Here is a 70,731-nt window from a genome sequence, read left to right on the forward strand (position 1 = left end):
CGGAAGATGGATTTTGGGTACGTTGCCTTGCTGAGATTTGTCTCTCCAATTAACATCTAGCTAGTCTGTCGACGTTTGATGTCGCAATTCTGGTATTTGCATGGTATGGGGATCATCGGTGCTAGGATATACGCGAGACTGAGGTAAAAGAGACGGAGACAGGGATTTTTATACAGGTTCAGGCCCCTGAGTTGTCAGGTAATAACCCTACATCCTGTTGGCCAGAGCCGGAGTTGCTTTTTATTCACCATAATCACACCAGTACAATATGTGGGGTAGCCTATCTAACTGTTGTCGACATGGTGGTCTGACGGTCTGACTTGTAGTTGACAACAAGGTAGCCTTCCTCCTCGAATACGTGTCTGGCGAGATCAGAGATAGCGCTTTCGTCTCTCCTGACGGTATCCGGAGACACCGTAGGGGAATAGCCATGCCTATCCCTGAAGTCGATATCCGGCGGCGTGTCTTGGCGTATGTTGGCTTGTATGTTGTCTCGTGTATTGTGTTGGTTGTTGATTGTGGTGGGTCTCGATCATGTTGATCGTGTCGACCGTGTTGATCGTGTCGATCGTCTGTCGATTGTCTTGTCTCCCCTCTCCTCCTAGGGGGTCTTGTATTTATACCTATAGGTGTCCCCTTGTCCAAGTAGAACTAGGGAAACCAATATGGATACAATCCGAGTAGTCCTGGTCGTTTCCATGTAGAACTCTGGTTGTCTTTCTTTATCCGGAACTCCCTCCATATCCGTAGGTTGTTTCTGTATAGGACATGGTATGTGGTGGGTCCTGCCGAGATGTAGTCGACTACTATTAGGTATGTGGTATCCATAACCCTGACAGTAGCCCCCGACTTCAATGCAAATGAACGTATTTATATTCTCAACCGCAGACCCTGGAGTAACTGTTATCGAGCTCATGTGACCGTTCTCGGTGAGTTCAGAGATAACGTTTAGACTTCCTTTGTCAGCCTCGTGCGGGCACCTAAAGGGTTTGTCTGAGTCAATATCCGATGTCAACCAAGGAAGTACATAGCGTACGACTAAGTCTTCCGTCTTGCTGTAATCGAGAATTTGAATTGAAGTCAAGAAATTTTATCTCGGCAGGTACACCATCTCTTCATTCCGTATTCCTTGTCGAGATCCAGCAACCGTTCTCGAACGATCGAGAAGGCGTAGAGTCTGCGACGGAGCCTTGTCAACATTTGTCGTACTCGCCTTAGTCGATCTTGGTATAGAACCATAGAGACATGGAGTCTTCCATAATGTCGAATAGAATTTTCCTGAAATCAATACTCAGAAAAGAATATCAAATAGAAATAGCCCCCGAGCGAACGCTCAAAGGATGACATGTTATAATATGTATGGAAAATTGAAAATGAATTAAATTTACCAACCAATGTTTTGTGTACGAGCGTCTTCTCTCTTACCGACTTCGATCAGTCAGTTTGTAGAGTCATACACTCTCCCTAGCCCCCAGCCTTGTCATCAGAGAATCGTTCTCGGAGGAGAAGGCTCTTGGACCCTTGACCTGCCTTGGTTGAACAAGCACTGATCCTAGCCCCCAGCCGTGAAGTTGGAAAAGTCAATTTCCGATTACATGGCTTGGTTAATACGCACGGCGAGAACTCTTATACGACAAGATCTTACATGGTCTTTTGTCTCTACAGGATCCGACAAAGCCTTATCGGCTCTGGGCGTCCCCAGCCGAAGTTCCCTTAGGTTCCTCGGAGGCCTTGTCAAGACGGCGTAAAGGGACAGTAAGATAGGTTTCAACGCTAGGTGTCGTCGTGGTAAGGGATCTCTAGGTAAAACACTTGGCGATACTGTGTACCTGCTGTCAACTTTGTTGAAATAGAGGTAGTAGGAGAGTTGCTACACCGCTGGTGGAGAACCAGGTAGTAGTCGTAACTCGACCACTAGAAGTGGAAAAAGTGGGAGAAACGCTGCATCGCTGGTCGAGGACTAGGCAGTAGTCGTAACTCAACTACTTAAAGTGGAAGTAGTGGGAGAAACGCTACATCGCTGGTCGAGGACTAGGCAGTAGTCGTAACTCGACCACTTAAAGTGGGAGTAGTGGGAGAAACGCTACATCGCTGGTCGAGGACCAGGCAGTAGTCATAACTCGACCACTTAAAGTGAGAGTAGTGGGAGAAACGCTACATCGCTGGTCGAGGACTAGGCAGTAGTCGTAACTCGACCACTTAAAGTGAGAGTAGTGGGAGAAACGCTACATCGCTGGTGGAGGACCAGGCAGTAGTCGTAACTCGACGACTTAAAGTGGGAGTAGTGGGAGAAACGCTACACCGCTGGTCGAGAACCAGGTAGTAGTCGTAACTCGACCACTTGAAGTGAGGCAAGAGAGATCACTACGTTTTACTGGTTCGAGAACTAGGAGTAGGAGTCTCTTAATCACCTATAGGGGCGCTAAAGTTGGTTTGTTACATGTGCACATCATGTGGCCAGCATGAATCACACACCCAACTTGTAGCATATCCGGATGTCCGTTCGCAATCATGTCGGGTGATCAAGCCGACGGCGTTCGCGAGGAATTGTCCGTTAACAACCTTTTCTCGAGTAGTCCAGCCATGGCTGGTGCTATGAGATAGGTCGTCGGTCTTCGTTGGCAGGTTGTGTGCGATAACTCCGCATTTGTCGAGAATGTTCTCGATAATGGAGTGTACTCGACGACAACCTACTCGTGTGCTCAATTGTTCCTAAAAAATATTTTCTAGAAGACAAAATATATAGCAGATAATATCGAGTATGTACTCAAAAAACTGCATGGATCTTCTAGTATTATCAGGATATAACGAGTAGATGTAAATATCAGGTATTATATAAACCGTAAACAAGCATGATTTATACAGAAGAAAAACAGAGCGAGCCCCCAGCGTTAGACCGTAGTTGGTTAACGTCGGAAACACTCGCGCGATAGATATTGTATAAGAAACATCCTCTAGGTAAACATAATAAAGTATAGACCTGACAATACTGTATAGATCTGAATAGGTACGATAAATTGTATATAAAATATTGCGTACCTTTGTAGATATATGCCGGATATATCTACGAAATTAGTAGATCAATTTGAAAAACCAATCTACCAATTACCTTATTGCGTACTCCTTCGACATCATATGATCTGACATCTTTTGGTACGCCGCGTATCTTGAGGCTTGGGTGATCTCGATAGACCAAGTTGTCGATGACGATGATGGTTCCGATCTCGTCGGAAGACATGTTCCGGTCGGGTTAGATCTCCACAGCCGAAGTCGTCGAGTAGCTTGTTATTGGAGAATCCATCTCTTAAACCCATCTCGTCGAAACCCTGAAGCACCAAAGTCCCCTACCTGGCGCGCCACTGTCGACGTTTGATGTCGTAATTCTGGTATTTGCATAGTATGAGGATCGTCGGTGCTAGGATATACGCGAGACTGAGGTAAAAGAAACGGAGACAGGGATTTTTATACAGGTTTGGGCCCCTGAGTTGTTAGGTAATAACCCTATATCCTATTGGCCGGAGCCGGAGGTTCTTTTTATTCACCATAATCACACCAGTACAATATGTGGGGTAGCCTATCTAACTGTTATCGACATGACAGTCTAAAGGTCTGACTCGTAGTTGACAACATGGTAGCCTTCCTCCTCGAATCCGTGTCCGGCGAGATCAGAGATAGCACTGTCGAAACAAGATTTCGGCAATAATAAAAGGGGGTGGCTATCAAGCTAGGAAAGTGGATGGGTTTGGAGACAAGGAATTTTATACAAGTTCAGGCCTTCTTATTCAAGAAGTAATACCCTACTCCTGTCCGGGGATGATTCCGCCGAGTGTGTTATTGATTGTATGATTGGGAGAAAAGAAATCGTGCCCCAAGAGGCACACGGACCCTCCTTATATAGGGGAAGGGATCCGTAATACAAAGTACAATCCATATCCTAACGGAATATGGAATTACAGATAAAATACAATCGTAACCGACTAGGATCCCGGGTATTTTCTTAACATACAAGTTTAGAATCTAACCCGAGTCCTCATAAAGATATTCTATCTATATTTGGTACCATATATCCAGCTGGAATATAACCGCCATGTAGATATGGGGTAACCATAATCTCCACAGTAGCCCCCGTGACCTTCGCAGTTGACCAAAATAGTCTGCTCGAAACAAATAATCCGAGTGCTTCAATTCAACTTGCTCCGGCTTGCCGAGTGCTAAAAGACTGTGAAGGGCGAAAATAAAACATGGTGCATCGAGTAGATGCACCTAATTAGGTGTAGCCCCCGACTATGTGATTAGTTGAAAAACTAAACATATAGTCAAGAACCGAGTGGTTTTATAGCGGAGCACGCATGGTACTTAGTAAGATACCCAGCCGACTGCCTCTCAACTTGAATATACCAAGGACAAAAAAATACAAGAAGGGCCGAGTGATAAACACTCAAAAGGTCCAAAAATAGATATATTTGGTAGGAATCCGAGTAAGAAACTCTTAAAATGATCCCCCAAATATGATAAAGATCATGGTAATTAAGAAGTTTATTAGCCTAGGCTATAACCCTTACCATAATCAAAATAAGCATATAACATGCTAGGAGAATGACTACTAATAAACCAGTCATCTCAAATTAACCCAACAGCTCTTGTAGCCTAAAAAAGCTTACAAAAATGGTATAACACCTTTCTGTCGGGCACCTTTTCATGTGCATCATAATAATTCCAAAGAATTATTGAATCGTGTTAAAAAGGATTTTAACAGCATCGGGCCGTGTCATTGTGAGCACATATTGCCAAAGCAAAAAGCGCCTAAGTCCCTAGGGATCACAACGGGCCACGCTGAAAACATAATTGGGCTGAAGTACTGTACAGGCCTAGGCCCATTAGTACTCCCGATACCCTAAAAATACCGAAGTCCAAACGTCGCTTCGTCTTCCCCGCCGAGACTCTCGCCATTCCACACTCCGTGCTACAGTATAGAACCATGCCGACGAAGCTAGGGTTCATCAATCTGCTCCAAACCATCCTCAAAAACTTCACGAAATTTCTCCCCGTGTCCACCGCTCCGATTCCCCATTCCTCTCCAGCCATATCTCGGACCAAATTAAACCATCCAGTTCACATTCATGGCGGAAGAAAGAGAAAGCTTCGAGAGTTAGTGGGCGCCCTCCGATGTGACAGAAGATAACCTGAAGGAGATGGTGGCGCACGGCGTTCTTCCAGCGAAGGAGATTATCGGGTGGCGCCCGGCGTTCGGCGAAGCATTCCCGACCCCCGACACACATGAAATCGTGGTATTTGCTCATTTCTTCTATGGCGGATTTTCTCTTCCAACCTCTAGATTCTTCCGGGGGATTCTGAACTTCTACGGGATTAGCTTGCATCACTTGAACCCAAACTCCATAGTGCATATTGCCAATTTTATCCACGCCTGCGAAGCTTTTTTGGGCATTAGGCCTCATTTCACCTTGTTCCGCCGCATCTTTTTCCTCAAGCCCCAGCCAAATAAGAGCAAACCATGCGTAGTTGGGTGTGCTGGTTTCCAGCTCAGGGGAACACTGAGCCAAAAATACTTCTCCATGCCCTTCAAGACCTCAAACAAAGGCTGGCATGCAAACTGGTTCTATGTTCAGAATCCTGAGCCTGCACTCCCCGAGTACTGCTGTCTTCCTCTAGTTTACCAGGACACATGGAACTCATTGCCTATGGGAGATGAAGCTGCTCAGGCAGTGGAATTGATGGAACGCATGCTAAAACTGAAGGACCAAGGCTTGCAAGGAGAACAGATCACTCGGGACTTCATCAAAAGTCGACTAGCTCCAATCAAAGAGAGATCCCGCACAGCTTTTGAGTTTGATGGCAAGCATGATCCAAATCGGGAAGATCCAGATTCTCTTGACTTTAAGGTCATGAAAGAAAGAATGTACAAGATCTTCTCAAACGCTATTGTTGTCAGCTATTCACATCTGCTGCCCGTTGTGCCATTCAATGCATTCAACCCTCCTCCACCGGTATGCACTCAAACATCTCAATCTTCCTCAAAAGTATGCTTTTGTTTTCTTGTTGAATCAGTTAACAATGGAGGATATTACACCTAGGAATTTGCTTTGATGAAGTCGGATCCCCCAATCGCTCAACGCCGATCTCCCCGCCACCAAACTACGCAAGGGAGCGGAGGACCAAGAATTCGGTCTGAAACTCAACCAAGTGCTTTTGATCCAATCGGCCAGTCAGATTCTCGAAAGAGGAAACTGGTTATAAGCGACGACAAAGCAGATGATGCCACCAGGAGGCCTGAAGACCGAGAGACGACCAAGAAACTACCAAAACAGACTACTCCAAGGAAGAAAACATCCAGTCGCTCCGCGCCAAAGATCAGGAAGTCTTCCAGGTGCAACTCATATAACGATCCCTCTTGTATTGATGCACACCCATTGCGGCAATAATGCTGATAATCAAATTTGCAGGAAACCATCTGATATAGACCCGTCTGGGAAAGACTCTGACCCGACTAACATGGACACAAGTTCTTCCAAAGAAACCGGACCAACTGCTAAGGATCATCCGAGTGACAATCAGCCAGCAACCGACAATGTAGAACCCAGCAACGAGCCCCCGACTGGGAACCAGCCGGCCGAAGCTGAAGTCGGTGCTGGCCAGGAGCCCCCGACTGGAAACCAGTCGGATGCAGGGGTAAACGAAGAGATTCCAGAAGTCGAAACCCAAGCAGACAACCCTCACGGACAAGACGCCAGCAATGACCGGAGATCTAGATCTCCTTTAAAAGCATCCGAGTCCACTCATCCTCGTCCAGAAATCATTACAGGTAAAACACTTTGTTTGAGACTATGTCGACCCAAATAACTCTGATCAATCGTCTAACCTCTGTCAGTGGATACATTAGGGCCAATGATCAGTGACGAAGAAGAAATTCCCCGCATACAAGCAGCTGAGGATTCACGCCCTCCGATTCTGGTCAAGTGGTGGGATGACAACATGCAGCCTCAAGGAATCGTAATAAATAAGCAAAAAGAGGACGAGGAGGTATGCTTGCTGAAAAAGGCACTCAGCCAAGCCACCCGCATTGTAAATGTAAGCTCTTTGGCGCCTGATCTCAACCATCTCGTTTGCCATTTAATCTAGGCGCTAATTAAACTGTCTTGCAGAGGATTCATCTTAGGAACGAAGCTAAAACGGCAACCTTAGAGAGGCTAGTCCCTCATCTCGGGACCCTCGAAGCCACCAGGAGTCTGCTGCACGAGACAAAAGAGCTTGCCAGAAAAAATGAGCATGATATGAGGAATCGAATTGCTGAGCTCTAGGAATCCAATTTTGAACTAAGTGGCTCATCAAAAGGTTTGCGCAAACTCTGCCCAACTGATTTGTGCTGTTATCTCTGTTATCCTGATTAACCGAAGTTAATGTAGTGCAAGCTGCCAAGATATCTCAACTAGAGAAGCAGATCCAAACTCTGGAAAATGACAAGGCAGAGCTGGCAAGACAGAGAGACCTGGCTTTAAAGGAAGTTGAAGGTATCAACAATCAATACCTCAAAAAGCCATTATCCTCCATATGCTGACTTATTAATGTGAATCTGTTGATGCAAACCGCAAGATCAAATCTCAAGCTCAATTTGATGTCCTAGTTGGCAAGATCAAAAAACTTGAAGGAGCCCGGGATGAGGTTGCTAACGCTGCTGCCCCAATTGTTCAAGCGATGTTCTTCAATAACAACGGCCCGAGTGCACTTGATGCTTTTGAAATTTTCGACAAGCTGAGAGTTGCTTCGGATACATATTTCAAGAACATCAAAGAAGCTGGAAGTATGGGAGCAAGTATGGCGTTGGCGATGACCAAATCCCTTTATCCGAGAGTTGACGTTGATGCCATTGATGGCTTTGCGGACGGGACGAGCGAAGAAGCTGCTCTTGACCTCATCAGTGATGCGCAGAAAGCGGCTGACAAAATTGCTGCTGATGTAGTTGAGAGATTTCAGGACACTGATCTTCGACCGACTGGTCCTGATAATTCTGATGATGAAAAGACTAATACTGATTAATGTACCGATAATTTTGATGATTAATGATGATGGAGGCACAATTTGTACAATACTGATGAATTTATGCTGTGCTTGATATCTTAACTTAGCTCCTGATTTCTTAAAAGTTTTTGTCAAACCTTGTTGAGCCTAAACCTGCAAAAGTTGTTAAAAAACTTTCAGTCCTCATTAACTAAGCCAAGAAATCAAACAGGGCAATGATACATCAAGTAAGTAAATTGAATTGATAAAAATCACACTCCATTATTATTATAGTAGCCCCCTGACTGAAAACTTCGAGGAAAAACTTGAAGTTAGCAGTCAAAGAGGAAAGATACAAACGAAATGCCTAAGCGTAAAATCGACGAAGGTGTTCAATATTCCAAGAATTGTTGATGATAGTACCATCTTCGCGCTTGAGTCGATAAGAACCCGGCCGAGTGACTTCAGCAATTATGAACGGTCCTTCCCATAAGGGAGATAATTTATGCCGATCCTGTGTTGTTTGAATTTTCCTCAGAACCAGGTCACCGACTAAAAAGGCTCGTGATCGAACATTTCAATTATGATAACGACGCAACCCTTGCAAATATCGAGTCGATTGAATTAAAGCTGCTTCTCGGGCTTCTTCTAGTCGGTTGATGTCGTCTACTCGGCCCTCTTCATGGCTCTCCTCGTTGAAGTTCCGAAATCGTAGTGATTCAAATTCCACTTCACTTAGCAACATTGCTTCTGCACCATAAACCAAAAAGAACGGCGACTGGCCGGTAGCCCGACTAGGAGTAGTGCGTAAAGACCAAAGTACGGACGGCAGCTGATCTACCCACTTGCCAGCATAGGGACGTAGTCGGTCAAAAACTCGTGCTTTGATCCCTTGCAGTATCATGCCGTTAGCGCGCTCAACTTGTTCGTTACTCATGGGTTGTGCCACGGAGGCATAACAAATTTTGATGCCGAAGTATTCACAAAAGTCTTTAAATGCTCCGCCAGTGAATTGAGTGCCATTATCAGTGATGATCCGATTAGGTACCCCAAACCGATGCACAATATTGATGAAAAAATCTCTAGCTTTATCTGCTGTGATCGTGATGACCGGTTTAGCCTCAATCCATTTGGAGAATTTGTCGATAGCCACAAAGAGATGCGTGTAACCGCCAACTGCCCTTTTAAACGGGCCGACCATGTCAAGCCCCCAGACCGCGAACGGCCAGGACAACGGGATGGTTTGCAACTCTTGGGCTGGCAAATGAGTTTGTCTGGCAAAAAATTGACAACCTTCGCATGTCCGCACAATCTTGTCCGCATCGGACACAGCTGTAGGCCAGAAAAAACCTTGCCGGTAAGCTTTGCCGACAATGGTCCGTGCAGCAGCATGATTACCACAAATACCAGAATGTATATCCTTCAACAATTGTCTCCCTTCCTCCAAAGATACGCAGCGCTGCAGTATTCCTGATGGACTTTTCTTGTACAGTTCAGCTTCATGAATAATGTAAAGTCTGCTGCGTCTGGAAATCCGCTCGGCTTCATTTTTGTCTTGAGGGAGTTCTTGTTTGGTTAAAAATTTTATGAGAGGTTTTCTCCAGTCGGCTTCAATCACGCTTACGCCTTGAGTATCCATGGCTTCAATTGCTTCTTTTATGGGCACGGTTGGTTCATAAAGATGCTCAACGAACACATCAGAAGGGGCTGCTTCCCGTTTTGAACCAAAATTGGCCAGTCTGTCGGCTGCCTCATTGTTATGTCGAAGGACATGGGTGAGCTCGAGTCCATCGAATTTATCTTCCAGCTTGCGTACCTCTTGTCGGTAAGCGGTCATATTATCATCTAGACATGATCACTCTTTCATGACTTGATTAACAACCAACTGGGAGTCTCCACGGACGATTAATCGGCGAATGCCTAAAGAAATTGCAATCCTTAATCCATGGAGTAGCGCCTCGTATTCCGCCACGTTATGGGACGCAGAAAAATGTATCCACAATACGTAGCTCAATCTTTCTCCAGTCGGGGAAATTAAGACGACCCCAGCTCTAGTGCCTGTAAGCCTCTTCGACCCATCAAAATGCATGGTCCAATATTCCATCTTTTCCTCTGGCATGTCTTCTTGGCACTCGGTCCACTCAGCAAGGAAATCAGCTAAAGCTTGTGACTTGATCGAAGTTCGTGGTTTGAAAGATATGTCCAAAGACATCAATTCTAAGGCCCACTTCGCAATCCGTCCATTTGCTTCGCGATTGTGAAGTATATCCCCGAGTGGAAACGATGTGACTACCGTGACCGGGTGACTTTGAAAATAGTGAGATAATTTCCTGACGGTAATTAAGACACCATATAATAACTTTTGAACCTGAGGATACCTTGTCTTGGAGTCGGCTAAAACCTCGCTGACAAAATAAATTGGTCGTTGGACTTTTTGAATATGGCCTTCCTCTTCACGCTCGACAACCAGGACCGTACTCACAACTTGGGAGGTCGCCGACACATACAACAGTAGCGGCTCTTGTGGATGTGGCGAGGCCAAAACTGGTGGAGTGGTGAGAGATTTCTTGAAGTCTTCGAAGGCTTTTTGTGCTTCGGATCCCCACTGGAAATTGTCAGTTTTCTTTAGCAGCTTGAAGAAGGGCATCCCCCGCTCGCCGAGTCGTGAGACGAACCGGCTGAGCGCCGCCATGCAACCAGTCAGCTTTTGGACGTCTTTTTGGGAGTTTGGCGGTTTCATGTTGAGGATGGCGTTGATTTTCTCCGGGTTGGCCTGTATGCCTCTCTGAGATACGATAAATCCAAGCAACTTCCCTGACGGTACTCCGAAGATGCACTTTTCCGGGTTTAGTTTCATCTTGAAAGCTCGAATGCTTGCAAAATTTTCTTCCAAATCCGCAATCAGGTCATCCTTCTGCTTGGTCTTGACGACTACATCATCCACATATGCTTCGACATTGCGACCGATCTGAGTTGAAAAACACCTTTGAATTATGCGTTGATAGGTTGCTCCTGCGTTCTTCAATCCAAAGGGCATGGTGATGTAGTAGTAGGCCCCAAAGGGCGTAATAAATGAGGTCTTCAAGCAGTCGGATTCTTTTAGTCGGATCTAATGATATCCCGAGTAACAGTCCAAGAAGCTGAGTAACTCGCAGCCGGCCGTTGAATCAACCACCTGGTCAATACGAGGTAACCCAAAAGGGTCTTTGGGACAAGATTTGTTGAGGTCCGTATAATCGACACACATGCGCCATTGCCCCGTCTTTTTCCGAACCAGGACTGGGTTAGCCAGCCAGTCGGGATGAAGGACTTCCTTAATGAAGCCTGCTGCTAATAGCTTGGTTAATTCCTCCTTAATTGCATCCTTCATGTCCTGTGCAAAACGGCGGAGTCGTTGCTTGATGGGTTTGGCGTCTTCCTTAACATGTAAAGAGTGCTCAATCACCTCTCTGGGGATACCAGGCATATCGGATGGTTTCCACGCAAAAATATCTTTATTATTCTGAAGAAAGGTGATGAGCGCGCTTTCCTATTTACAATCTAACTCAGCGCCTATTACAGTAGTCTTGTCAGGATCGGAGGGATCTAAGGGAATCTTTTTCGTCTTGGCATCACTTTCTTCGGTCTTTGTCAGCTTGGTTGCAGGCACTTCTCCCTCGCTTGCCGTGGTCGCAGCCAGTCGGATCTCTTCGTGGGCGAGAGTGGTCTCGTGGGTTTGAGCCATCTCGCAACTTTCTTTGTCACATGTGACGGCTTGCTTGATGTCGCTCCGTAGTGATATGATCCCTCGAGGACCAGGCATCTTCATCATCATGTAGGTGTAGTGCGGGACGGCCATGAACTTGGCTAGAGCCGGTCGTCCGAGTATAGCATGATATGCTGTCTCGAAATCAGCGACTTCGAAACAAACATTTTCTGTGCGAAAATTCTCCCGAGTGCCGAAGGTAACTCGAAGAGTGATCTGGCCGAGTGGTGTAGCTGACAATCCTGGAATAACACCATGGAAGGGTGTATTACTCGGCTTTAATTCCGTGCGAGGAATCTGCATATCGTCCAGGGTCTTAGCAAAAAGGATGTTGAGAGCGCTGCCACCATCGATGAGAGTCCGTCGGAGCTTGACATTGCGAACCACTGGGTCTAGTACCAGGGGGTACCGCCCCGGGTGGACCACTCGGTCGGGATGATCCGAGCGGTCGAACTTAATTGCTGTCTCTGACCACCGAAGATATTGGGGCATGTTAGGCTGGACCGCATTGATCTCCCGTTCTGTTAGCTTCTGTTTTCTCTTAGACTCATAAGCCAGGGGTCCGCCGAAGATGTGGTTAAGTTCTTTGCGATGATCTTGAAAATCAGTCGGGGCATCGTTTTCATCATCTTTCTTCTTTGATGTGCCCTGATCTCCGTCTGCAGGTTTCCGTGCGTTTTTAACGTATTGCTCTGCGAACTGTTTGTAGATGAAGCAATCTTTGGCCACGTGGTTGGAGTTGGGATGATGCGGACATTGGGAGTTCATTATCTTGTCGAAGGTGTTGACGCGGGGATGTTGTCGGGAAGATGGAGAGGTGGTCGCCACAAGTTCTTCGGGCTTACGCTTGCGATCCTTGTGGTTGTTACTTCCACTCCCCCCTGCGGTCGGCGTGTCCTTCTTTGGCTTCCAAGTGGTGCCCGACTGTTTGGACGCGGTGATAACATCTTCGGCTTTGGCATACTCGTTGGCTTTTTCGAACATCTGCTTAACCGTCCTGGGAGGTTTACGTCCGAACTTGCCGACTAGATCCTCGTGGCGAATGCCTTTAGTGAAGGCGGCGATGATGACGTCGTCGGTGATGTCGGAGATTTTGTTGCGTTGTTCGGAGAAGCGTCGGATGTAATCTCGAAGGGATTCTCCAGACTTCTGAACGACGTTGTAGAGGTCAAACTGTGTGCCGGGGCGTTCAAAGGTGCCCTGGAAGTTGGCGATGAAGTGATCACGAAGTTCCGCTCATGATCCGATCGTGCCACGGGGTAGTCCGTGGAGCCAGGATCGGGCGGAGTCCGCTAGGGCCACATGTAGATAGTTTGCCATGGCCTTGCTGTCTCCTCCTGCTGCGCGGATTGCGAGTCCGTAGACGGTGAGCCAAGACTCTGGATTAGTGGTGCCGTCATACTTCTCGATTCTAGTCGGCTTAAAGCCGGCTGGCCAATCCACTCGACGCAGGTCACTAGTGAAGGCAGCTACTCCATCCACGTCGTCGTCGTAGCGATTTGGTGAATGGCGGTGACCTCGTGCTGCACGGTGCTGGTTGATCGTGTCGCGAAGGTCAACGGGACGCTGGCGAGGTGGAGAGCGAGGCCGTTCAGCTCGGCGCTCCCTGTGACGTTCGGGAGGCGAGTGAACAGGTCGTTCGTCGTGACCCCTGCTCCTGCGAGTAGATCCTGTACCGGTGATTCTGAGGCTTGACTAATGATGATCATGGGATCGGAAGTGAGGGACTCGGCTACCAGTCGGGGTGCGGGTGCTTGCGGAGTTGGCTGGAACCAAGGCAGCGATCATGGTCTTCGTCTGGTTCAAGATGTTGACAACATGATCGGCTTGGTTGAGTGCGTCTTCCTTGAGGAGGGTGTCGAGGAGAGTGATTGCTGCAACCGCGTTCTGCTGGGAGGTGCGAAAGACCGCTGTCCCGTCGACGTCTTGTTGCCTAATGAGCTCTCTCGCATGGGGACCTGGTCTCTCCCCAACTGGTTTGAATCCGAGTCAAGGAGAGAGATCTTGCCGAAGTCGTTGGTGATGAAGTTGAGGCTGCCGAACCTGAACGCCTGCCCGGGAGGGAAGGCGAAGTCGTCGATGCCAGAAACGAAACCCATCGCACTTAGTCGGCGAGAACTTGACGCTGCCCCTACCTGGCGCGCTAACTGTCGAAACAAGATTTCGGCAATAATAAAAGGGGTGGCTATCAAGCTAGAAAAGTGGATGGGTTTGGAGACAAGGAATTTTATACAGGTTCAGGCCTTCTTATTCAAGAAGTAATACCCTACTCCTGTCCGGGGATGATTCCGCCGAGTGTGTTATTGATTGTATGATTGGGAGAAAAGAAATCGTGCCCCAAGAGGTACACGGACCCTCCTTATATAGGGGAAGGGATCCGTAATACAAAGTACAATCCATATCCTAACGGAATATGGAATTACAGATAAAATACAATCGTAACCGACTAGGATCCCGGGTATTTTCTTGACATACAAGTTTAGAACCTAACCCGAGTCCTCATAAAGATATTCTATCTATATTTGGTACCGTATATCCAGCTGGAATATAACCGCCATGTAGATATGGGGTAACCATAATCTCCACAAGCGCTTTCGTCTCTCCTGACGGTATCCGGAGACACCGTAGGGGAATAGCCATGCCTATCCCTGAAGTTGATATCCGGCGGCGTGTCTTGGCATACGTTGGCTTGTATGTTGTCTCGTGTATTGTGTTGGTTGTTGATTGTGGTGGGTCTCGATCGTGTTGATCGTCTGTCGATTGTCTTGTCTCCCCTCTCTTTTTAGGGGGTCTTGTATTTATACCTATAGGTGTCCCCTTGTCCAAGTAGAACTAGGGAAACCAATATGGATACAATCCGAGTAGTCCTGGTCGTTTCCATGTAGAACTCTGGTTGTCTTTCTTTATCCGGAACTCTCTCCATATCCGCAGGTTGTTTTCGTATAGGACATGGTATGTGGTGGGCCCTGCCGAGATGTAGTCGACTACTATTAGGTATGTGGTATTCATAACCCTGACATAGCCCTCAACAGCACAACCGTATAAGCTTGCCAATTAACACTTGTGAGCAATAATAATCTGAAACCCAACAACACCTTTTCCTGTCGGGCGGAAATGGCAAACCAAACAAGCAAAACCCCTGCTGGCTTGGCCAGGCAAGCATCAATTGAAGTCAAATTTGACAAAAATGAAGCTAAATATGCCAAACTTGTCTTAAGTCTTTCAAAGTTATGCCAAATTTGTTATAAATATGTCAAAAGTTTCCAAATAAACAAATCTTTCATATAACAGGGTGATATGACTAAGAGCAAAAATGGCAATTTACCTTTAGTTAACGATGTTATCTTGCCTTTATGGAATATGGTCAGTCTTAAGCAAACTCAAAATAGTAAGGTTAGATTGGTAGCTAAAACTAGTTGATACCACACGCTTTGCTACGGAATATGTGATGAATTAATTCATGTTACTCCCTCCGTTCTAGAATATAAGAAGTTTTAGAGTTGGACGTGATTATTAAGAAAGTAGATAAAAATAAATGGTGAAGGGTTGTGATTGGATAAGTAGTGGAGGTAGGTGGGAAAAGTAAATGGTGGAGGGTTGTGATTGGTTGAGAAGAGAATGTTGATGGAGAAGTTGTTATATTTTAGGACAAATCCTGAGAGCAAAAAGTTTATATTTTGGGACAGATGAAGTATATATTATAGAAATGGTAGATGTATATATTTAAATAATGTGAAAATGATGTGGAGATAATGATTTGATATTTGTTTGCATATTGAGTTCTAAAAATACAATAAAAATATAAATGGTATGTTTTGTTTGCATGATATTTAAAATATTCTAGATAATAATTTCTAGTAAGTGATGATGTGATACACTTGCATGTGATTTAAAATATTCTAAATAATACTACATCTGTCCCATAATATAAATATTTTTAGAGGTGGACACGGTTATTAAGAAAGTACTACTAGGTAGAAGTGAATGATGCAGTGTTGTGATTTGTTGAGTAGTGGAGGTAGGTAGAAAAAGTAAATGGTAGAGAGTTGTGATTGGTTGGGAAGAGAATGTTGATAGAGAAGTTATATTTTGGGACAAATCTTGAGGGCTAAAGTTGTTATATTTTGAGACGGGGGAGTAATTGCTAATGGGTGATGATGTGACACATTTGTATGTTGATGAGACGGGGGAGTATTTGTATGTTGATGAGTTTTAAAAATTAGTGTACGTCAATTTTAAGATAGAATTTAGAAAAGGGTCGAATAAGAAATTACCCCTGATTCGGTATAAGGTGGCTCGGCGGATGGGTAACAAAGGCGCAGTGGGCTAAGCTTGGCAAGTATGAAGGACAATTGGGCCGAGCCACACTTGATAGAAATGACTTCAATCGAAGCCAATTTGAGGTGGGCTGCCTGTAGAATTAATGGATGGTTAATCCGGGCTTAATTGGTTCTAGCTAGCTAGCAGAGTAAGAATGAAGAGAGATACGAGTAGCAACGAAGGTACAAGTGGAATCGGTTGCCTCAGATATCTAGACAGATGTGTTTAATGACGTAGATTTGACCGAACAAATTGTACAGTAATGTACTAGGATATAACGAACAGATAGAGAGGCATTGCATTTGCACGGCCGCTGTGTTTGAATTAATTGATGGACAAATGAAACACAAAAAAGGGTCACGGTGGACAAGGATGCATGGCCAGCCGGTTGGTAATGTATGATAATCCTATTGGAAATGGTTGCACTGGTCCAGTACCAACTGCATGCTGCTTGCCTGCCACTGCCATGAGCCCATGAGTGAGAGTGAGGAGTAGCAAAGTGCATGCCAGCATGTGCAGCACGCAGAGACAGAGGGCACGTGCCTTGGCTGCATGCGATGCGTTTGTATGCATGCGTGCGTATGGCATCTTTCTTTCTTCTTTCTAGCTCTAGTGGATCCAATATCGAGTGGGGTGGGGGTAGTAATTTCTCCATTTCTTTCTGTGCATCGCAAACACTTTCCAATGCAACACAGCTAAGCTAGTAGTACTACGCCAGGAGCATTCTGCAGTGCGAGCATGCCAGGCCAAGAGTAAGTATAGAGATAGATGATCTGTCCGTCTGTCCGTCCGTCTGTCTCTGTCTGTATTGTAAAGCGCATGCAATGCAGTGAGAATTAGTCATGAATGAATGTAGTATTATCCAGCTCTCTCTTCTCGATCGCCACTACCAGCCGCATGCTGCTGGTGCTATACATACTACATACGTACAATTAATAATTATTATTTCCAGTACCATATAGTATTATTCTTGTCTAATAATCTAGCTAGCTCCAAAGCCAAAGCAGAGTGGGTACGAACGAGGTATACATACATACATAGCTTAATTAGCAGCACGGTAGCTCTAAGACGGATCGATCGATGCAGAGCAGCAGCAGGCAATGGCATCAGCAATGGCGTCGTCCCAGTCCCATCTGGATCTGGTACAGCTGCTAATCGTTGTGGTGATGACTATGACGATGCTGGTGGGTGGCGGCGAGGCGCTGAGCCTGGACTACTACGCCAAGAGCTGCCCCAAGGCGGAGGCGGCGGTGGCGGCGGCGGTGAAGCAGGCCATGGCCAAAGACCGCACGGTGCCGGCCGGCCTGCTCCGCCTGCATTTCCACGACTGCTTCGTCAGGGTAACTAGCTAGCTACTCTATCGAATTCGAATATATATATATTAACATCAATGAAGGAAGCTGCTAGCTAGCTGCAGGGGTGCGACGGTTCCGTGCTTTTGGACTCGTCGGGGAACATGTCGGCGGAGAAGGACGGCCCACCCAACGCGTCGCTGCACGCCTTCTACGTCATCGACAACGCCAAGGCCGCCGTCGAAGCCCTCTGCCCCGGCGTCGTCTCCTGCGCTGACATCCTCGCGCTGGCCGCCAGGGACGCAGTCGCCATGGTAATCCGGCCGGCCCTCAATCAAATTAAGTAGTAAATACAGGAGTATATCAATATATAGCTAGATGAGATGGAGTACTAAACGTACGTACGTACTGCATGCAGTCCGGTGGTCCTTCTTGGCAAGTGCCGGTGGGTCGTCGTGACGGGCGCGTGTCGCTGGCGAGCGAGACGACGACGGCGCTACCGGGGCCGACGGCGAGCTTCGACCAGCTGAAGCAGGCGTTCCACGGGCGCGGGATGTCGACCAAGGACCTGGTGGTGCTGTCGGGGGGTCACACGCTTGGCTTCGCACACTGCTCCTCCTTCCAGAACCGCATCCAGCCGCAGGGCGTCGACCCCGCGCTTCACCCCTCCTTCGCCGCCACCCTCCGCCGCTCCTGCCCACCCAACAACACCGCCAGGTCTGCCGGCTCCTCCCTCGACCCCACCTCCTCCGCCTTCGACAACTTCTACTATCGGATGCTGCTCTCCGGCCGTGGCCTTCTCTCCTCCGACGAGGCGCTGCTCACCCACCCCAAGACGCGCGCCCAGGTCACGCTCTACGCCGCGTCGCAGCCCGCCTTCTTCCGTGACTTCGTCGACTCCATGCTACGGATGAGCTCCCTCAACAACGTCGCCGGCGAGGTCCGAGCCAACTGCAGGCGCGTCAACTAGCTAGCTATTTCCACTAGCATCATATCGATCACACTATCTTATCTTATCCACCACACCATCCCTGCACTGCATGTATGGCCTCAACTCAACTCAACTTATGTACAACAACAATATAACGTCGAATGGCTATAGCATCTTTTAATTTGTTACTAATTTTAATTTTCCAATATCCATGGCCCATGGCAGAGTCTCAGTCTCGGATCGATCAAAATAGACCTCCGCTTCTCTGCAGATCGATCGAGAACCAATCCAACAAACACTAGTTAATAGTTTCCCATCTCAATTATTACTCACGATATATTGCTAAGCAAGGACGATATATAGCATCTATAACCAGCAATATAATGCTCCTCAAAATTAAACCAAGTGTCCAACAGCAATATATATATACATGCGTGCATCAAGATTAATTTGTATATTGTTCGGTAACCTATCTAAAGATCTTATCATAGCAATTAGCTTAGCTATCTGTATTTTTCGACGACCTGGTTATGGCCGGATCCAGCTTCTGGCGATCCTAGCTAGGGGGCGTGCTCTCAACACCGTTGCTCAAGTAGTTGCCATCGGGCTACGGGAGCTTCGAATCAGCACATTCGCCCTACCCCATTGCTGCTGTAAACCTCTCCGATCGAACTGGTGAAGATGGTGGGCCAAGGTGCCGCCGGCGCGCGCAACTCGCCACCTTCCTTCCCGTTGCAAGCCACCTCCCGTCACCGTCGCTGCTGTCACTCAAAGCCTAGGAGGAGGTCGAGCACAAATCACCGTAAATCTGCAACTGAAGTCGTCGTTGCTATGAGCATCGACATCGGTGATGTCCGTGGGCACCACACGCCTTCTTGGAGGTGATGCTGATAGATCCTCCTGGTGAAAACTTAGTTTCAGATGGGCGGAATAGTAATGGCATCGGAGGTTTTATGTTGGTGCGATACTCTTGGTGGCTGCGTTTTTATCAGATTGGTTTACTGGGTTTTATGTCAAATCTGGGTGGATGACTGTTTATAGCTAAGTTACTCTTCTATGTCATCTTCCGCTTTCATTCGACATTAGTTACTGCCGATGATATTGTTGATGCTGAAAACATTAATGTATGTAGATCTGCTTAGTTTTAGTGCAGGTCCTAAATTATTGATGAGATGCGAGCGTGCTAGCCAGTTTGATTCTGCAAATGATAAAATAGATAAATCGATGATCAAAGAGTCGATTGGCCAATAAGCCGATGTAGCGGTAATAGCCGATATCGATAGAGTTTTGAACAATCAGCTATATGTCCGATATAGATTCTGATACTTGAATAAATGATACAAAGATAATTGGACAAGCAGTGAACTTATAATAATACAACAATATAATTCAATAAAAACCAATGGACCAATAATAGTATGATTGAATAAATACTAATCCGATGGTTAAAGTATATATCGGCTGAAAACCCGATGTCATTAAATCCAAATGATTAAGTAATCAATGAAACTTTTGTTGCAATCAGCTAAAACCAACTTGTATATAATCTCTATAAGCCGATAGAACACTTAAACAATGTCCAAATAACTCATCGGCTGAAACCCCGATGAAACAATGATTGATGCCTACTGACTTAAATAAATATAACTTACAACAACAACCTCATAGGTCGAGCCTAACCGATGCAGCATAAGATTGATAATTGCCTAATAGATTTAAACAAGCCGAGATGATACCGATCAAATTTGTCATGCATTAAATTTAACTAAGATAGAAAAACCATCAAAGAGAAATTTAATACATCAGATAAGATCGACTAAACCTCTGATGAAACATTAGCATGCACCTATTTGCTTAACAAGATTTAGATTATCGGTACCAATCTAGTAGGTTAGAACTAACCGATGCAGCACGAGATTGTACATGATAATTTAATACTCAATAAGTCGATGAATCTATCTAATGTGATAGATATAACAAATCTATTTAAAATCATATTGTGATTGTAGAGATATATCGACTAAGACAAGACCAGGGCTAATGAAACTTAGGGTTTACCTCTTCGCCAGAGATCGAAGCCGATGTAGCCCCGCGTCAGGTGCCAAGTTCTGTTGGTGATAATAACCTTGCAAAAGAGGGCAGCTATGCACTGAGAATATTTGTGGAGATAGATTACAGGGATCCAGGGTGTACATAGTTATACCCATAGGCCGATAAGAGTCCTAATTTGACATGACGCAATATTTCTTAAAGATAAAGAAAAGATACTAAACACACTTTCCTCGAAATAAAAAGAAAACTAACTGACTATGCTCAATTAATAGATAAATTAACATACCGCATCCTCCTTAAACTCGGCCTCTTCTGGATAACCTTCTTTTAATTAATTAATTTCCTTAACTGAATCCATAAAAAATCCAACTATTGGAGGCTGATAATATCCATCGACCCATTTTAGGTATATGAAGCCGATACTTCCTCTAGGCGAATGATAACTTTGGATTTTACCAATTTTGACGTTAACAGATATATGCTCATCGATCGACATAATGATCACCTATTGATTATCAAGATGTTGTTTTTTTGGAAAACAATGTTAGTATAGTCATTTTGTTCTGAACTAGCATGGTGGCCCGCACAGATTGCTCGGCTAGCACTGTTATATTTTCTCACATAAATAACATATATATTTTCATATATTATTATTAGAATGGCAACATAATTTGAAATTATGTACTAAGTAGAACAAACTAACCAATATATAATTTTTATATTGTATTGTATACACGTGATAGTTATCAATTATTTTTTTAATTCTGAATTTTAGTTATTTTGAATTGTATTTCTATATGGACTATGAATTCCTCTTCCAATATTCTTTATTTTTTAATTCGAAGTTCCATTATTTACTCCTATTTGAATATTTTTTTAGTTTCAAATTTTTGTTATTTGTAAATTATATTTCTATATAAACTCTATAATATTGTTTCAATATGCCTTATTTTAAATTTTAAATTTTAGTTATTTATAAATTGTATTCCTATATGGTCTCTAAACTCTTCTTCTAATATTTCTTATTTTTAAATTCCAAATTTCAGTTATTTCTAAACTCTTTCTAAAGTGTATTTCTACATGGACTGTAAACTCTACTTTTACTTTTTTCTTATTTTTAATTCCAACTTTCAATTCTTTTAAATTCCTTTATGAACTCTAAACTTTATGAATTTTAATTATCTCTAAATTGTATTCCTATATGGACTCTAGACTCTTCTTCCCATATTCCTTAATTTTTAATTTTATTTATTTCTAAAATGTATTTCTATATGGACTTTGACTATACTTTTATTTTTTAAATTTTAAATTTCAATTAAGTCTAAATCGTATTCCTTTATGGACTCTTCTTCCAATATTTTTTTAATTTCTAATTTTAGCTATTTAAATTGTATTTCTATATGGACTCGTTTTTTATTTTTTTTATTAATATGAGAATTTTTAGGCCGTGAGAGCGAACATGGAGACTCTTTTTTTATTATTTTGATATGTTAATAGATTGTAACCCCTAATAAAAAAAATCATACAAAATGTATGTCATTTTGAAGAAACAATGATTATGTAGATTCTCATCAACCATAGATGAAAAACCTCAATCTTTAAGGTGGTATTTTAAATAGCTTTCTTATGTTTTAATCAACCCGTGATTTTGTAATTCATATCCATTCATCGTACGACCTCTGTAATAATTGGTTATAGTTTCTTAGGAATGAAATATATTATTAAAAAAATATGTTTTTGAAGAAATAATAATCCCTCAATCATTCTTACTTCTCTAGGCTCGTATAGTATAAATGTAATAATAAAAAAATAGGGTCGAAAATTGTTGTTATTATGATCGCCATCACACCATGTTCATCGAATAGGGGCTTCTCTGCAAAATGTTTTATCTTATTCTACTAGTACTAGTAGGGATGAAAGGAAGGTAATGTAATAGTGGAGTTTTTGTTGGACCTGAGTGCAACTCAGTGTCTGTCGGCTTTTGCTTCTGCTTCTGCTTCTGGTTCTGGTTCGCCTTCCTAGTTCCTACCCCCACCAGCAAGCAGCAGCTGAGGTGAGGTCCGTGGCGTTGGAGTGAGGACTGAGGAGGAAGAAGAGGGCGGGATCTAGGGTACCGGATGCGCTGGCTGTGCTGAGTGAGAGTAGAGATGAGCGCGTCTCGGTTCATCAAGTGCGTCACCGTGGGGGACGGCGCCGTGGGCAAGACCTGCATGCTCATCTCCTACACCTCCAACACCTTCCCCACGGTAGGCAATCCGTTCTTTCCCCCCTTCTTCTTCTCGATCCTTCCTGCCCGCCCGAGTATGCATCTGATCGACTCCATGGTAAACATTCTTTTTCTTGTCTTGGGACTGGGGACTGGGGACTGGGTGTAGAGAAGACATAGATCAGCTTTCCTTCCCTTTTTGCTTGCTAAAATTTGGGGACTGATGATTATGATAACGTTATTCTTCTATACGCGTCCTTCTCTCTGCGGGATCCAGGTGCCTTCTTCTCCAGGTATAGGAATTAGGATAGTATTGCCGATTTCTCAGCTGCCAACATTCACTCCTTATACAGATCTAAATATACACTCTTTAGCTTCACCTCCAGATTTTGTTGTATTACTATCAGGAGTAAATAATAAACTCATAAATATATGTTGCGGTATGTCTGACTTTTTGTCTGCTATTACTAACCGTGGCTCCATCATTCCGTAGCTAATCGCCACCATTGACCTCTAGACGTTTCTCTTTGTTGGTGAATTTGTTTTAGCTCTGTATCATTCTAACCGTGACCTCTGTCAATCACCGTCAGTAACTCAGCTACCCCTTTTCGTTTTGTGCGAAAAAATAAATCTAATGTATTGCATCTTTGCATTTTTAATTGGCAGACTGTATGTTTAATGGGACATTTCTTCATCTCTATGTTACAGGACTATGTTCCAACTGTTTTTGATAACTTCAGTGCAAATGTTGTGGTCGATGGGAGCACTGTGAACTTGGGGTTGTGGGATACAGCAGGTTCTACTTTCCCCTCCTTTTAATGGATGCATGCGTAAACCTCCTTATATACATCCACCTTTCACGGTCATCAAAATAAATAAAAATTTGACAAATTTAACAGGACAAGAGGACTACAATAGGCTACGCCCGTTGAGCTATCGTGGCGCTGATGTTTTCCTGCTGGCCTTTTCTCTGATCAGCAAAGCAAGCTATGAGAATGTTTCTAAAAAGGCAATAAAATCTTGCCGCCCACTTTCTTTGCTCTCTCTCCATGAAGTACCTTAGCTTAGTCAACCTGTTATCTTGCACTGACACATATATATTTCTGTTGTCAGTGGATACCTGAATTAAGGCATTATGCTCCTGGTGTGCCAATAATTCTCGTTGGAACAAAGCTTGGTATGCCCTTCCAACTCTTGTTGCATAGCATTTGTGCAAAGCATCACATATCTGTAGAATTAAGCTATTATATTTTCACTCCCACTTACCAGCAGCTTGGCGTTGCACTTAACTGAGTGGTGATTGCTGTCTTCCTATAAATTGTCTCATCATTTGAGTGCTTGTGTGCTGTGAACACTCTATGAAAGCATGTTTGTATATGTAAATTCAATTTTACTGTTATTCACAGCAAAGCCATATGCTTATGATATCTGAAAATCATATTTAAATGTAAAATATTTGCATGTGGAAATCTATGTGAACATGGTTTCATGGAAGACAAGATATTTGAATTCGACGATAGCATGATTGCTGCCCAGCAGTGTTTTGACTGAATATATGGCATTATACCTTGAAACATGTTACCTGTAACACATGAAGTGTTATATGCTATCAGGGGACATTTGTAGATGCTTGGTGACCTGGTGTCCCTCAGGATTGCAGGACATGCATTATATCAAGAATGTTTGTTTTTTGGTGGGTGACATCCTTAGACTAACGCTGAATGTTTTTTTTTTTCAAATTTAGATTTTGTGGGGAATCGGTAGCTAAGAGTCTCTTATTCCACTATGGGTGGCATAGTTCCATTAGAATTGCTGGATAAAAAATCTATGTGGTTTAATGCTAGTCAATAATAAAGGAGAGTTAAGGGTTTGTCCAGGGCCGTCTCCAGGAATTGGGGGCCCCGGAGCGAAATATAATTTGAGATCCTAAATTTACTTTTGATTCGGTCCTTAATTTAAATTCGTAATTATATTCATGGTAATTTGATTTGAAAAGAAGAGTACTGAAATATTCAATTGATCATTACATGCATGCAATTCAACAATTGAGTATCAACAATTCAGTATTAGAAACTCTAATATGATAGACGAGGTAGTCGGCCAGCTGCTCTGGGCATCGTAACCATTGATCAAGGATTCAGAAGCTGGTTCGCATGCATGCACATGAACACACACATGACATCAGTTGTATATGCTAAGGCTGGCTGGTTGTACTGGTCTCTCTGATTTGGGGGCCCCAAATTTTTGTGGGGCCCTGCGCTGACGCTCCGTTGGCACGCCCTCGTTGACGGGCCTGGGTTTGTCCCATCACCTTATGGCTCATTTTCCTGTTTTGAACAAACTTATGGCTGTCTTATGGTAGAAAGCTGGAGATGTAAATCATTTCCATTATCTAAGAATGTTTGAAATTAATGCTTTCTTTTTTTGCTTGATTGTTAACCATTACCTCAGCAACATTTCACATGCTATGACAGTTGAGTATCATAGCTAGTTTGAGAGACAAATGAGCATGCAATGGTTTTGTTTGTATTTCATTGAGACCTTGACGATCCTGCCCTGCAAATGGGTCTTTACTAGTCTCCAAAGTTAAGCCTGTGACCTATACTCCAGTTGGTCCTGTACATATCACTTATTGATTTATGATCAAGAAAAGAAAATTCCTCTGAAATATATTTTGTCTTGTTCCTTCAGCAAATGCTAAATGTTGATAAATCTGCATTTCTAGTTTTCATGCTAAGTTGCTAATAAAAAGGCACATATGACCCGATCCAATACCTTACACTGCATGATTGAATACCATGAGAATTCCATTCTGTTGATCTCACAAGGCAGGTGGGCTTTTAGGATTGTCCCCTGGGAACACATCCTCTGTAGGCTATTTATTCACGGTTTCATACTGCATGCTCAGTTAAAATGGCATCTAGCGAACATTTGAAAGGCTCAAAATGGATGTTCACCATTGAATTTCTGCTCCAGCGGAGCAAGTTATAAATAGATAAAGCCTGTACAGCTAACAGCAAGTTATAAATAGATAAAGCCTGTACAGCTAACAGCCTTGTCAACTTACTGGCCTTAGAGGCAAGTTAGGTGGTTAGAGACTTAGTCCTCACTGACCAAAATGGGCTCTTGTTAGATTATGTTCTTAAGTTGGATTACTGGAGTTAGAAATCAGGTTCGATGTAGCAGCTTTGGTGGTGCAAGTTGTACTTTGCTCCTGATACAATCATACACAATATAGTTTTCAGAAACATGTCCTAGCCTCAGCATGTAAATGCAATATTCTTTTGCTTTTCTGTTCATTGTGCTTTTATTAATCACTTGCGTACTTGATGTAATCCGGCGGTGCTTAACCATTAAGTTACTGTTAATAGATCTGCGGGATGATAAGCAATTTTTCGTAGATCACCCTGGTGCTGTACCTATTTCCACTGCTCAGGTATTCAAAGCTTAGTTTGCTTGTATTTTTGTTGCTTCCCAGCATTGTTACACAAGTCATTAAAATTATTTTGCTAATCAATGTAGGGCGAAGAGCTGAGGAAACTCATTGGTGCAGCGGCATACATTGAATGCAGTTCAAAAACACAGCAAGTACTACATTTTATTCTTCTTTTTTGAAAAAGGGTTCATTTTACTCCCTCAAATTATTTTGCCAAAGGGCCTAGGTTTTTATGGTTCACCCCTTAAACTAGTAAAAGGGACTCTACTCCCTAATACCATTTCACTTTTTTATTCTCCACATACGGCAACAGGACCTGTGTTTACAGTTTTTTCATGACAATTGACATGCGGTTTTAAATCTCCATGTTTAATCAGTGTTAGGTGCTTGCAACTTGTGCAAACAGTGATCTTTTAAATATATAAAAAGGTTGAGACATATGGTGTAATACGATTTATCATCCCACAAACTTAACATACAACTTTTATAAAGAGAAACAAAAAATAGTGAGCCCAAATATAGTTGAGGGGTTTGATTGCTGATCCGGTGATTTTTGAATCAATGCTGATCCGGTGATATAGTTGAAGGGAGTAAAATGGACTTGTTGCGTTGAGCTCCATTGCGGTGGCATGGTTACTGATTGCTGCTGCTTTGCCTTTGCAACTGCAGAACATCAAGGCAGTTTTCGATGCTGCGATTAAGGTGGTTCTCCAGCCTCCAAAGCAAAAGAAGAAGAAGAAAAAGGCGCAGAAAGGATGTGCCATCTTGTAATTAAATGGTAGACAGTGCAGTGCAGATCGATGTATCCCTTCATTTGTAGCCTCTGGCTTCAATCGTCGCTTGTTTGTATAATTACGCTAGATGCCACCGGCAGAAGATATAATATAGTCCTCCTGCCTTTGTGGTGTTGGTCTCTAAGGTCGTCCAGACTCCAGAGTCCAGACGCATTTGGTTTCTTTTGTTCTATCTATAATCAATCTATCTATATCTGCTAGTGTTGTGCTTCTGCTAGTTATGCGGATGAGAAAGGGAATTTACCTTCCCTGTTTCTGGGCTTCTGGCTTGCACGGGAAAGGTCGGTTTGTTTGCAATATACTACTACCACTCCAGCTTGCTAGGTTGATTAAAATAAGCTACCAGTAAGAATCGATATGACGTATCAGCATTTTATTAAATCAGTGATTAATTTTATCATAACCTTATATTCTACTCTCCGATCGTTCTCCATCTCTTTCCCTAGCGGTCTTGCAATGCTTGGTGCCGTGTCCTCGATGGGAGGATCATTTTGGCATCGCCATTATGTCTCCCTCTTTGTTTTTCACAGTGAGTTGCATGGCCATATGTAAGTTGTGTTTAGTTAAGCGTAAAGTTTGGATAAAGTTTAGATTTTGATTGAAATTAAAGATAATGTGACTGAAAAGTTGTGTGTATATGACATATTGATATAATGGAAAAGAACTGAAGTTTGGATCCAAACTTTATATCTAAACAAGACCGTAATATCGAAATCCAGAACAGTACTGAAGTTAAAAGCGCAAAAGCAGTTGACCTTGGCATGATCACACACGGCATCTGGACTGGCTACATCAAACGATCGGTATATATAGGCATCCGTTGATCTTGTTATTGTTGCTGATATGCCTTACAATTAATTATAGAGATGATTGCATCACATACTATATTTATAACTTTGAAATAGATAACTCATTATTGGTTAATGAATATGTGATTTATTCATGTGACCTTTTTATGTTGTATGTTGCTATTTCTAAAGAATCCTTAATCAAATATCATATGTGGAACAAATATGGTTTAATGATCAACACATGTATTGAATGATCATGTCTTATGAATCATGGTATGGAGGCACCAAATTAATAATGTGGACACATGTTGGAAAACATGTTGTTGGATAGATCTAACATGAGAGGCTATATATGACGTGCCATCAGTGATCTTATTTAGTGTTAGTGTAAATCCTTAGACCTGAGATTATTATGATTCCCAATATATGTAGTAGCTTACTTAGGACTGCCAAACGCTACTCCGTGATTTAGTAGTTATAAAAGTAGTCTTCGGGTATGCTATGAAACATGTAGTGGGATAGAATAATCAAGATGGATGTGCCCCTCCTATGGAGAGATATCTCTGGGCCCCTCAATGTTATAGATTATAGAAGTACATAGCCATGCCAAAGTGATTGAGTAGTCAATTACATGTTAAATAATCTATCAAAAGATCGAATGAATGATTGAGCTATTAAAGGATGGTACATATTTAACCTTGAGCTTAATCGATATCGTGAGGCGAAGGGGTTCATACAAGTGTATATAAAGGTTCAATCGATATGATCTTTATGTATGTTCTGCTAGGAGCCGCTGTTGACACGTGGACTGAAAAGGAGTTTCCATGTTGTAGCAGAGTGTACATGAACCTACGGAGTCACACACTCAATAGGCCGAAATAAGAGAATTGGATGAAGATCCAATATGTACTTAATTCGGATAGGGATCCGAGTATGATTCTTATGTGTCTCCAGGCCCAGTTACTTATATATTCTTGAGGTGATGTGACTGGTGTCCCACAAGAAACTCTAGCCGTCCTCTCCCGAGCCAAACCCTAGCCACACGCGGGCGCTAGCACATCCGCGCGTGGCATTCCGCCTTTAGACGTGTAGATATCGGTAGAGACGCCGCTGGTTTGCGGTGCTGATCGACGTGAGAGCACGGCAAGGCAAACACACGAGACGGAGAAGGTTGGACTGCTGCGATCAATGCTTCCTCAACATAGACGTGCACTACGTCGCCGATCTTCTTTCGGCTTCTTAACGCCTACTTCTACTGCACAATGTGTTGAGTAGTAATGATTCATGATTTTATAGTTGCATGGTTTCTGGTTAATACAGTAGAAAAATTTTGATTCATGGTATAATAGACTAATCAGATGCTATCAGCTCTCCTTTCAAGTCGATCTGAATGTATTATTTAAATGAATTCTCGTGAAAGCGGCAGTTGTGCAGATATATTTCATGAAGAAATAAATGGAATTGCGGAGGAAAAGGAAGCCGTCGCCGCTGGCGGTGGTGGCCCCTCCAATGATGATTGGTTTACAAGAATGTTGTTTGAGTGCTAGGTTACAATTTTACCCATCCGTATTCATATTTCTTTTACAATTATACCCCTTCATATTTCTACTACTTTACCTTAACTGTACTAGGTTACATTACAATTTTACCCATTTATATTCATATTTCTTTTACAACTATACCTCTTCATATTTATACTACTTTCAAAATATTTCTACTACATTTAAATAAGATGGTAATATAAATGGATTCCTTAATAAGATGGTAGTATAAATAAGATGGGTAATAATCTCTCTGACGAAGGTCTGTTTTGAGATGGAATGAAGATAGAAATTAAGTACGAACATGTAAAGTGAAAAGTCTATTACGTACTCCCTCCGTCCCGGAAAATATCGATTCCTGGATTCCCGAGGTAGGACGAAAGTGAAAATACCAAAGTACCCTCATTAAGGTCAACACTGCCGCTATCTATATCCATTAATTAATACTACTAGTACAGCACGTACAGGAAACATCTATGACAGAAAAAAGGGGCAAAATAAATTGAATTTTTGCACTGCCGAAAGAAGAACATCTCAGCAATATGAAAAAACACATACAGGAGACATCTATGACAGAAAAAAAAGGCAAAATAAATCGAATATTTGCACTGCCGAAAGAAGAGACATCTCAGCAATCTGAAAAAAAAAAGAATTGCTCTCAATTCAGATGAAAGAACTAATTTTTACATTTGTCAGAGAAAAGATAGCATCCCTCCAATCAGGGAAAAAAATAAATGATTTTAATTCACCTGTATGAACTAGCAAGTACCAAGAACATAGAAGAACCAAGAATAGAGAAAAAAAAGGAAATCTGCATCAGATCCCCAACGGCACCGCATCCAGCAGTCACCTCCACCTTCTCCATGAAAACAGCATGCCACTGTCTTCGCTGCCGCTGCATCCATCCGACGCCACCGTCGGCTTCAATGGACCTGCTTCCCCGCAAACCTTTGCCTCAGCCGCCACATCCCAGCCGCCGCATCGGACGCAGAAAATCACGGCTAGAGGAGAGTGAGGGGTGGAGCAGGACTGCAGGAGGGAGGGGGAGAGGGGTGGAAGGGGCAGGAGGATCGGCGAGGTTCCACATCTGGACGCCGCCGCGAGAGAACGAGAGAGAGATGCGAGAGGCTTGGGAACAGTGGCGGGCCCAGGATTTTAAACTTGTGTATTCGAAATAGAAAGGGGTAAAAAAAATTTGTTCATAGACCTAAAAACCTAATAATTGGCTAATTGGCTTGTATAGTATCACAAACTAATAATTATATAATATATAGCGTATATAGCATAAAATTGAGCATAAATTCACACATTGATAGAATTGATCATCATTTGAAATTGTTTAACATATAGAATACTAATTAGTAAACATATCAAAGTGCCAACATATGAAATACATAAAGGGTAGAAAATGATAAATTGGGAAGAAATCTTACAGTTTGGAGATCAACTTTTCGTTGTTTGATATTTTGGAAATAAGTGATGATGTCCTTGTCTTTAATTTGCAAGAAAAATTCTCTTTCAATGAATGTAACTAAACAATCATTCAACTATTGTTGCCCTATCTTGCTTCTCAAGTTCATACATTATGATACAAAGCACAAATTAGCATATATGATGCACAGAAATATGTTTGCTAAGTCGCTAGTAATCTCAATTAAAAAAAGGTTGTTAGCCCATTACTAGTTCATCCAACATCAGGATCAGGAACACATGGATGCTAAACATAGAAAATCATGCGAAACTGAAATCTTGATGCAAAACCTAAGTACCGAGGGGATTCACATGAGACAGGAGCTAGGGATTAAACCAAACCAGGAGGAAGGATCGCCGGGGGGTGCGGTCGTTACCTCGGGGCTCGGGACTTGATTTCTTCGCGCTGGGCCTCGAGGCGGGTAGAGCTTGTCGTCCATGGCCGCACTGCCGCTGTCGCAGCAGGCCGCGCGTCGCGCCGCAATGCCGCTGTCGCCGCAGGCCGCGCCGCGCCGCTGCCTCACGAGTCAGCCGCTGCCCCGCGCCCTGGCGCCAAGCCGAGTGGTCCTCTTCCTGCGTCGACGCCTCCACGGCCGTGCGCCCGCTCCGCCGCCACCCTAGGAGATGCTGCGCCAGTGCGTCCAGCCGGCAGCCGCCCCTGCCTGGCTGGCTGCCCCGCGGTCGCCGGCTCGCCGCCGCCGTACACCGCGCCCGCCGCCGCACCGCACGCCGCACGCAGCGCCCCCCGCCGCCCGTCTCCTTGCAAAGCTAGGGTTAGGTTAGGGAATTTGGGAATTGGGGATTTTGGGTTAGCTGCCTGGCAGGTGAGTTTGGCTTCGAAATGGTCTTAGTTGCGGCCCAAGTAGACTACGGGCCGAGTGAAAGGGGGAGGAAGGTGGAAAATTTAGACCCAATAGAGAAAGAAATGGCAAAACGAGGCCCAAATGAGTAGTTTAAGTCTTTTTCTTTAACTTTTTGAATACATATATGAACTATAGAGTATATATACCTATTTTTTGTCTAAAAATCTTGGGTATAGGGTTTAGGGTATACATCTGAATACCCTTGAATTATAGCTGGGCCCGCCCCTGCTTGGGAAGAGATAAGGTTTGGGCGTGTAAACGGGGGAGGTCGTTGCCCTCTATATCCACTGCTACTACCCTCCGTATTCATTAGTATGGCCCACAAACGATTGGATGGAGTTTCTCGTTTTTTTTGCTAGAATCGGTTTTTTTTTGACAAACCCCTCAGGATTCGATTTATTTAATTAGAAAATAGGTTTATTTGATATTTTAGAAAAAAACCATTTTCTTACTAAGCATACATTTAATAATTAAAAAAATGCTAACACAAATCAAAATAAAATATGTATCTTAATCGGAATCAGAAAAAGGAACGAGACCGGCAGGCACTGAGATACACCGGTAAGTACTAATAATAAACTTGTAGTACTGGGAGGAGGAGGAGGATGAAGAAGAGCAAAGGCACAGCAGCGGCGGCGGCGCTGCTGCAGGAGAGAGAGAGACTAGTGTTGTCAGGGACGCTGAAGCAGCCGTGAGACTGGTGGACGCCCTTGCCGGCGGCCTCGAGCAGGAAGGTGGAGTTGGCGCTGCCGCTGCTGAAGAGGAGGCACCAGAAGAAGGGCCCGCGGCGGTGCGCGCGGTCGAACCCGGCGCCCACCTGGGTGTGCTCCTTGCCGCGGATGACCGCTCTAGCGGCGGTGCTGTTGCCGGAGCCGGAGAGCACGGCCTCCAGCGCGGCCTCCGCGTCGGAGCGCTGGCGGTGGCAGCCGAGGAGGCGGCCCGTGATGACGTCCACCGTGGGGAGCTCGACGCCGCAGTTGGCGGCGTACACCTCGGTGATGTGGGCCTCGGGGGGCTGGCACGCCACCGTGTTGTCACCGGCGCACCCAATGCCAATGCCAATGCAGTCGGAGATGTACTGCAGCGCCATGCAGCCAAGGCCAGCGCTGGTGCGCAGATGAGGCAGCTTGGTCGCCGTCCGGTTGGCGTTCACCAGCGCCACCAGGTCGTTCGCGGGGTTCCCTGAATGTCGTCGTCGTTCACTTAGTCATCACATACTACTCCACTACTGCATACTACTACTACTAGTACTACTTGATATAGGAGTAGTAGATCGAAGAGTACTCGGAGGAGAATGCATGGAAGCTTTGGTTACCGACCGTGGATCTTTGCAGGGGAAACAGCTTCCAGCATCAGCAGCAGCATCCAGAGGCCGAAGCTGCTCCAGATCTCCCGCATCCTCCCTCCCTCCCCGTCTTCTTCTTTTGTTGCAGCAGCTGCGAGTGCGAGTGCTCGCAGATCGCAAGCAGCTAGCGCAAGAAATATTAATGGTGGTGGATTAATGGAGTGGGGGAAAGAAGCAGGCAGGCAGCCAGGCTTTGCGGCCTCATCAATCAGTCCTCTTGTCTCTGCTGCTCCACTTCTTGTTTGAGCCCAAGAGGAGCGAGGGAGAGCCTGAGACAGGACAGGGGTGTTTGTGTCATTGCTTGCGTGTACCGTACTCCCTTCTTCCCATAAAAACCAACTAGATGTGATATATTATAGTACAATAAATCTAGACAACACTAATTATAAATATTAAATGTAGACTATTAATAAAACACATCCATAATCTTAGACTAATTCGCGAGACGAATCTATTGAGACTAATTAATTCATGATTAGCCTATGTGATGCTACCGTAAACATTCTCTAATTATGGATTAATTAGGTTTAAAAAATTTGTCTCACAAATTAGCTTTCACTTATATAATTAGTTTTATAAGTAGTTATATTTAATACTCTAAATTAGTTTCTAAAAACGGAGTAAGTAGGTGGCAGACACTAGAGTCAAATGCCGTCCAAACGTGAAAAATAAAAACACCGGCACCGCATTCATGGAGACTAGTCTAGGCTAGGGGCCCAACGCGCATTACTGGCTACTATGCCTTTACTTTTTTCTAAGGGACAAATGTGCCTATGATCCTATTTTAATGACCTTGTTCTATTAACTTTGTTTGATTGACTCTCCTTTTAAAAATCAAAGCTATTATTTGACTTTATTCTGACCACGACGTTAGCAACAAATTTAAAAAGATGCAATTAGAATATACTACATCCATTTCAAATTAGATGTTGTTTTGACATTTTGCTTACATCGTTTGATCGCTCGTCTTATTTAAAAAAACAGTGTAAATATAAAAAATGGTAAGTCATACTTACTTTTGATAATAAAGCAAATCACAAATAAAAATAAATAATAATTTCATAATCTTTTAAATAAGATGAATGGTCAAACGCTACAACAAAAACTTAAAATGATAGGTATTTTGGTACGGAGGGAGTAAGAAAGACCGAAATGCGGGAAGGGAATAGAACCCAACCTCAAAAATCTATCCCTATCCCTGTCTCAACTGGTCTAAACCAGAGAGAGGAGAGGAGCACAGGCGGTGCGGCATGAACATAGAAGGATGAGAGACAACGATGGTGATTATCGGGGTGAGGTTCGGTTCCTATGCGACACGGAGAGGCGCCCCGAGTAGGGCGACCAGGGTTTCCCAAACCGCTGGGGGCAAGGTTACCGCGCGGTAACCGGACAAAATTTATCAAAAATTCAAATTACTTTTTAAATTTATTTGAATTTAAGGAGGTTACCGTGGTTTTTCTATTACCGTACCCCGCGCGGTTACCGACGGTAATGTAAACCCTGAGGGTGACAGGGCCGGTGGCAAAGAGGTGGGTGCTTTGTAAGGCCGGTGGAGCCGAGTTGTGGCGATTAGCTTAGGTCCACTCTTACGAGTGGTGTTAAATTATTTGCCACTGGACCCACATGTCATAGACACATGAGGGCCCACATGTCATAGACAGACAACGAGTGGCAAATAATTAATTGCCACGTCTTAAAAGTGGCATGGAGTTAAATGTCCCCACCAGCGGAGGTGCAAGGAGAGGGACATCTCCCGAGCAGAGGGAGCCGCCAGTAGATGATGGCCGACGATGAGGGCTGGTGGAGAAAAACGGTGAGTGGCAAGGCCGACTGGTGGTAGTATAGTGGGTGTTGTGCAGCGCGGGCGACGGGGATCTAGGAGGAGCAAGCTGGCGAGGAAGGGGGCCGAGCTGCACGCCGGCACGGAAGGAAGCGGAGTTGTGGCGAAGATGAGCCGTAGTGCCCCCTGGCAGTGCGCGGGGAGGAAGTCTAGCAGCCAATCGGGTGGAGACGTAGACGGAGATGTCCCAACGGTGCTAGCATCGGTGAGGTCCCATGTGACGTCCTTGAGCGGTGGAGACCTAGGGGCGTGGAGGACAGCGCCAGCGGTGGGTGGCCTGATGAAGATCCACAAATGCGAGCACAGAGAAGGTTGGGATAGTAGGCGAGGACGGCCTACCAATCTGTGCAGAGAGGTGCTAGGCAACAGGAAGAGCATCGAGCCCTAATGGTGGTGGCCTAGGGGTTCACCGACGGTGGAGACGATCGACAGGGGTGGGATAGGGTTTAGAGGTGAGGTCAACCGCCAACAACGACCCAGGTTCAGATCCTGGGGTGGGGAGGATGGCCAATGTGGATTGCTTCTTAGCTATTGCTTGACACAAATTGACGATGATGCCTCCAACGAAGTATCTAGCAAATCTAAGTCAAATTTGTCACATATATGTAAACCCCTACACTAAGTGCACAATTTATAAAAAAATCTTTCTTAATTTTCCACCATACAAAACTAGTCAAACTAATTAAAAGCTTTGGGAAAATATGGTCAAATGAGCAAGGACAGAAGTGGTATTTTGGGCTTCAGTTAGCACCGTTATATGGTCTTAACAGAATAGGGTCATACCATATCTTTGGTTTTGAAAAGTAGGATCAAACAAGTAAAGTTGTTAAAAAAATATGACCACATTGATAGTTCGCCTTCAAAATAGGGTAAGATGTGCAATTGTTCTTTTTTCAGCACAACCCTATTCAATTTGCTAGTGTCAAATCATTTTAGGCAAACGAGACAAACCTAAGAGCAAGTTTATAATAGAGGTGACTGCTACCTCTAATTCATTCCATATCATCCGTCTCTAAGTTAGGATATAACTGTTTAGGGTGGAAAATAACATCTGAGATCTCATTTGTTTAGAGATACATATATGTGCGGGCGTGCCAGTGTACCTAAATACACAATGTAAACAAAACATAGGGAACATGCTCTTTATTAATCTTAAAAGATCATAAATACAAATTCCCAATGTAATATATATGTATGCGCGCTCCATAATATGTCATTGGACAGATCTGACTTGTGCGATGTGGTCTCCTGGTTCCTGGGGCCTCGAGAAGCTCCCAGTTAATTACCTCCATAGGTCTAGGCCTGCAAGAGAACCTCCGATTAAGCTGCTTGTGGTCATCTCGTCGTGTTCGCTTCGCGTTCTCCATGCATGGTTGTGATGATGATGTAGATGTGTGTGTGTGTGTGTGAGCGCCGGCAGCGATCCATGGCCTCGTCGGTCCGTGCGCCGGTGTTGGTTGCCCACCCTCCGTTGTCTAGCCTCGTCGGTCTTGAACAACGTGTCGATGTAGATTGTTGGTGAAGACATGCATGGAGTTGCGTAGCTTGAACGACTTGACGTCACAGCTGTTGCGTCGAGATTAGATTAGAGAAGAATCAGGGAGGAATTATTGAAGATGGTTGATGTAGACGGCGGCCGGATTTAATCAAAGCTCGGCATCTCATTTGGGACAAATAAGAAAAACCAACAGGACTTCTTCAGCCCACGCATTGGTTTGTGCATGGCACTGTAGCAGCGATGACATGTCGTCCTCCGATTGGTTGGCCACGTTGCCACAATAATTAACTTAATCAACATGCATTACCTAGCTTGTTGCCATCCAACAGCACTGGCTCGCCGTCCTCCCGTCGTCCTTCCTCTGTACTGCAGCCATACTTGCCTCCATCATCATCCGCTGGTTTTGACGCCATGCGTGATGCTTGACCTCCGGCATGAGAACTGATAGAAGTCTTGGCAGTCGGCGGCAGCTCCGGCGATCCTCGGCGCGCTCCGGCAGGGCGGCTTCCCGACGACCTCCTCCATGGTTAGCCCGCTCCAGTGCGGTGAAGCTTGCAAATCAAGAATGTCTGGTATCTCGACGAGGTCGCAGCTTCGGGTAGATGCATCACCAGCGGCTTGAATTAGCAGCGTCGAGTCCAGGGACAAGTAGCACTGCGTCAGCTTGAACAGACACCGGCATCGATGAGGCTTCTGTGACGCGTAGATGAATCGGCCACCGCAACTTCCCCAGCGACGACGATACGTGCAGATGGATCCCTATGCATGGATGTGTGCGTGTTGTAGATGAAAGAAAACGAAACAATCTTGCTAGCTTTTACCTGGACTAGCCATCAAGCTCCTCTCCTGCGCTTGCTGATGATCGGATCACCGCGCGCGCCCTCTCCTACCGGACACCGGGACTCCGGCCGAAGTCGCTCGCCGCCGCCGGTGCGTGTCGTCGATGGATGGATCACCGATGAGAGTTGATGGATAGATCGCCGATGAGAGTTGATGGATGGATGTGTTGATGCTGGATGGGTAGATGCGTTGATGATGGGTGGCTTGTGGATGCTAGATGCGTTGGTGAATGAATGTGTGGATGAGTTCGCCAATGCCCCTGGCTGCCGAGGGGTCGACGCCTTATATAGGGGTCTGGGGTCGGTGCTCGCCGCGTTCGCGCGCCGTTTCCTCCGCGTCAAGTTCGTTGCAGATAAGGCTTGATCGATCAGTTTGTTATTTGTTCATATCCTTCTTTGATTTTATCTCTTAGCTTCTCCTGGCGTCAAATATCTGATTTGTAATTCGCTTTGTTTCTCTGCTGCTGGGCCACAGTCCGGTGATAAGCGCCTCGCCAGCACTCGCGCGAAGTAACTAACTAGATCAAGTTTGTTATAGAGATAAAATCAATTGGTTTGTTGGTTATCTCTTAATTCATCTGGTTTTATCTCTTCCGCATATTAACTTCTGAAATCTTGGTGCGTAGGCAGCTACCGTCTTCGGCCATGGGCCGAGCCCATGATTAATCACTTGGATATGCATAGGTTGCTTAATCACCCAGGCATGCACACACATACGACCGTCTACTATAGTACATGCATGCATGCACGTGATTGCCTCACTAGCCAATCTTCACACGGCTAGTTATTGGTTAATTATACATGCACATATACTAATCCAAGTATATATATTCCCAGCTGCCTGTGCATGCATGTATTTGCGTGTATATACATGGCCGAGCATTGCATAGAAATGATAAGCTAGCCAACTTACAAACTGCTTGTTTGCTTTGTCCATCATGAGTAAGTCTTGTGTACACATATAATCGCCAAAATACCATCAAACAGATGCCCCCCACCAAGTAAATTTTGATCGTGGAGCGAGCGAAATTAACTTGGTGTCGTGTTGGCTCATGCAATACATGTCCGGTAGAGTTTAGTCATGCGACGAAAGGACTCCCATGCTGAAGCTTATCTCCGGCCGTGCGGCGAAAGAAAAACAAAGCTAGACCGTCATCGGCCAGGACTCCAAATCCTTGGCAGTTACGAGTAATTTGGATGAAGCCTATATATTGCTGGTCATGCCTGTGCATCGATTATGCAATATGGCGCCTCAGGTGTTTAACTCCATCACAGGTATATATCCATTGTCGATTCTTTAGCCGCTGGAATTAGGACGCTTCTTGATCATCCTGTACTTTTTTATTAGGCAACCATCTTGAGATGGCCAGGGAAGACGGAGCATCCAGGGGTGCAGGCGAGCGTGGCGCCAGCGACCGGGGCGGCGGAGAGCGTGTCCCGCGAGACGGGCAGAGAACGGGGGACAGGCGAGTAACATGGGACAGGCGCTCGGCAGGAGATAGACACACTGTCGAAGATAAGCTCCCGGGAGGATCCGGCGGCAAGCAATAGATGGAGACCAAGGGTGACGACCCTTCCCAGCATATCGCGAAGATCCCGGTCCGTAGAGATGATCGAGGAGGATACAAATGCCACGGCGAGTCAATCAAATTCCTGCGTGACTGGCGTCATAAGAAGGAGAGAACTGCTCGTCCTGACAGACTTCCATTGCCGAAATCTTCTAAAAAGGGTCTGCGTATTGAAGATTCTCCACACCCCGAGCTAGACCGCACCATGCGTGAGAAGCGAGGAAAAAACCCCGTAGTTTATGAGAGGGTGTCATCCACGGAGTCTTCAAGCGATGATCGCCGCCGCCGCCGCCGCTCTGTGGTTCCCGACACGGAGCTTGATGCTGTCCAGTTGAGCGACTCCTCCTCCTCCTCTTCTTCTTCTTCTGATGGCACTGGCAAGGTATCCGTGTTTCCCCAATTCTTTTTTTTTCTCTTAAAATTCTATGTCATAGTGGTTTGATAACCTGTCTCTTAGAATATACTTGCAACTCAGGATACGATAGAGCATGCAACTGCTTTGGGTGGACTTAAAGCTACTGCCTCTTCCGATGTTGCTCCGGTACCTATTGACGATGTACCTTCAGTTGTGCCGGCTGCTAATGCTCCTGTCCGCTCTTCTCCGGTGATGCCGGCGGCTGATGCCGCTTCAGCTCCGGGACCCTCGACTCAAAAGCATCAGGAAGGTAAGGATGATTAGACTCCTAATAGAGGTCATATTCTCCTTTGCTTTCTTTTGATGTATTTTCTTCTTTCTTTGCTTTTTCTGAGAAAAGTGTACTATACCCATTGTAGAAACTTCAGGCAATCCATCCGACACAGCTTGCCAGATGAACGAGTTGATGGAGAAGACGTCCCGTTACCTTGCTGAGTTCGGGACGTGCGGTCGCTATCTCCAACTTAACTCTGTGAGTTCGGCGACTGACGAATTGCCGACGCTGGAGCTTCCAAAGTCCACGCTTACTGAACGTCGCAACGCCCACATGGTGGAGGAGGATCTATTTAGCATCCAAGATTGTTTGATGGAGAAACCCCTGAACAAGGAGGGCACCATAGAGTACATTGGTGCTGCCACCGCTGCATGGGAAAATAGTTACGAGCTTGGACGCCCCGCAGACTTGGAGAAGTTGATGTCTTACTTGGGGGCACTTGTGCAACGTCTTAAGGGAGAGCTCCCGGTAACCTTTGAAGGGAGAACTTTAGCTGCTCATGAAGGCGAGGCGCGCTCTTCCTTAGCAAAGCTTGAGAGTGCGTGTTCAGACGTGCTACCAGACCTTGACCTCCTCAAGAGTGGCTGTGAAGACGTGGCCGCGGATCTTCAGAAGTCCAAGCAAGCAGGGGCTACCTGGAAGAAAGAGGCGGAGGAACACGAGCTGAAAGCCAAAGATGCGAGGGAGAAGGAGCACCAGTGTTTGGAATCAGAGGAGGCAGCCGCCAAGAACCTGCAAGTTTATGATAGTACCATCGATGGCGTCACGCAGCTGATAAAGCGTCGTGACGAGGCGAAGGTCTATTTGGGGCATCTTGCTGAAGAGAGGAAACGCCTTGCAGTGGCCGTGCCGCCAGAGGTGGCCGCCATTCTATCATATCGTAGAGAATCGGCGCCTCGGGGTAGTACGTCGAAGAATTAGAATAGCCTCCATATGCTTCTCCTTGGTTTACCTTAATTAGGATTTTTTTTTCGAGTCATGTAAAGCACATTAGAAGCGCTCTTAATTTAGATGATCAGCTAGCTAGTTTTTAATCTTTGAATAAAGTTGGGGCATTATCATGCACCCATTAATTAGGAGTACTTGTTTTATTATTTGAGTCTGTCATATTGTCTTCATCGATATATATGGAGTGCTTGTGTTTTGTCCTCTTCATTTTTTTTTCAACTTGCTAATATGTATCATCCCTTCTGTATCCGAATACTCGGCACTGCGTGCATGTGGCCACCGTCGCATATAGAACCCGCCGAAGATCCTGCCGGGACCCGAGAGCTGATATATGGGAATATATGGCTGTAATTTATAAGTGCATGAATACATATGAACTTCTGTTGATTATCACGGCGGCAACATATTGAGCCAAGGCCAGCCAGCAGTTTGCATTGTTAAGTTAATTCCTTTTTAACAAACCCATCTTGTGGCAATGTGGCCGAGCAATCAGAGGACGACACATCATCACCATGCTACAGTGTCATGCACAAATTCTGTACTCACGCAGCTGCATGCATGATCTCTTCCATCAATTCCTGGTTTGCCTTCTGTACAAGTTGCTTCATATAATAGATCAACCCATGTGGGGTAGTAGCACCATTCAGAAAGTCTAGCGCTTTGAGAATAGGTGAAGAATAAAAATGACTTCAGGTATAAGCTGTCCTCCTGAGGTCTCGAGGCGAAGATTCATGCCTTCAAATAATAATTAAAGGAATTTTGTCGGGACCAAGTATAGGTGCCAGCCAACAAAATAACTTGAAATCGTCTCCTACTCGCAGCGAAAAAGACCCATGCCACAATTGAAGACATTTTATCAGACCGATTGAGACCGTTGATATATCACGGTGCCTGCCTCATCAGCATGAAGGGTTTCACGGCTTGGCGCTGACCGCGTTGGTGCGCCGCCCCGCTCCCAAGAAAGAAACATCTTATCAATCCGGACGCGACCACTTGACTGTTGTGATGCCGACCTGTCAGGTTGAAAGATGTATAGCCCGATGGCGACTTCAGAGTGTTATGTTGCCTCCAAATGACGTGAAGCGAAAACCCTGCATCACAAAAAGGAAAAAGAGAGAGGAAAAGAGAAAAAAAACTAGAGTATGGTTGCTAGAGTCGAGCAAACCAGGTGAGTTGATAGAAAGAAACCTAGCAAGAAAATGATTTTGTTGATTTTTCTTTTAAAATGTTGGCTTTCCCACTGAACACTGGCTATGTGGTAGCGTCAGATAAGATTGCCGAAGAACGTGTCGCGGGAATCGCCGAACGACCATGACGATTGCTCCCTGTCAACCTAACTTCCTAGTGTGCTTGTGTATAGGAGTAGCATACATGGTGATACTTTCAGAAGGCAGCGAAAATCCATGCTCTAGCCTTTCAGTTCACTAGGTTCCACCACGAGTCCCATGCCCCCGGTATTGTGCTTCATCGAACCGAGAGAATTAGGTATGGCTGAATTAAGATAGGGTTATAGGGGAACGGCTGTGAGAGTGGCCTTTTCCTTTTGCCGAGGATGGTGAATGGCTATCCTCCTACTTCTGACAGAATGCAGTGGAGATCACTGATTGCTTGGATCTTTTTGTTTCTTCTTTTTTTTTTGCTTCGCGGCTTCATGACACCACGACTTCATTGAGATTGATATTGGATTGTTTTCTTGAGTTGAGATCATCACGACTTTGTTGAGATTGATCTGGGATCTTGGCATCCTTAGAACTTGGAGGACAACCATTCCCCTTTGTGGGCTATGTAATCCTTGCAGGCCCATTTCTTTTGTAAAGTCCCTTGTTGACATGCCTCACAGGGATGGCAAGTGGCTGCACACTGAACCACAACTTGTGTTGAGGTAGGTAGCCCTTTCTTACTCTTCTCCTATAGTCTTCCCTGGGGCTTGGTATCTCCATAGGTTTGAAGCACACCGAAGGACACGAAGGCGTGGGGACCTTGCTACTAGGAAGTAACCCAATCAAGTCTTTTTGCTATTCCTCGGAAATATGCACCCGTAGTACTTGTGTGTTGGCGTGAAGGATGTTTAGTTGTAAGCACAGTCTGTCATGGTCATCCATTGAATCCTGTAGAGGTGTTCTAAGGTTGCCTTGTCTTCTTCTACCAGCTCAGTGTGATATGTGGAAAGCCATTTTGATTTTTTTTGTGGGATGTGGCATCCATTTTGTAAAACAAAACGTGGAGCACCAGACAATGCAATGGCCAATGCACGTTGGCAAGCTCACAGTGTTTTTTTAAAGAAAACAAGAAAACAAGAGGCGCAGGGTTTTATACAAAATATTTTTTTAAGAACCTCCCGTTGATTGGCGGCATTGGTCGTGATCCTTGATGATCAATCAGCTGGTAAGCACCTCCGTCATATGCTTGCTCGATGACATATGGCCCCTCCCATTTTGGCTCGAACTTTCCCTTCGTCTTGTGTGTAACGACGATGGGACGTCGCAGAACGAGTACGAGCTCGCCCTTCCTGAAGACTCGTTGCTTGACGAGCTTATCATAGGCTCTCACCATGTTTTGGCGATACAACTCCAAATTTTGAAGGGCGCCTAGGCGCTCTTCCTCCACGGCATCAAGCTCCTGAAATCGGAGGCGAATATGTTCGTCTTTAGTAAGTTCATCGTGGATTGCTACTCGTAGAGATGGTAGCTGAATCTCCAATGGCAACACAGCTTCACTCCCATAGACGAGAGAGTATGGGGTGGCTTGTGTCGGGGTACGAACTGTGACTCAGTACGCCCATAGTGCTTCATAAAGACGATCATGCCAATCCCTTCGATGCTTGTCTACCGTCTTCTTTAAGATCTTGCCGAGGGTCTTGTTGAAGGCTTCGGCCATCCCATTTGCTTGAGGGTAATAACCGGTGGAGTAGTTCCATTTGATCTTGTATTTCTCCATGAACCTATAGATCTTCTGGGACTTAAAGGATTTGGCGTTGTCGGAGGTAATGCGATGTGGTACCCCGAAGCGGTAGATGATGTGTCGTTCGAGGAAGTTGATGACGTCACTGCTCTTCACTTCACGCAGTGGCACAGCTTCCGCCCACTTGGAGAAGTAGTCTATTGCAGCGAGGATGAAGCGATGCCCCCTTGGAGAAGGTGGATCGATGAGGCCGATGACGTCGATTCCCCAGGCATCGAACGGCCAAGAAGGGACCGTCGGGTGAAGCGGAGCCGGCGGTTGGTGCTTGAAATTGTCATGGATCTGGCAGCCATGACAGGTTTTAGCTGTCTTCAGGCAATCCGCCATAATGCCTGGCCAATAGTACCCTGCCAGTCGGATGCTATGGTACATTTTTGGTCTGCTTTGATGCCCACCGCATACTCCATGGTGGACTTCTTGGAGAACTTGATTGGCTTCACTCCGATCAACGCACCGAAGTAAGACCTCTTGCCCGTAAGACCGCTTGTAGAGGACACCGGCCTTGTAGATGTATGAGGGAAGTCGTCGCTGTAGTTGGCGTCTCTCGACAGGATCTTCAGGTAGAGAGCCGTGCTTGAAGTAATCGAGGAAGGGTTGACGCCAGTCTTCCTCTTTAGCAGAATTAGTCGTGATGATGTTAACTTCTTCGGGGATGAGCTCTAGGACAGCTGGAAGGAGCCACCTTTCTTCAACAACAACTTGCGCAGGATTGTCTCCTTGAAAGACCAACGCTGCAGCCAGTTTTGCCAGAGCGTCAGCTGGCGCATTTTTGCTTCGTGGCACATGGATGACCTCGATGTGTTCAAACTTGTCCATAAGCCTCCGGGCCACTGTGTAATATGGCACCAGTTCTGGTTTACGAACCTCATAAATATTGTTGATTTGTCTAATAATGAGCTGAGAATCCCCATGGGCTCTTAAGAAACGTACCTCCATAGAGAGCGCCAAGAGAAGACCAAAGATGAGAGCCTCCTATTCCGCCTCGTTGTTAGAACACTCCTCCTTGAGAAGAGAGAACGAGTGGTAGATCACACCTCTTTGTGGAGTTTTGAACACCAATCCCGCCCCAGCTCTCCGTCGAGGGGTGCCGTCGGGGTTGACGTCCTTACGTGAGGCTCCGTCGAAGTAAAGCTCCCACTGTTCCTGAAGCTCTGCGGTGAAAATCTCTTCATCCGGTAGATTGGTGATGAGTGGGGAGTCATCTGGCACTGGATGTGCAGCAAGAAATTCTGCCAAGGCTTGGCCCTTAATTGCTTTCTGCGGCACAAAAGTGATATCATATTCCATCATGAGCAGGGCCAATTTACCTAGTCGCCCAGTGAGCACAGGCTGACTTAGCACATACCTTATAGAGTCCGCCCTTGCAATGAGCTGGATCTGGTGCGCCAACATGTAGTGCCTTAGTTTCTTCAATGCAAATATGAGGGCTAAACATAACTTCTCAATTGGGGAGTAGTTTTGTTCAGCACCGACCATGGTGCGACTTAAATAGTAGCAAGCCACCTCCTTTCCTTCATCATTATGTTGAGCGAGGAGAGCGCCTATCGAGGCAGGCTGCGTTGCAATGTAGAGAATAAGGGGGCTCCCTTTAACAGGAGTTGCCAGTACTGGAGGATTAAGCAAGTACCTCTTGATATTATCGAAGCCATTTTGGCATTCTTCATCCCACACAAAGGGTGTGCCCTTCTGCATGAGCTTTGAGAAGGGTTGGATCCGGCCCGAGAGGTTGGAAATGAAGCGTCGGATGTACGCCAGCTTCCCTTGTAGTTTCCTCAGATCCTTGAGTTCTCGAGGGGGCGGCATGTTAAGTATCACCTTGATCTTCTTTGGCTCGATCTCGATCCCTCGATGACGGACGACGAAGCCGAGGAAGACACCGGATTGGACGGCAAAGGCGCACTTGAGAGGGTTCATCTTAAGTTGGTGTCGACGTAGTCGCTCAAAGACAATGCGAAGGTCTTTTTGATGATGTTCGCGATCTTTAGTCTTGACTACCATGTCATCGACATAACATTCCACTGAATGATGGATTAAATCGTCGAGGACGAACTGCATGGCACGCTGGTATGTGGCACCGGCGTTCTTCAACCCGAACGGCATGACAGTGTAGTAGAAGTTCCCTTTAGGGGTTCTAAACGCCGTGTCGAAGGCATCAAGGGGATCCATCTTGATCTGGTTATAACCTGATGAGCCGTCCATGAAGGACAGTGCGCCATAACCCGTTGTTGAATAGACCACCATCTCCGTGATTGGTAGGGGAAAGTCGTCTTTAGGACAAGCACGATTCAAGTCGCGAAAGTCTACGCAGACTCGAACTTGTCCATTCTTCTTTTCCACAGGGACGATGTTGGCTAACCACCGAGGATATTGTATCTCCTTGATAAAACCCACGTTGATGAGTCGATCGACTTTGGCGATGACTTGGTCTTGGAACTCTGGCCTTAAGCGCCTTGGTGGTTGCTTCACTGGCCGAAATTGGGGATCAATCGCCAGCTTATGGGTGGCGACACGAGGGTCAAGTCCTGGCATCTCCTTGTATGTCCAAGCGAAGCAATCTCGGAATTCCATCAAGAAGCTTCGATAGTCTTCTCGCTCTTCTTTCGTCAGCATGCCACTAACGAAAATAGGGCATGGATCATCCTTAGTTCCTAAATTCATCTCCACCAACTCGTCAATGGTTGGTTGGCCACCGTCATCAAGTTGTTTAAGAGCCCCTGCAACATCGAGCTCCTCTTCTACCCCAACAGCTGCAACCTCAAAGGGGTGTTGTTGGAGTAAAGCATCACCTATTGTAGTGGTACTTATGGTGCAACAATGAAATATATCGTCTTCAAATACTTCATCTTCATCATCGGGTTCATCTACGTTGATATAGCCGAGACCGTACTTTGGTTGTTCTTTACATCTCCTCTTGATAAACTCTTCCGCTTGTGCCCACCAGTCCTCACATACTGCTGGAGGTGGTGGCAACCTGTTGTTTCGCTGTAGGTTGATGCCCGCCTTCTCCAATAGGCGAGCCATTCTAGGCTCAGCCTTCATGGTCGTGCACGCTTCTTCTGTATCAGAATAAGGCTTAGGGAATTCGATTATAGAATCACACTCTTGTACCTGTGGGACCTTGTAGAGAATGGTCCGGGATGTAGAAGAAGATGGATCTGGAATTGCCCATACCTCTAACGGGGTAGAAACTAAAGTGTAGAGGGCTGGGGGCTGCATGCACTGAGCACCCGCTTTTACCTTCTCTATCTCTGCAACTCTCTTCTTGACCACTCCTTGTTGTGCAAGCGCGGCTTCCTTGCTTGGACTCCGTCTTGCCTGTAAGGTGATGGTAGTTGGCACATCGCTGTTGCTTTTGGGCGGTTTCTTGCTTCCTCGAGAGGTTGCCCCCAAGGTGATCGGTGTTGAGGTAGAGCGTCTTGCTTTGAGCAATATTGGTGTAGTAGATGGGGCAGACGTGCTGGTTTCAGCGGGAAATGGAAGCTTGGTGCTGAGGTTGGTTGCTGAAGAAGAATTTCCCCGCCTACTATTCTTGCGATTCCTTGATGAAGATTCGCTAATGATTGGGGAGCATGGCATAATGAGGCGTCTCACCTTAGGGGTTGTCTCGGTGCCGGGTTCAATAATGATGTCGGCTGCCGGTGCTGTTCGCCCAAGTTGTTGCTTGTTTTCTTCAACAGGGAAGTAATACTTGGCGTCGGCATGGTATGATTCTTGAATAGTGTATGGTGAGAAGTTGCCAATGATGCACTGTTGCACTCCATTGCCGTCAAGGAATTTTAGGCATTGATGGAGAGTAGACGGCACGACACGGTACTTGTGAATCCACGGTCGTCCCAAGAGAGCAGAGTATGATGTGTTGGCTTCAATAACAAAGAACCGCACCTTGAAGCTGAATGTAGACATTTGGATCTTGATAGTAATGGCACCTAATGTTGGCTTGCCCTGGTTGTCAAAGCCACAGATCACCACGTCTGTTGGCTCCAAGTCTTTTGTTGTGAAACCTGCTCGAGTTAGACTTCGAACGGGTAGAATGTTCACAGCAGATCCTGGGTCAATGAGAATCCGTCGAAGATGAGCAGAACCAATGTTTCCTTCAATGTAGAGGGGACGATTGTGATCGCCCCCTTCGATGATGTTATCTTTGTCGAAACATGAATTCGGCAATAATAAAAGGGGGTAGCGCACGAGACCTAAAAGTGGATGGATGCAGAGACAAAGGATTTAGACAGGTTCAGGCCCTCTCGATGAGAGGTAATACCCTACTCCTGTTTGGGGATTTGAATCCGCCGAGTGTGTATTGATCTAACGATCAGGTTGTCTCATGCCCCTAGAGGGGCTCCCTGCCCTCCTTATATAGGTTGGGGGCAGGGTTACAAGATAGAAACCTTAACCAATACGGTATCGGTTTCCTAAATCTACTTTACAATCTTATCAAACCAGGACTTTAGGCCGTTCCATAATATACAGGGAAACGTAATACCCAAGTCATGATCTGTTACATATTTCATATATATAAGTTATCCCCTATAACTAGTCGGATAACCATGCCGTGTGGGTATGGGGTACCCATAATCTCCACAGTAGCCCCTGAGACCTTCACAGTCGAAAATATAATCTTCTCTCGAACTAGATTACTCCAAAGCCGAGTGCTTCAATCATCTTCGCCATGGTCTCCCGGGTACTTTTACCAAATTTGAAGACTGTGGAGGGCTGAAAAATAAAGTCAGGTGCATCGAATAGATGCACCTAATAGGTGTAGCCCCCAACTATGTGGTTAATTGAACCAACCAAACATATAGTCAAGGAATAAATAATCTAACCAACCGAGTGGTTTTGATAATTGTAATCAACCAAGTGACTTGACATCAACATATAGCATATGCGGTGTGAATCCCCGAATAATATGATCCAAGTGATATACCGACTGCTTGGCAAAATATAATGCGTACAACCTAAAGTTGATAACATTTTTGAAAGTTCACATAGCAAAACAACTATAAAGAAGCTTGAATGCTGTGAATAAAGAAATTTCCAAAGTATTGGGCATACGCCATGCGCACACTGCTTTAACAGATGTGCTTAAGTCCCTAAAAGACACATGGTTTCACCACACCCGGAAATATATGGCATATGTGGTGTAAAATCCGAGTAAATAAACTCATAAAGGATTTACCAACCGCCTGGAAAATGACCATAATATATAATCAGCCTAAGCCATAATATTGGTCAATAAAAATACACACTTACGTGGCAAAAAGCAATGATATTGTATCCAATCAATTGCTTAAAAACCCAAACAGCACCTTGACTTATATAAAAAAGTCAGCGGGACAGCTATATAAAGCTTTACTGTTTGACACCTTTTAAGATGCATTGTACCAACTCCTAAAAAGTTGAGTAACTGCGGTATAAAAGGATTTTAAGGTATTGGGCACTTGATCACGCGCACTTTGGCCTAAGCAAAAAGTGCCTAAGTCCCTAAAAGAACGTGACAGGCCACACCTGAAAATATGGGCTGCAGACATATTAGGCCTAGGCCAAAAAATATGCCTTCGACACCCTTTAAAGGATGACGCATATAACATGCTCCCGAGTAATAAATCTTCCGGGTAATATAGACCAAGCGTAACTCATATGAATAGCTTCTGATCTGAGTGATTATCCCTTATGGGATACTCCAAAATGGATGTAACAATTGAATCCCGACTGGCGCAAGTATTCAGTTGATAACCCTTACGGGGAATAATAAATAGTCCAGTCTTTGAGCATATAAAATAGACCCATGATCATGAATTCATGTTGCATGTATCCGGAGCAAGTCCAAATTGAAGATATAATACTTGTGTTTGAACTAGTAAGCCCCTGAGCATATAGCTTGTCCTTCTGTCGTAGTCACAATTGTCCATTGATGGTAGCTGACGCAGTTGGCATAGAGACAAGACGACCAACATAGAGATAATATTGCCCACCAGAGGTGGCAAAAATATTGGTAGTAGTGAAGATAGTGATTCCAATCAAAAGTGATAAAGTTGCATAGCCGTGGAGGCGAAGAAACCAGTTGGCAACAGTCAGGTCAGCCAGCAATGAATATGAAGGCGCCCAGCAATAAAGTTGTGTAGCCATGGCAGTGAAATAATCAGTCGGTGACAGACGATGCAGCTGGTGAAGAAGATGAAGATGCCCATTAGTGGCGACATAATAAGCCATCCATGAAGGCGAGGATACCGGTCGGTGGTGACAAAAGCAAGCCGACGGTGAAGATGTAGACACGCATCAAAGGTGATGACGAAATCCACCAATCATGAAGATAAAGAAAATAGTCGGCGACGACAAACGCAACCGACAGTAATGATGATAAGCAGCAATCATAGATGATCAAATATAATGACGAAGTTGCCCATCAATAGCAGTAGAGTGGGCTATGTTGAAGAGGCTTGACAGGATGTTGATGAAGATAACAATGTCGGTGATCCAGTCAATAGCAACCGTGAAAGTGAAATAATAAGTCGGCGAAGACATAGTCATCCATTAGCAACAGAGTTGATGTCAGGGCCGATGAAGCAGAGGTGCTGGTGATGATGTCAGTGACAATAATCCATCAAATTGGTGTTATAGCTGTTGCAGATGCTTCACTTGGAGGAAAGTAGATGATGTTGTCCATCTTGTCGAAACTGAGGTGATTGGTTGATAACTCTGCTCTAAAGCAAAGACGAAGATAATGACTCCTGGAATTGACTCGTTGGCTGATTAATTGATTGCTTCAGCTTGTCGAATTTTAAGAGTCTTGTATTTGTGTAGCCCCCGACTCTTTGGTTAGTTGGGAAACAACTGAACATAGAGTCGAGAACTGTAGCTTCTTGTCGTCGAATAGTCATTGCTTGATTGAAGATATGTGTTGAAGATGTCCAAGTAGAAATCATGAATGTTGGAGAGCCACTTGTTGTAGTAAAATAACACGACATTGCATGCCGAGATGTTGAGGTTCACAAAGACGTCGTGGTTGGTGAAGTAGCAAAACTTGCGAAGTAGCAGCAATAGAGTTTGCCGGTGCCGAAGATAATAAATATGAAGTCGCTCTACCATGATGACAAAGTTGTATCGCCGTGATGAAGTGAACACGAGTCGGCGGCAACAGAAGCAAACTGGTAGTGAAGACGCGCAGTTGTGAAGATAAAAGCACCAGTCGACGGCGGCATAACACGAGTCGGCGGCAGAAAACGATGATGTCCATCAGTAGTGGTAGCTGTATAAACCAGACGTAGAGGCGAGGGCACTAGTCAACAGCAGACGAGATGACCGGCGGTGAAGAAGATAAGGCTAATCAACACTGGTAGAATCATGTAGCCATGGAAGTGAAGAAACCAGTCGGCAGCCATGGCAAACGTAGGCAGCTTGTGTTGAAGATACTGATGCCTATTAGTAGTGACAGCGATGTAGCCAGCCGTGAAGAAGATAGCATCAGTTGGCGTTATAACAGGCCAGCCGTGCAGGCGGTGACACCAGTCAGCGGCGGATGCGGTGGCCGGTCGGTGAAGACGTAGACGCCCACCAACGGCAGCATAATAGGCCAGCCGTGCAGGCGGAAACACCAGTCGGAGGCGGCGAAGGCAAGCCGGTCGGTGAAGACGTAGACGCCCAACAACGGCGGCATAATAGGCCAGCCGTGCAGGCGGAAACACCAGTCGGCGGCGGACGAGGCGGCCGGTCGGTGAAGACGTAGACGCCCAACAACGGCGGCATAATAGGCCAGCCGTGCTGGCGGAAACACCAGTCGGCGGCGGCGAAGGCAAGCCGGTCGGTGAAGACGTGGACGCCCAACAACAGCGGTCATAAAGGCCAGCCGTGCAGGCGGAAACACCAGTCGGCGGCGGCAAAGGCAAGCCGGTCGGTGAAGACGTAGACGCCCAACAACAGCGGCATAAAGGCCAGCCGTGCAGGCGAAAACACCAGTCGGCGGCGGACGAGGCGGCCGGTCGGTGAAGACGTAGACGCCCAACAACGGCGGCATAATAGGCCAGCCGTGCAGGCGGAAACACCAGTCGGCGGCGGACGAGGCGGCCGGTCGGTGAAGACGTAGACGCCCAACAACGGCGGCATAAAGGCCAGCCGTGCAGGCGGAAACACCAGTCGGTGGCGGCGAAGGCAAGCCGGTCGGTGAAGACGTAGACGCCCAACAACGGCGGCATAAAGGCCAGCAGTGCAGGCGGAAACACCAGTCGGCGGTGGCGAAGGCAAGCCGGTCGGTGAAGACGTAGACGCCCAACAACAGCGGCATAAAGGCCAGCCGTGCAGGCGAAAACACCAGTCGGCGGCGGACGAGGCGGCCGGTCGGTGAAGACGTAGACGCCCAACAACGGCGGCATAATAGGCCAGCCGTGCTGGCGGAAACACCAGTCGGCGGCGGCGAAGGCAAGCCGGTCGGTGAAGACGTGGACGCCCAACAACAGCGGCATAAAGGCCAGCCGTGCAGGCGAAAACACCAGTCGGCGGCGGCGAAGGCAAGCCGGTCGGTGAAGACGTAGACGCCCAACAACGGCGGCATAAAAGGCCAGCCGTGCAGGCGGAAACACCAGTCGGCGGCGGACGAGGCGGCCGGTCGGTGAAGACGTAGACGCCCAACAACGGCGGCATAATAGGCCAGCCGTGCTGGCGGAAACACCAGTCGGCGGCGGCGAAGGCAAGCCGGTCGGTGAAGACGTGGACGCCCAACAACAGCGGTCATAAAGGCCAGCCGTGCAGGCGGAAACACCAGTCGGCGGCGGCAAAGGCAAGCCGGTCGGTGAAGACGTAGACGCCCAACAACAGCGGCATAAAGGCCAGCCGTGCAGGCGAAAACACCAGTCGGCGGCGGACGAGGCGGCCGGTCGGTGAAGACGTAGACGCCCAACAACGGCGGCATAATAGGCCAGCCGTGCAGGCGGAAACACCAGTCGGCGGCGGACGAGGCGGCCGGTCGGTGAAGACGTAGACGCCCAACAACGGCGGCATAAAGGCCAGCCGTGCAGGCGGAAACACCAGTCGGTGGCGGCGAAGGCAAGCCGGTCGGTGAAGACGTAGACGCCCAACAACGGCGGCATAAAGGCCAGCCGTGCAGGCGGAAACACCAGTCGGCGGCGGCGAAGGCAAGCCGGTCGGTGAAGACGTAGACGCCCAACAACAGCGGCATAAAGGCCAGCCGTGCAGGCGAAAACACCAGTCGGCGGCGGACGAGGCGGCCGGTCGGTGAAGACGTAGACGCCCAACAACGGCAGCATAATAGGCCAGCCGTGCTGGCGGAAACACCAGTCGGCGGCGGCGAAGGCAAGCCGGTCGGTGAAGACGTGGACGCCCAACAACAGCGGCATAAAGGCCAGCCGTGCAGGCGGAAACACCAGTCGGCGGCGGCGAAGGCAAGCCGGTCGGTGAAGACGTAGACGCCCAACAACGGCGGCATAAAAGGCCAGCCGTGCAGGCGGAAACACCAACAACGGCGGCATAATAGGCCAACCGTGCAGGCGGAAACACCAGTCGGCGGCGGCGAAGGCAAGCCGGTCGGTGAAGACGTAGACGCCCAACAACAGCGGCATAAAGGCCAGCCGTGCAGGCGAAAACACCAGTCGGCGGCGGACGAGGCGGCCGGTCGGTGAAGACGTAGACGCCCAACAACGGCGGCATAATAGGACAGCCGTGCTAGCGGAAACACCAGTCGGCGGCGGCGAAGGCAAGCCGGTCGGTGAAGACGTGGACGCCCAACAACAGCGGCATAAAGGCCAGCCGTGCAGGCGGAAACACCAGTCGGCGGCGGCGAAGGCAAGCCGGTCGGTGAAGACGTAGACGCCCAACAACGGCGGCATAAAAGGCCAGCCGTGCAGGCGGAAACACCAGTCGGTGGCGGCGAAGGCAAGCCGGTCGGTGAAGACGTAGACGCCCAACAACGGCGGCATAATAGGCCAACCGTGCAGGCGAAAACACCAGTCGGCGGCGGACGAGGCGGCCGGTGGTGATGTTCTGACTGATCCATTCCTAGAGCGTAAGAGATAAGCTTAAAGCCATGAATCCCTTTTATGCATATCTGGATCTGGATCCTGCAGAACAAACATAAACATATAGGATGAGTAGTATCTGATATAAATATAATACTCGAGAAAAAATCAAGTATTTTAAAATATTTATAAATATGTATTTCTCCTCTTGTCAATTTTGATTTCCCCGAGCAGATGACTCATTACGTTTAAACGCTCTGCCCAACTAGTCATAGCCACCAAGCACTGGGAGTCGGCCTAAGCACTTCCCAAACATACATATGAGTGACATGAGTTCGTCATTAATGGAACAAAGTTTCACGGATCGGAGTTTACTACTCGGGTACTTTTGCAATTATTAAGAGCAGAAAATAAATTTATCTCATCTCTATGCTTTTGATTTATTCCGAATAATACTTAGCACCTTGCGTTACTCGGTCCATCCAACGAGCCCCCGGGTGCTAGGAATCGGCCCAAAGGCAACCATCCATTGGCAAACCAAACGGAAAGCATAGGAAGATAGAACTCCATAACTCGATAGGTACTTTTGTACTCAGATTATGTCGCAAGCAATCAAGATAAATATTATAAAAAATATGATATAACATCTGTAGCCCCCGACTCACTACTCAATGGAAGACCAATTGGTGTAGTGAGGCAGAGGAAAAGGAAAAATATCATATAAAGAATAAAATAAATGATGACTTAGCTTTGTAATATTCCCCTTGGTGATGGCGGAAGTGGCCAATGTGGGAACAAAGTCGTCCATCAATAACAATGAAGACACCAGTCGGCGGCGACGAAGGCGGTCGACGGTGAAAGCGAAGATGCCCACTAATGGCGGCATAATAGGTCAGCCGTGTAAGCGGAAACACCAGTCGACGGCAGCGAAGGTGAGCCAACAGTGAGGATGTAGACATCCAACAACGGCGGCATAATAGGCCAGCCGTGTAGGCGGAGGCACCACTCGGCGGCGACGGAGGCAAGCCGGCGGTGAAGTCGTAGACGCCCAACAGCGGCGGCATAATAGGCCAGCCGTGTAGGCGGAGGCACCAATCGGCGGCGACGGAGGCAGGCCGGTGGTGAAGTCGTAGACGCCCAACAGCGGCGGCATAATAGGCCAGCCGTGTAGGCGGAGGCACCACTCGGCGGCGACGGAGGCAGGCCGGCGGTGAAGTCGTAGACGCCCAACAGCGGCGGCATAATAGGCCAGCCGTGTAGGCGGAGGCACCACTCGGCGGCGACGGAGGCAGGCCGGCGGTGAAGTCGTAGACGCCCAACAGCGGCGGCATAATAGGCCAGCCGTGTAGGCGGAGGCACCACTCGGCGGCGACGGAGGCAGGCCGGCGGTGAAGTCGTAGACGCCCAACAGCGGCGGCATAATAGGCCAGCCGTGTAGGCGGAGGCACCACTCGGCGGCGACGGAGGCAGGCCGGCGGTGAAGTCGTAGACGCCCAACAGCGGCGGCATAATAGGCCAGCCGTGTAGGCGAGGACACCAGTCGGCGGCGACGGAGGCAGGCCGGCGGTGAAGTCGTAGACGCCCAACAGCGGCGGCATAATAGGCCAGCCGTGTAGGCGGAGGCACCACTCGGCGGCGACGGAGGCAGGCCGGCGGTGAAGTCGTAGACGCCCAACAGCGGCGGCATAATAGGCCAGCCGTGTAGGCGAGGACACCAGTCGGCGGCGACGGAGGCAGGCCGGCGGTGAAGTCGTAGACGCCCAACAGCGGCGGCATAATAGGCCAACCGTGTAGGCGGAGGCACCACTCGGCGGCGACGGAGGCAGGCCGGCGGTGAAGTCGTAGACGCCCAACAGCGGCGGCATAATAGGCCAGCCGTGTAGGCGGAGGCACCACTCGGCGGCGACGGAGGCAGGCCGGCGGTGAAGTCGTAGACGCCCAACAGCGGCGGCATAATAGGCCAGCCGTGTAGGCGGAGGCACCACTCGGCGGCGACGGAGGCAGGCCGGCGGTGAAGTCGTAGACGCCCAACAGCGGCGGCATAATAGGCCAGCTGTGTAGGCGGAGGCACCACTCGGCGGCAACGGAGGCAGGCCGGCGGTGTAGATGATGATGCCCATCAACGGTGGTGTGACCAACCGACCGTATAGGCGGGGACACCAGTCGGCGGCGACGGAGGCAGGCCGGTGGTGTAGATGACGATGCCCATCAACGGTGGTGTGACCAACCGACCGTATAGGCGAGGACACCAGTCGGCGGCGACGGAGGCAGGCCGGTGGTGAAGTCGTAGACGCCCAACAGCGGCGGCATAATAGGCCAGCCGTGCAGGCGGAAACACCAGTCGGCGGCGGCGAAGGCCAGCCGGTCGGTGAAGACATGGACGCCCATGAACGGTGGTGTGACCGACCAACCGTATAGGCGATGACACCAGTCGGCGGCGACGGAGGCAGGCCGGCGGTGAAGTCGTTGTTGCTATCAGCAATGGCGGTGGCGAGGACAAGCCGGCGGAGTGGACTCGCGGCCGATCGACCGGAAAGCTGAGACGCCTCGAGTCCATGACCAGCATCAATCGCCTCAATAGTGCCGCGTAGTTATATGCGAACAACAACAAAAAATAGCAAGAAATTAATCTGAGATTAAAAATCAATATGATAAATAATGATAAAAATCAGATTGAGTTTCCCCCTGACTGATTTGGATCAAGTCAGAGAAGAGGAGCTTGAAGAAGTGGTCGACGGAAAGGAAGTGAAAACTCCCAAAGCGAAAGCGAAGTCGGCGACTCATGAAATTGATTCCATCGCGCTCGTTGATAGGAAACTCGACGCAACCCTTACCTGGCGCGCCAACTGTCGAAACATGAATTCGGCAATAATAAAAGGGGGTAGCGCACGAGACCTAAAAGTGGATGGATGCAGAGACAAAGGATTTAGACAGGTTCAGGCCCTCTCGATGAGAGGTAATACCCTACTCCTGTTTGGGGATTTGAATCCGCCGAGTGTGTATTGATCTGACGATCAGGTTGTCTCATGCCCCTAGAGGGGCTCCCTGCCCTCCTTATATAGGTTGGGGGCAGGGTTACAAGATAGAAACCTTAACCAATACGGTATCGGTTTCCTAAATCTACTTTACAATCTTATCAAACCAGGACTTTAGGCCGTTCCATAATATACAGGGAAACGTAATACCCAAGTCATGATCTGTTACATATTTCATATATATAAGTTATCCCCTATAACTAGTCGGATAACCATGCCGTGTGGGTATGGGGTACCCATAATCTCCACAATCTTCATCAGCGAAGGTAATCTCATTCACAAACAAGGGGTTGTCGTAGAGTCGATGCTTAGCCATATCAACTTCGTAAACTTCTGGAGCCTGCAACGCCTTTATAAGAGCTTCGCGCAGATCAGGCACCATCATAAGAGCATCATAGACACTCAATAGTGCTGGGATCCGTTTGAGATGCGCAAGAACGTTGTAGTCGACAGCAGGCTTCTCTTTGCTTCCAGTTTTTGTTTCTGGAGCTTCTCCAGGAGGAGAGGCCTCCTTGGTAGGCTTGTCTACATTTGGAGCTTTGGACTAGTGGGGATCCGGCAAGGTCTTCCCCCCTCGCAGGCTTATGTTGACCTCTTCTACCTTCGTCTTCTCTGGATCCAACTCAGCATGGAATATTTCTCGCTCCCTTCCCGTAAACGTTTCATCGGAACCGGTACTTGTGGAGTCATTGTAGGTGAGGATGACATTGCATGGAGCAATGTTTGGAGTCGGGGTGGAATTGTCCACCTCCATAGCCTCCCTTGTGCTTATTGAGGATTGCTCCCAACCCTTGGGCAGAAATTGCGCCAAAGTAGGTAGCTCACGACCCCAGCGGGGAAAAGACTTGTCTCCCTCTGAGAAGGGGACAAATCGAGGTGGAGGACGTCGCTGACTTGGGTCTAGCCATCTTCTTGAAGTTGGGTGAGTATGCGGTGACAACTTCATTTGTGGGCGACGGGGTGGAAAGCTCAATGGTTGAGGCTTCCGTTGCACAACACTCCATGGTCGGTTGTTGTCGCCATGGCTAGCCTCCACATGAGTGGCGGGTGCTTTCGTCAGTATTATTTTTGCAATTTGGTCTTCAACTTGGGCTAGCGGCGCCCATGATGTTGCACGCCTACCTTCTCTTTGTTTTTGAGGGAAAGGCTCAACGGACACCATATTGACGGCATGGTAGTCTGGGTTGATGGCGTCTGCATCAAGATTGATTCTTTTCTCGTTGACTGCCCTTTGGAGCCATTCTTTGAAGGCGATGCAATCTTCAATAGCATGGCCGACATACCTATGATAAGGACAATATAATGGATTGTCAGTCATGGTTACCTGGTCAGGTCTCCGTGGTTTAGGCAGATTCAAGGCGCGGTGTTCCATCAACTGGTTGAACATATCTTTCACCAACTCCCGGCGGAAGATATACTGCTTTTTGAGAAGATCTTGAAGCGTGGAGCGTTGCCTGCAATCATGGGCACCTATCCTTGAGGTGCGGTGGAGAAGACTTTTGTGGAATTAGCTTCGGTTGGAACTTTGGGTTTGTTCCCACTACCACTAGGCTTTGTTGCGTTAAAGCGTTTGGTAGGGTCAAAGGCGCTTGCATTCTTGTAAAGCTCCATTATCTGGGGTGACTTCTCAAACTCGAGCTTGGTTGCTGCCACGGCGGAACTGAGTGCGCTAAATGTTTTTGGTTCACGTGAGACACTTCAAGAGACCGATGTTGTTGCATCCCATGAACGCACATCTCGATTGCGTCTTCAAGATGCATCTCCCTTGCGAGACGCACGAAGCTATTCCGGAAGCGGATGACATAGTCGTCGATGGCTTCATCTCTCCATTGTCGAACTTGTGATAGTTCAACAATAGAGAAATCTTTCTTCATAGCAACAAAGTGCTTCTTGAATACTTCCTTCATGGTTGCCCAGTTTCCAATGGATCCCATGGGAAGGCGACTGTACCAGTGGAAGGCTGGCCTAGTCAAGGACCCCGAGAAGTGACGGAGGAGGAGAGAGGGGTTGTTGGCAGTGTCGCCGCATGCAGCTTCAAAGTACGCAAGATGTTCTCTTGCATCTCCGGTTCCATTGAATTGACGGAACTTGGGTGGGTGCCACCCTGCCAGGAAAGGTACTAAATCATGCCAAGCTTCATATGGCTTCTCAAGCTCACTCTCCATTGGTCGGGGTGTTTGCTCGATGGAGATTTGCTTCAGCCGCTTGTTCACCAGGTCTTCAACCATGTCATGATAGTCTTTCAATGTGGTGGGAAGTGGAGCAGAGGCAATAGGAATGTTAAGGAATCGAGGGCGAACGCTTGACGTCGACCATCGCTGAACATCATGGGTTTGCGTTGGGTGATGTGCCATGGCTTCCACTTCTTCAATCTGTGGATCCTCGATGACCAGAGCATCATGGTTTTGGTTCTGGTTTGGATCAGGTCCCGTCATGATATCAATGAAGCGATCAAGCTTTGCTGCTAATTGGTCTACCACTTGTCTTTGTTCTTGGACTTGTTCCTCTAAACTTAGAGGTTGTCTTGATGTACTTGCTATGTTCCCAATGGACAGATTCTCACCACGTGGAGCGTGTTGTCTAGCATGTTGCCTAGGATCGCCTTCTGCTGTCACATGGGCAGGTGCATTATCAAAGTTATTAGGATAACCTTCTCCGTCTGAAGGCAGAGATGGGTTGAGTTCATTATAGCGAGGGAGATCGAGATTCACTTCCAGCGATGATGATGAGGTAGACTCTAACTCATCAAGATCTTCAACTTCAACATGATCTTCCAGGTCTTTTCTTGCTTGAGAAGGAGTTGTCTCAACATTCTTGATAGCGATAGCCTTCATGCGAGTGTTAGCACCAGGTCGACTTGCAACCTGAAGTAGCTCGCTTTGGTCATGGGGTAGGCGTGTCGTAATGTCGATGTAGCGACGAGGGGAGACATCTGACTAGAGTGCTTTGCCCCTATTAGATAATGATCCTTCTCCTGTACCGATAGGAAGACAAGGGGCCGAAGCTCTAGTTGCTTCTTGAGAGGAAGATGTGCTTCGTCTTGAACCCTCCGAGCTGAATCGTGGGTGGACTTGATCCAACTGAGGGAGGAACGTCTTGGAAAAATTTGCCCTTGGATTTGGCACGATCTCTTCATCAGAAGGGTAGGTGAAGTCGTGAGTAATCGGCGGGGGAACCCATGCGGCATTGGGCTTGGTTTCGTGGTGTGCGGCTAGTGCGCTGCACATGACAATGCTTTCCTTTGGATCTTCTATGTTCTTGCTTCCTGCCACCTGTTCAACTCTAGCTGGAGGCACAGAGGATGATTCCTGCTGAGGTAGAACATCAACCATAGGGTTAATGACAGCTTCTTCTTGTTGAGACGCCTTGTCGACTTGCTCTACTGGTGTCTGCTCGACTCCCTCCATCGGAGTAGATTGGTTCTCCTTGGACTGTCTTACTAATGTTGATGGCGACGTGCCCAAGGTAGCTTAAACTTGCCCCTTCCCTCATTGCAGGATGGTTATGGGGCGAGGTTGAGTTAACGCCTGCTCCCTATTCTTGTCAGCAACGTCTTGTGTTCTCCGGGGTTTTGGAGTTAGACGAGCTATAAGGTAGTTATACCTTGCATCCCTCTCCAAACTGGGAGAGATACGGAACACGATCCTTTCATCTTCTTGATGCACTTCTCTATCTGGACGAACACGAACTTGAGTGTGTTTTAGCACTAGGTCTTCAAGCTCTCTGTAGAGAGCGTAGCGGTTGTTACGACGTCGCTCTCGCTTGCGTTGATTCTCAGTAGATGCATGCTGACGTCTTGGCGGAATTGACGGCGTCGGGAGAAGAAGTGGTGCCACCTGCCGTGTAGCTGTGGTAGGTGCGTTGGTTTCATGTCGCCTTTGTGTATAGACCTCTCGTCTTGGAGAAGATGGAACATGAGGCGGCACTTGAGAAGATGGAGCTTCTCGAACTCGCCATTCTTGAGCGGGACGTGAAGATGTGGGATAATCTTGGCGTCTTGACCACCGGTTCCAGCGTGGAGGCAACGCTGTTTGTCTCTGGTGCATCACTTGAGTTGATGGAAGCGTACGTCGAGGAGCCAGCGTGCGGCGATCATGTTGAGGACGATAACTTGGCTGGTATCGTCTTGATCTTCCCCAAGCTTGTGTTGATGATGATCGTGGTGCTTCATGATCCTGGAGTCGTCTTCCAAGTTGGGCCATTCGGTCTTGCAGCTCATGAAGTTCTTGTCGTAAGTCTTCGCCTCGAGGAGCGGGTGCCTCAGACCGCAGGACAGCGAACCTATTGTTGTTGTAGTCAGACGACCCTCCTACCGCAGATAGGTGGAGGCATGACTCCCACGTGCTCTGCTGGCGAGGGGTGTACGTGTTGTAGTCGAAGGAGATAGTTGAGCCTGGAAGGACGAGGTGCTCCCTATCACGCCGCTTCCAATACTCCTTCATGATGGCTCGTCTGACTTTCTCCTTGATCTTAGTTGGCTCACATGCCCATTCGTCAGGGAACAAGTCGTAAGGTGGCTCTAGAATGCTTGAGAACTTGAACACCTTCTTGATGAGGACAGATGTGTCAAGAGACCAGTCTTCCTCTGGGACGGAGCTCTGGGCGATGCGCGAGCTAACGAGTTGGTGTAGACGCTGCACCTTGCGATACTTCCTCCTGTAGTTGCGCAGGGGATGAGGACTGTTTGCCCGTCGAGCATGCAAAATGTGTCGACGAAGATTGTCGGAGACAGCTTCTAGAGGCTCAAGCAGCTCCACTTCTGTGTGTTGCACAGTTGGGGTAGGCAGCTTTGGAGTAGCGGCTGGATCAGGGGCACGCAGGGATGCAGTACTTGAGCGCCTGTTGGAAGCTTTGACACGCAGCTTCTGTGCAGCTTGGATGTCTCCCTTAATCTCAGCTACAACGGACTCCTTCAAGAGGGTCCGGGCTTCAAGCATGAGGGTTCGCCGCTCCTTCTTCGCCTTGGCAGAAGCACGCTTGCGTTGCTTCTTAGACTGGGCCTCCTGGAATTGGGTCACATCTTGAGCTTGTTGCATGTAGACCTTGGAGCCATACTCGAAGAATGTCACCAGTGGTAGTGATCCAAACTGAATCACAAAGGGCGTCGGGGTGTTCTCGATGATGGAAAGTCCTCCTGCAAGAAGGAGCCTTGGTCAGGTACACTCCACGTTGAAGATCATCATGCAACATGTTGGTGTTGGTTGGATGAACGGCGAAGACGAGCTTGACGACCACAGCATAGCGAAGATGGGAGGAGAACCAGGTCCCACTGGGCGTGCCAATTTGTTTAGGGTGGAAAATAACATCTGAGATCTCGTTTGTTTAGAGATACATATATGTGCGGGCGTGCCAGTGTACCTAAATACACAATGTAAACAAAACATAGGGAACATGCTCTTTATTAATCTTAAAAGATCATAAATACAAATTCCCAATGTAATATATATGTATGCGCGCTCCATAATCTGTCATTGGACAAATCTGACTTGTGCGATGTGGTCTCCTGGTTTCTGGGGCCTTGAGAAGCTCCCAGTTAATTACCTCCGCAGGTCTAGGCCTGCAAGAGAACCTCCGATTAAGCTGCTTGTGGTCGTCTCGTCGTCTTCGCTTCGCGTTCTCCATGCATGGTTGTGATGATGATGTAGATGTGTGTGTGTGTGTGAGCGCCGGCAGCGATCCATGGCCTCGTCGGTCCGTGCGCCGGTGTTGGTCGCCCACCCTCCGTCGTCTAGCCTCGTCGGTCTTGAACAACGTGTCGATGTAGATTGTTGGTGAAGACATGCATGGAGTTGCGTAGCTTGAACGACTTGACGTCACAGCAGTTGCGTCGAGATTAGATTAGAGAAGAATCAGGGAGGAATTATTGAAGATGGTTGATGTAGACGGCGGCCGGATTTAATCAAAGCTCGGCATCTCATTTGGGACAAATAAGAAAAACCAACAGGACTTCTTCAGCCCACGCATTGGTTTGTGCATGGCACTGTAGCAGCAATGACATGTCGTCCTCCGATTGGTTGGCCACGTTGCCACAATAATAAACTTAATCAACATGCATTAGCTAGCTTGTTGCCATCCAACAGCACTGGCTCGCTGTCCTCCCGTCGTCCTTCCTCTGTACTGCAGCCATACTTGCCTCCATCGTCATCCGCTGGTTTCGACGCCATGCGTGATGCTTGACCTCCGGCATGAGAACTGATAGAAGTCTTGGCAGTCAGCGGCAGCTCCGGCGATCCTCGGTGCGCTCCGGCAGGGCGGCTTCCCGACGACCTCCTCCATGGTTAGCCCGCTCCAGTGCGGTGAAGCTTGCAAATCAAGGATGTCTAGTATCTCGGCAAGGTCACAGCTTCGGGTAGATGCATCACCAGCGGCTTGAATTAGCAGTGTCGAGTCCAGGGACAAGTAGCACTGCGTCGGCTTGAACAGACACCGGCATCGATGAGGCTTCTGTGACGCGTAGATGAATCGGCCACCGCGACTTCCCCGGCGACAATGATACGTGCAGATGGATCCCTATGCATGGATGTGTGCGTGCTGTAGATGAAAGAAAACGAAACAATCTTGCTAGCTTTTACCTGGACTAGCCATCAAGCTCATCTCCTGCGCTTGCTGATGATCGGATCACCGCGTGTGCCCTCTCCTGCCGGACGCCGGGACTCCGGCCGAAGTCGCTTGCCGCCGCCGGTGCGTGTCGTCGATGGATGGATCGCCGATGAGAATTGATGGATGGATCGCCGATGAGAGTTGATGGATGGATGTGTTGATGCTGGATGGGTAGATGCGTTGATGATGGGTGGCTTGTGGATGCTAGATGTGTTGGTGAATGAATGTGTGGATGAGTTCGTCAATGCCCCTGGCTGCCGAGGGGTCGACGCCTTATATAGGGGTCTGGGGTCGGTGCTCGCCGCGTCCGCGCGCCGTTTCCTCCGCGTCAAGTTCGTTGCAGATAAGGCTTGATCGATCAATTTGTTATTTGTTCATATCCTTCTTTGATTTTATCTCTTAGCTTCTCCTGGCGTCAAATATCTGATTTGTAATTCGCTTTGTTTCTCTGCTGCTGGGCCACAGTTCGGTGATAAGCGCCTCGCCAGCGCTCGCGCGAAGTAACTAACTAGATCAAGTTTGTTATAGAGATAAAATCAATTTGTTTGTTGGTTATCTCTTAATTCATCTGGTTTTATCTCTTCCGCATATTAACTTCTGAAATCTTGGCGCGTAGGCAGCTACCGTCTTCGGCCATGGGCCGAGCCCATGATTAATCACTTGGATATGCATAGATTGCTTAATCACCCAGGCATGCACACACATACGACCGTCTACTGTAGTACATGCATGCATGCACGTGATTGCCTCACCAGCCAATCTTCACACGGCTAGTTATTGGTTAATTATACATGCACATATACTAATCCAAGTATATATATTCCCAGCTGCCTGTGCATGCATGTATTTGCGTGTATATACATGGCCGAGCTTTGCGTAGAAATGATAAGTTAGCCAACTTACAAACTGCTTGTTTGTTTTGTCCATCATGAGTAAGTCTTGTGTACACATATAATCGCCAAAATACCATCAAACAATAACATGTGTAAAATGTTACCTCTGACACACAAAACCCAATAACTCTAACACTAACATTTTTCTTAAATTTTATATAGAGGTTTTCTCTTTTTCTCTCTCATCTCCTCTCCTCCACCCATCATTTGATCTTAAGTGACATATTGGGGTTTCTGTTTAGATGCCCATAATAGCTAACAACTTGTTATTACCTAGATGTCTAATATTTTCTCAGGTTTTATCGTTACTCTCTCAATATATATATTTATAAAAAAAATAAAGACATAACTCAATATGATAGTATATAACTTTGATGCATCCGATTGTTTTTAAGTTTACGTATAGCCACGCGCCTTAAAACTACTGTACAACATCCCAATATTGATATTTAGGGCTCCTGTATTGGGATGTTGTACAACATCCAAACGTAACTTTGTGTAATTTCTCCTTTTTAATATATACACTGTGGGGCCTTCCTCATAGTATTTTAGTAACATAAACTTTGTGTAATTCATGTGGATTTGTTTCCAATAATATTCAAAACTTTATGTGTTTTTTCCCTATTATTGTGTATTTAAATTCTCACATTTCAAAAGAACCCTCATCCAATACCTCATAATATAAGGGATTTTGAGGGATTTTGATCTAGGATATGTCACATCCACTCAAAATCACATCCACTCAAAATCCTTTATATTATGTGACAAAGGGAGTATATATATTGTAGAGGATGAGAAGGGGAGCATTAACTCTCATATAAATCATAATATAGTACTCCCTCCGTTTCAAAATGTTTGATACCGTTGACTTTTTAGCACATTTTGACCGTTTGTCTTATTAAAAAAATTTGTGAAATATGTACAACTATATGTGTACATGAAAGTATATTTAACAATGAATCAAATAATATGAAAAGAATAAATAATTATTTAAATTATTTGAATAAGACGAATGATCAAACACGTACTAAAAAAGTCAACGGTGTCATTTGAAACGGAGGGAGTAGTAGTGACCATATTATTGAGGAACCATGACAATCGTGTTAAGGTCTTTGATAAGTATCATCACGAATTATTCTTTTAGTGGTAGACGATGTACTCATCGATAGCAAGACGCTTTGGGATAACTTTATCAATTCCAAAATATATGTCTTTCAAAGAACGAGTGGGTCGCATGCGTTTGTACGGTGTTTCTTAAAAAAAATAAAAAAGGTAGATGCAGGCAATAATTACACACATCACATGGGTGGGGGTTTGCAAGGTTAGTCATATGTAAGCCAGACAAGAGTGTGCAAGCCAGACAAGGGTGTGTTTAGCTCACGCTAAAATTGAAAGTTTAGTTAAAATTGAAACGATGTGATAGAAAAATTGAAAGTTTATGTGTGTAAGAAAGTTTTGATGTGTGATAGAAAAGTTGGAAGTTTAAAGAAGATTCGGTTGTGTTTAGTTTATACTGAAGTTTGGAAGTTTGGTTGAAATTGATACGACATGATAGAAAAGTTGTGTGTATAAAAGGTTTGATGTGATAGAAAGTTAAAAGTTTGAAAAAAAAAATTTACAACTAAACAGGGCCGAAGTTTGGAACTAAACTCGGCCCAAATATGCAGCAGACGGCTCTGCTCTGCGCTGCTGCGGCTGGCTCACATGCGGCCAAGTATGCATACGAACGGAATAGAGAGACCTTATCCAGGCAAAGTGAAATGAGGCTCACGAGGAGGCATAGGCCATCTGGTCTGGGTCTGGTCGGTCGTCTTCCACTCCATCCGATCGACCAACCAGCCGATGGGTTCTCGCGGCTGCTTCTGCAAGCGACCCGCGGCCATGGGCAATCTTCTTCTTCTTCTTCCCCACCCGGCCAAGGCCAAATTGAGGCCTCCCACCACGGCGGCGAAGCGCGGTACACTCTTCTTCTGCAGCCTCAGCACCGATGGTCCGTCGTCGACGATGACCGTCTCCATCACTGGCGCCACCGGTTTCGTTGGCCGCAGATTGGTCCAAAAGCTTCTCTCCGGTACATACATCTTGCAGTACTACTGCCACTCTTCTGCCAGTAGTAGTAGCAGCAATGCGATTTCATTTCTTTCACTAAGCTATAGCTATAGCTAGTGTACGTGTTTATATCTACAGAAGATCACAAGGTTTGCGTCTTAACGCGGTCCGCCAGCAAGGCCACATCAGTTTTTCCGGGTAAGAACAGGTAATACTATAGAGAAAGATTTACTACATTTACGAATGCACTGTAACAGTTGATTTATTCCTTCCTAATATTGCTAATTAGTGATTAATACATATCTATGATAATCTCAGTCTAGCTGTATATGTTTCAATTTTACTTTTGGACCACATATATTATATTTAGTTATGTCGAATTAATGAAGTCTAATATATGTGCGTGCGTACGTGCGTACGCCTGTATACATACTGCAGCTTCCACATTTCCAGGAATTACAATAGCCGAGCAGGGAGACTGGGATAAGTGCATCCAAGGCTCCACTGCTGTTGTTAACTTGGCAGGCATGCCCATAAGCACAAGGTGGTCACCTGAGGTAATTGTAATTCCTACCTACACTATTACATTACATATAATTAAGAGCAAAATTCACGTAACTAAATATATTATGATCAAACCATGGCAAAACTACAGATTTAAGATGTTGTATCACAAAACTACATATTTAGAGATAAATTTAACACGAAACTATAGATTTAAGGTCAAGTATCACAAAACTATAAATTTTATACTGAAGGTATCACAAAAATACAGATTTTATATTGAAGTTATTACAAAATTAATATAAATTCCAAAGTATAAATCCCTAGGACTAATCGTATGTTAGAGCTATAAACGTTGTAGTTTTGGGATGAATTACCCCTAGACATGTAGTTTTGTGATAAATTTGCTACTTAATCTTTATTTTTAATACTCCATCCTAAATATGAGAAATTTTACATTAAATTTGTAGTTTTGAGATAGTTTGATCAAGAATTTATAGTTTTATGAAATTTGCCCTATAATTAATTAAGAGCTACCACACTTTTAATTACGCCTTTAATTTCAAAATAGAGTAAATTGCATTGCTGGTACACGAACTTGTCTGGTGGGTGCAATCTAGTGCACGAACTTGTAAAATGCTCGTTTTGGTGCATGAACTTGTCTAGTGCGTGCGGAGGAAGGCATAAAGGACACAACATGGCTAATCTTATTAATTTAGGGGCTCATTAGGATACTATGTAAACATATATCTGAGAAGGTTTGCTATTAGACATACACCTCTTCAATAAAAATATAATGGATATAGTGATCGTAGAAAAAGATAAAAAAAAACCCAACAATGATATAAGGGTTAGAAATATATGAAATTCATCACTTCCATGATGAAGGATAAAGTAGAGACCACATTTATAAATATTGCATGTCTTATATACACTCACTACACGTATGCATGTCACATCCTAATCAACATCAGCTTCGTAAAATTAACATTGCCAGGCTATTTTGGTCCTCTTTCGCACGAACTAGACAAGTTCGTGTATCGAAACAAGCATTTCACAAGTTTATATACTAAGTTGCACCCATCTAACAAGTTTGTGTACTACCAATGCAATGTACTCTTCAAAATATAAGGCACAATTATTTTTCAGAAAAACTACTCTGCAGTATCCCATGGAAATGGAATAAGTGGATAACGATTCCATCTTATCTATTCCCCTTCTCTCTCTCTGAGCCTTCGTCTTCCTCCGTCTCTCTTATTTCGCTCCTCTTTTCCCCCTCTCCTCCTCTCTGCTGCAAAGAGCTTCTCTATACAGGCATGGCGGCAACAAAGCAGGCCCCTGATAACGGATCTAGAGGCATAGGTCCTTCTCACTGTTAAATCTACCCCGAGTGTAGATACCTACCATGTATGGTACCTGTGGTATCACGACTGATACCCATGTATCAGACACGGTACCTGTAGGTAACGTGTTTAGTACCTGTGGTATCACGACTGATACCCATGTATCAGACACGAGGCTTGGTATAGGTATCAGGTATCGTGGCTAGCTGCGAGGTATCAAATATCAATCACAACACGTTTTCTCTCCTCTTCTCGCTTCTCCTAGGCTCGACCCTTCTCCTAATGCTGCGACAACCAGCGTCACTATCTACGTGAACGTGTCGAGTGGGGGCGAGATGACTAGACTCTCGGGGAGAAAGCATGCACGTGGGATGACGTCATCCTCCATAAAGTGTCCCGTTTGAACGGAATCCCGTTCTCTAGCAGCCCTCTTATGTTTTTCATATATTTTGGCGTACATGCATATGCATGCAATTAGCTAGCACCTCGTTTCCACTAAATTATTATTTTTTAAATCCTTGACACTCAAGATGTTTAGGTTGTGTTTAGTTCACACTGAAGTTTGGAAGTTTGGTTGAAATTGGTACGACGTGATAGAAAAAGTTGTGTGTATGAAAGGTTTGATGTAATGAAAAGTTGGAAGTTTGGAAAAAAAACTTTGGAACTAAACATGGCCTTAATTCTATGGATGCATGTATTGTATTTATTAGAGTGATCCAAACATAGAGACGGTAATAAATGTTTCTTGCTTTTTGAGTTAAAAGGGTCGTTGTACCACGTATTTTGAAATGAATGGAGTATTAATTAAAACCATGATTTGAAAATCAGTGGAATTATTGTCATCGACCAAACAAACAATTAATTAATGGTCGATATATATATTTGTATGGTTTTCAGATTAAGAAGGAAATCAAGGAAAGCCGAATCAACGTTACATCAAAAGTAAGTACGGAGCCTAAATGCCCTTAATTAATGCCAAACCATGATTTGTGAGTTTTTCTACAGAACAGTCCTGGGGATTTGGTACCACACACATCCAGGCTCTTTTCCAAGGACAATACTGTATAATTTGATGTTTGCATTGCTGAAGGTGGTGAATTACATAAATAATGCCAGTGGTGATGCTCGGCCCTCAGTTTTCGTGAGCGCAACAGCCATTGGCTTCTATGGTGAGTAGTATATGCACCTCCAGGTCGATCGATACCATCAGCTGGTTTAGATTCAATTTGCTGGCCATGGAGAATTTTGAGCCTTGGAATGCATATGCAGGTACCAGTGAGATCAGTAGCTTCGATGAGTCAAGTCCGTCAGGCAATGACTATCTAGCAGAGGTAAGAGTAAGATGGACATCGATACCATGAATGAATGCATGATCGATGTGTGAACCTGTCAGGCAATGACTAATCTTTGCATTGCATTTACAGGTGTGTCGAGAGTGGGAGGCCAGGGCATGCCAAGTAAACCAAGAGGATGTTAGGCTTGTGCTTCTTCGGATTGGGGTTGTTCTCGGCAAGGACGGCGGCGCTCTAGGTACAAATATATACTGCTTACTAATTTGCTTTGCTATCTGCTTGCTCTTCCTTCAATTATCAGATCGTTCCATCCAATTATATCATTTTTTTTGTTGAGATGATTTCTGTTCACTCATCTGATAGAATAATACGTACATACATACATGTATGCAGCCAAGATGATTCCCCTTTTTATGATGTTTGCCGGCGGCCCCCTGGGGACGGGACGGCAATGGTACGTACGACGATCAGCGAGCCTAATTAGATCATATAAACAGCTGGTTGACTAATAGGCAACGTAGAATCTGAAAAATTAGGTTTCAAGGCTTTTTAGCTTTTAATTTACTAGAAAAAATACCCGTGCGTTGCACTGGGTGAAAGTTATTTTAATCTTATTATTATTTTATAGTTTAGTTAAGGTGAAATTCACTGTAAGAATTAGCTTAGATATAGGAGTATATTTTTTATAAAATCATGAGCTATAATGAAGAGCCCGATCATCTCAAGTTAGCATGTGAGTTTTCTTAAAGGGATTTCTTATACGACTACTTTTGTATTTGCAAAATCGAACAAACTTAAAACTCGACTCAAATACGGATCTGTATTTCCAAAAGTGAACGAACCTTAAAACTGACTCATACACAGATGATGTACCAAAGTTCCGTTACATCTTCAATTTTTATAATAGTAGAGACTAGAAAATCATGAGCTACAATTAGGAGTCCGATCATCTTAAGTTAGCATGCGAGTTTTCTTAAAGGGATTTCTTATACAACTCTTTTTGTGTCTGCAAAATCGAACAAACTTAAAACCCGACTCAAATATGAATATTTATTTCCAAAAACGAAAGAACCTTAAGCTAACTCATACACGAATGATGTACCAAATTTCCGGCAACAACATCTTCAATTTTTATAGTAGTAGAGATAGAGATTTTTTGGATTCTATAGAGCTTGTAATTCTATAAGAAACTGCAACTACTATAAACTCATCAAACAAGCCTTATAATAGTTGCCAAGTCGATTTAGTACATACATATATGGACCTTAGCTGAATATATGTGTCGATTATTCCACAGGTTTTCCTGGATTCACCAGGACGACCTGGTGGACCTCATCTACGAGTCCCTCAAGAACCCATCATATAAAGGTAACTCCTCATCCAATAGGAGTATTATATATATATATCTCCATCAGGGAAAGAACATGATAAATAATATACTCATTTCGTCCTATAATATAAGGGATTTTGAAGGGATGTGACACATCCTAGCTATAACCATATATCTAGACATAGCTAGGAACATATATCTAGACATGCTCTTGTCTAGATATATGTGTTATATCTCTCCAAAATCCCTTATATTATGGGACGGATGAATATGTTATATTACTCCAGACCAAATTAAACTAATTAACGACATCGGTCAAATTAAATTAGGCGTGATAAACGGAACCGCACCCAACCCGGTTCGGCTGTCGGAGATGTGCGAGCGGCTGGGGCGAGTCGTCGGCCGCCCCTCCTGGCTGCCGGTGCCAGAAATCGCCCTCAAAGCGGTGCTCGGAGAAGGTGCATCAGTGGTAATATAGTAATTACTGTATTTGTTTTCCTTCCAGCTGGCTTAGGCCCTGTTCACTTTGATGCAATTTTTAACGAAACCAAATTTTGGTAAAGTTATAAAAAAAGTGGCTA

The 70,731-nt window shown here is 46.0% G+C and overlaps 4 protein-coding genes and 1 long non-coding RNA gene across 8 annotated transcripts in view; 3 read left to right on the forward strand and 2 right to left on the reverse strand.

Moving 5' to 3' along the window:
* The first annotated feature begins 16,821 nt into the window (after positions 1-16,821).
* Positions 16,822-18,493, forward strand: LOC4331271 (peroxidase 64). 3 transcript variants are annotated; one of them, XM_015771523.3, is made up of 3 exons: positions 16,822-17,418; positions 17,496-17,684; positions 17,789-18,493. In XM_015771523.3, the coding sequence occupies exons 1-3, from the start codon at positions 17,179-17,181 to the stop codon at positions 18,338-18,340; spliced, it is 981 nt and encodes a 326-aa protein (XP_015627009.1). In that variant the 5' UTR covers positions 16,822-17,178; the 3' UTR covers positions 18,341-18,493. The 3 variants fall into 3 exon arrangements, with proteins under 3 accessions (XP_015627009.1, XP_015627008.1, XP_015627010.1); XM_015771522.3 differs by having other exon boundaries at positions 16,932-17,418; positions 17,490-17,684; XM_015771524.3 differs by having other exon boundaries at positions 16,962-17,418; positions 17,486-17,684.
* Positions 18,494-22,361: 3,868 nt separating this feature from the next.
* LOC4331272 (rac-like GTP-binding protein 5) lies at positions 22,362-27,006 on the forward strand. Its single transcript, NM_001402017.1, has 7 exons — positions 22,362-22,599; positions 23,268-23,355; positions 23,459-23,568; positions 23,673-23,736; positions 25,931-25,995; positions 26,082-26,147; positions 26,665-27,006. The coding sequence occupies exons 1-7, from the start codon at positions 22,501-22,503 to the stop codon at positions 26,764-26,766; spliced, it is 594 nt and encodes a 197-aa protein (NP_001388946.1). The 5' UTR covers positions 22,362-22,500; the 3' UTR covers positions 26,767-27,006.
* Positions 24,490-25,451, reverse strand: LOC136355047 (uncharacterized). The gene is made up of 3 exons (XR_010739098.1): positions 25,335-25,451; positions 25,006-25,175; positions 24,490-24,886 (listed from the first exon to the last, which is right to left on the reverse strand). It is a non-coding gene; the product is annotated as an uncharacterized lncRNA (long non-coding RNA).
* A 2,592-nt stretch (positions 27,007-29,598) lies between the features above and the next one.
* LOC4331274 (uncharacterized) lies at positions 29,599-33,009 on the reverse strand. Its single transcript, XM_066307154.1, has 3 exons — positions 32,774-33,009; positions 30,969-32,636; positions 29,599-29,757 (listed from the first exon to the last, which is right to left on the reverse strand). Exons 1-2 carry the CDS (start codon positions 32,850-32,852, stop codon positions 32,023-32,025), a joined length of 693 nt encoding a protein of 230 aa, XP_066163251.1. The 5' UTR covers positions 32,853-33,009; the 3' UTR covers positions 29,599-29,757; positions 30,969-32,022.
* A 32,378-nt stretch (positions 33,010-65,387) lies between these two features.
* Positions 65,388-70,731, forward strand: part of LOC4331275 (epimerase family protein SDR39U1 homolog, chloroplastic) — a 5,846-nt gene continuing 502 nt past the window's right edge. Inside the window, exons 1-10 of one of the 2 annotated variants that reach the window (XM_015768149.3) lie at positions 65,388-65,703; positions 65,820-65,879; positions 66,120-66,238; positions 68,426-68,470; positions 68,619-68,697; positions 68,798-68,859; positions 68,953-69,058; positions 69,214-69,274; positions 70,118-70,188; positions 70,480-70,619. In XM_015768149.3, the coding sequence (XP_015623635.1) occupies positions 65,475-65,703; positions 65,820-65,879; positions 66,120-66,238; positions 68,426-68,470; positions 68,619-68,697; positions 68,798-68,859; positions 68,953-69,058; positions 69,214-69,274; positions 70,118-70,188; positions 70,480-70,619 (972 nt within the window). In that variant the 5' untranslated portion in view covers positions 65,388-65,474. Of the gene's footprint in view, positions 65,704-65,819; positions 65,890-66,119; positions 66,239-68,425; positions 68,471-68,618; positions 68,698-68,797; positions 68,860-68,952; positions 69,059-69,213; positions 69,275-70,117; positions 70,189-70,479; positions 70,620-70,731 lie in introns of both variants that reach the window. The other variant, XM_015768150.3, reaches the window with a different exon arrangement.

This window comes from Oryza sativa, chromosome 2 (assembly GCF_034140825.1).
Source record: "Oryza sativa Japonica Group chromosome 2, ASM3414082v1".
Taxonomy (NCBI): domain Eukaryota; kingdom Viridiplantae; phylum Streptophyta; class Magnoliopsida; order Poales; family Poaceae; genus Oryza; species Oryza sativa.

Excerpts from the sequence above, each read along its gene's own strand:
- LOC4331272 (NM_001402017.1), top strand. The coding sequence starts at position 22,501 with ATGAGCGCGTCTCGGTTCATCAAGTGCGTCACCGTGGGGGACGGCGCC. Across the intron at positions 22,600-23,267 it reads CCTCCAACACCTTCCCCACG|GACTATGTTCCAACTGTTTT; the intron begins GTAGGCAATCCG and ends TCTATGTTACAG. Across the intron at positions 23,569-23,672 it reads ATGAGAATGTTTCTAAAAAG|TGGATACCTGAATTAAGGCA; the intron begins GCAATAAAATCT and ends TTCTGTTGTCAG.
- LOC4331274 (XM_066307154.1), bottom strand. The coding sequence starts at position 32,852 with ATGCGGGAGATCTGGAGCAGCTTCGGCCTCTGGATGCTGCTGCTGATG. Across the intron at positions 32,637-32,773 it reads TTCCCCTGCAAAGATCCACG|GGAACCCCGCGAACGACCTG; the intron begins GTCGGTAACCAA and ends GACGACATTCAG.
- LOC4331271 (XM_015771522.3), top strand. The coding sequence starts at position 17,179 with ATGGCATCAGCAATGGCGTCGTCCCAGTCCCATCTGGATCTGGTACAG. Across the intron at positions 17,419-17,489 it reads TCCACGACTGCTTCGTCAGG|CTGCAGGGGTGCGACGGTTC; the intron begins GTAACTAGCTAG and ends GCTGCTAGCTAG. Across the intron at positions 17,685-17,788 it reads CCAGGGACGCAGTCGCCATG|TCCGGTGGTCCTTCTTGGCA; the intron begins GTAATCCGGCCG and ends TACTGCATGCAG.